The sequence below is a fragment of a genome, unplaced genomic scaffold, assembly GCF_019419815.1.
Source record: "Pyrus x bretschneideri cultivar Hongxiangsu unplaced genomic scaffold, Pyrus_bretschneideri_v1 Contig17, whole genome shotgun sequence".
NCBI classification, from domain to species: Eukaryota; Viridiplantae; Streptophyta; class Magnoliopsida; order Rosales; family Rosaceae; genus Pyrus; species Pyrus x bretschneideri.
Genome location: NW_025999468.1, coordinates 570,667 through 642,755, shown reverse-complemented (window position 1 = coordinate 642,755; position 72,089 = coordinate 570,667). Strand labels below are relative to the sequence as shown.

Below are 72,089 nucleotides of genomic sequence, written 5' to 3'. Positions count from 1 at the left end.
TAGCTAAGTTGGATAATATCATTTCAAAAATGTTCTAGAAAATTTCCACCCATTTCTCACCATTCGAAAATACATTATATTTGTACAACAAGCAATATAAATAAATAAAAATATTTATTTTTGACAAACGATAAGGTGAATTAATTGTTCTAGGGAAGACTAGAGGTAAATAATAATAAAAAATAAAAAAAAAATTAGGTTCCCATCCCTATTTTTCCTTCTCCATTAATTAAAATCTTATTCCTTTTCAATTTTTTATTAAGGTCCTTAGATTTTAATAAACGACGTTAATTATTTTAATGATAAATATTTTTTATTTCTAAGCATATTCAGTTAATGTTAGTAACATTACATTTGTTATATTTATATTCATGGCTAAATTTTTTGTCATATACTTTTACTTTTAGTTTGTACCCTTTTTTAATTTGCAACCTTTTTTTTTTAATTTTTTAATTTTTAATTTTTTTTTATTTGTACTGATTTTCTTTTCAGTTTAATTTGTACCCATATATTAATTCCTTTTTGCGCCCATATTTTTTAAACTCTTATTTGTATTTGTACCCATATTTTTCAATTATTTGTACCCGTTTTTAATTTTGCTAAATGTACCCATGCTAATTGTATGTATTTAATTTATGTTTTAAACTATATCAATAGTTATTTTTCAAAATATGTTAATAATTATGTGGGTACATTATTTTTTTGCTATAATTTTTGTGAAGAACAATATTACTCTAAAATTAATTTTTAAGTATTTATTATATTTAAAAATATTATTTGAATTTGTTTAAATGTCATAATTTGTGGGACATTAAATGCATAAATACATGAGTTAAATCTTTTAAACGAGGCTAAGGATCTCGATCAAAATATCTAAACAAATAAAATTTCATTCTAATAATTAGGTTGATTAGGAACTGGAAACAAAATGACCCTAAAAAATGACTACCCTTTAGAAATACTAATATATTTTAATATTCTCTTTTTTTTAAGGGAGTTTTAACGAAAAGCTCACGATACTGTTCACTTTAACGAAAAAACACATTTTTACACTAAAAAGTCAATCATGATACTATTTATTTTACCCTTTATTTTGTCTTTATCATTAAAATTTAAAGTTTTTAAACTTTTTTCATTAATTTTCTTTTTTTTTTTGAAATACCGGCAGATATTTAGAAAAAAAAAATTGAATTAATTTGATTGGCGGCAAACGTAAGTTGTTTTTGTGTGGCTCTCGACATGGCTGTAGGCCATTAACCCTCCAGCCATATAACAGCCAAGGCTTCACCACTCGCGCCAACACCTCCTTTCTCCGGGCGCCGCACGTTTCGCATGACACGTGTCAACAATCTATCCGTGGAGCTGCTATATAAACTCTCCACCACCGTCTCTTTTTCCTCGGAAAACAAAACACAGATATCCCAAAAGAAAAAAGATTCTCCCCTTTTCTCACTCCACACACACAAAAGGTGCCCGACACACGGCTGAGATATGACGGCCTCCGTCGAGAACCGCCAGTTCCTCCAGCTGAACCCGCCGGTAAACGGAGTCGTCCGCTCCTTCAACTTCTCTGATCCCACACCCCCGAAAAACACCCCCTTCGTTGACAGCAACGACTCGTCGTCCGACGACGAAAATGACGACACCGTTGTCCAGGAATACACGGATTTAATCCGGAGAGGCAACAACGAATTAGAGCCGTCGATCTTGGACCCCAGAGATGAAGCCACGTCAGACAACTGGGTGCGTCGTAACTCTTCAATGGTCCGCCTCACTGGAAAACATCCCTTCAACTGCGAACCGCCACTCACCCGCCTCATGCACCACGGATTCATCACCCCGGTTCCACTCCACTACGTCCGCAACCACGGCGTCGTCCCCAAGGCTACATGGCAGGACTGGACGGTGGAGATCACCGGCCTTGTCCGCCGACCGACCCGGTTCACCATGGACCAGCTCGTCCGTGAATTCAAGCCACGAGAGCTCCCAGTTACCCTTGTCTGCGCGGGAAACCGGAGGAAGGAACAGAATCTCGTCAAGCAGACAATCGGCTTCAACTGGGGTGCGGCTGGCATCTCCAACTCCTTGTGGCGCGGCGTCCCACTCTGCGACTTGCTTAAGCGGTGCGGGATCCGCAGCCGCAAGAACGGCGCCCTCAACGTGTGCTTTGAGGGGGCCGAGGACCTGCCCGGTGGCGGTGGAACCAAGTACGGCACGAGCTTGAGAAAGGAGGTGGCGATGGACCCCTCGAGGGATATTATTCTAGCATACATGCAAAACGGGGAGCTTTTGGCGCCGGATCACGGGTTTCCGGTACGGGTCATAATACCCGGGTTTATCGGGGGTCGGATGGTGAAGTGGTTGAAGCGCATCGTCGTAACGACGTCGGAATCCGACAACTACTACCACTTCAAGGATAATCGAGTGCTCCCGTCGCATGTCGATGCGGAGCTAGCCAACGCTGAAGGTATTTTCGACTTTATCGAACACCTTGTCCGCACTTGAAATTTGAGCGTTTCTGTTGGCCCGTGGTGTAAAAGTTAGAGCCGAGGTGAGGTGAAAGTGAAAGTGATAGTTGTCAGTTGTGACGTGACTAAACCTAATATTGATAGTTGTCAGTTGTGAGGTGAAAGTGTTACCTTCTTTTACTGTTTTAGTGTTTACATCTGAAGCTAATACTGTTACTGTGTTGGGTTGGGTTGTGAACTTATGTTGCAGCGTGGTGGTACAAGCCGGAGTATATCATTAACGAGCTGAATATAAACTCCGTTATAACGACGCCGTGTCACGAGGAGATATTGCCGATCAACTCGTATACAACTCAGAGGCCGTATACGATGAAAGGCTACGCATACTCAGGTGAGTTATACAGCTTACACTATAATTATACAACTATTTTTCAAGCACAAAACAAGTTGCGTCTAAGTTATATAAGAGAGTTTGAGATAAAAGTTGGGAAAAGAGTAGGTACAGGTCTCTCAAGACTTTTTTTGTCCATTATACTCCAAAATTATTATTTTTCATTCGATATTTATAAAAATATAAAAGAAAAGTTGTATACAAGAAAGTACACTCTGACTTTTTTAACGAGTGATATTAATAGTCTCGTCGATCCTATCTTTTCGGTTGAAAAATAAAGAATGAAGATTAATGAAACACCGATGCATGTTGATAAAATATCGGAAACCACGTTACGAAAATCATAAAAATTTGTCTAAGTTTTTTGGATTTTATTACAGGTCACAATTATTGTTCCATGATTATACGTCATAATTTTTATTTAAAAAATGAAAAAAAAAAATGAAGAAAAAAAGTTGAAAACGAAACAGGTAAAAAGCTAGGGTTTTAACTTTTACATACGTTGTACTTAGTGATTCATCTCTTCTGTTTTTACAGGCGGCGGGAAGAAAGTCACACGAGTGGAGATAACAATGGATGGCGGTGAAACGTGGCATGTGTGCACGTTAGACCACCAGGAGAAGCCAAACAAGTACGGGAAATACTGGTGCTGGTGTTTCTGGTCACTAGAAGTGGAGGTGCTCGACCTACTCGCTGCCAAAGAGATTGCAGTGCGAGCTTGGGACGAGACACTCAATACTCAACCCGAGAAACTCATTTGGAACGTCATGGTAAAGATATAAGTACCACACTTTTTTTTTTTTTCTTCTACATTTTAAATACTGTCTATATTAAGGGACAATTAAACCCTAAACATATATGGATAAGTACTCGATACTGAACACTTTCAGCCTTCTTATGAATTAATTTAATTTATAAATAAACTGTTTATAATCGTGTTAAACTGTGATTAACAAATGAATAAAAATCCTAGAATTTAGGATTAGGGTTACAAGTACAAAACATGTGCTGGAACCAAGTATTTCTTCTTCTTTTTTATTTGTGGGCCTCGAGGCCAGTATAATCGTCTAGTCTTTTTCCTAGGTTAATAATTTGGTAGGGCAAACTTGGCAATATGTGGCTGGCTTTTAGTGGGGTCAAAAATCAGATTGTCACCTGTCACTTTCCCGAAATTAAACCGTGGAGACTTTTCAATATGATTAGTACACGAAATAGTATATCATATGTTACTATACAAATGGTGAAATATGTGTTAAAAAATTAATAACTTAAAAAATAAAATTTCCCACCACTTGTGTTCCTTTCACAATTAAAAATAGGGTGTGCTATACACACATCTTTTTTTATTTCTCACACACTTTTTATTAATTTATGTTCGTTAATCTTCTTCAATTCATCCGATTCGATGATCGAAAACTCAAAATGTATAAGAGAAATAAAAAAGGACGTTTGAATATCACACCCTTAAAAATTTCTCGAAACCGTGGATCTAGCAATTGAAAATGTGTTGCATTTCATTGGTGACGTCACACCATGCATCCTTGGGTCTTGGAAAAAAAAATGAAGAAATACTTGTTTATTAGGGCTGCTCCAACCTACACAAGAATCTTCTCCACGAAGTGCGGGTCAGTGGGTTTTTTTTGGGTATAATGCTAGGATTATTTATTTAAATTATTTTGTAAATAATATAACGTGATTATTAATAATTAAGTATTAATTAATATATTTATTTTTTATTAATAACATCAAATGATTTATATATTTTTAATCTAGATGCACCTATTAGTATATTTTATTTCTACACGCACACATCTCTACATGTTTGATATCTTTTTTATCACTGTCTTATTGGGAGAGTATTTTTAGTGTGATTAGAATACATAATGGTACACCACTTATCACTATACAAGTGATGAGATACCTGTGTTAAAAAATTAACAACTTAAAAAATAAAACATCATTCCACTTATATTATGACACATGGGTTACCACCCGTATTTTGGCCACAAAGAATAATTTCTCGAGAGAGAGGCTAATTTAGAAACCGAATATAGTATATCAAAATATAAAAATTGGAGCTCGAACTTTTCTACCATTGGGCAGATAAATTAAAATTCTGAGCATTGATATTTCTTTATTAATGAAGAAAAGTAACAACTATGACATGTTGATAGATGAAGATTGCATTTTAAATAAAGTTACATGTACATCACCTTATCATAATACCACTTACAAAGATGTAACTTAAACACATTTAACAAAAAAAATATATCGCAAGTAGTTATGTGATATTTTAATCTTTAATTCTTTTTCACTAATTGATTTTTGATTTGTGGGTGTTATTTTTCAGGGAATGATGAACAACTGCTGGTTTCGAGTGAAAACCAATGTGTGCAAACCACACAGGGGAGAGATAGGACTAGTGTTTGAGCATCCAACTCAACCTGGAAACCAATCAGGAGGATGGATGGCCAAAGAAAAACGCTTGGACTCTGAATCCAACATAACCTTAAAGAAGAGTGTTTCAACACCCTTCATGAACACTAGTGCATCCAAGATGTACTCAATTTCAGATGTTAAGAAGCACAACTCTTCTCAATCTGCCTGGATCGTTGTCCATGGCCATGTCTACGACTGCACTAGCTTTCTCAACGACCATCCTGGTGGCGCTGATAGCATTCTCATCAACGCTGGCACTGACTGCACCGAAGAGTTTGACGCCATCCACTCAGAAAAGGCCAAGAAAATGATTGAGGATTATAGAATTGGAGAGTTGGTGTCCATGAATTATGCTTCGGACTCCTCATCTAGTTCTCCTAATAACTCCGTGCACGGGCCACCAAGAACAACGTCAGTGTTGGACCTTATTTCCTTTAACATGGCACAGTTAGCCCCAATCAAAGAAGTAACACATTCAATAAGTGTCGCGCTTATTCCACGTGAGAAAATCTCATGTAAGCTCATAGCCAAGATGTCGATCTCTCACGACGTGAGGCTCTTCAGGTTTGGATTGCCTTCAGAAGACCAAGTTTTGGGATTGCCAGTGGGAAAGCACATTTTCGTGTGTGCTACAATTGAGGACAAGCTTTGCATGAGGGCTTACACTCCAAGCAGCTCAGTTGATGAAGTTGGGTACTTTGATTTGGTGGTCAAGGTTTACTTCAAAAATGTGCACCCTAAGTTCCCAAATGGGGGAATCATGTCACAGTATTTGGACTCACTGCCAATAGGTGCCGCACTAGACATAAAAGGTCCCTTAGGGCACATAGAGTACACTGGTCGTGGTAATTTTTTGGTTAATGGCAAGCCAAAGTTTGCAAAGAAGCTTGCCATGCTGGCTGGTGGGACCGGGATCACTCCAATTTACCAAGTGGCTCAGGCCATTTTGAAGGACCCAGAAGATGAGACTGAAATGTATGTGGTGTACGCAAATCGGACGGAAGATGATATTTTGCTGAGGGAAGAGCTTGATGGTTGGGCTAAACAACATGAGAGGTTCACGGTTTGGTATGTGGTGGAGAATGGTAAGGAAGGGTGGGAATACAGTGTGGGATTCATCACGGAGAGTGTGCTGAGAGAGCACATTCCCAATGGATCGGACGGTGCTCTTGCACTAGCATGCGGGCCCCCTCCGATGATTAAGTTTGCCGTGCAACCAAATTTGGAGAAGATGAATTATGATACCACAAATTCATTGCTGTTGTTTTGAAGGTATATGTGCAGAAGAGGTCGTAATATGTACATATTAAAATAAAGTCAATTGTACTCTATTTGCTATCACGTTGAGAACACTACTACATTAAACAACTTTCAAGATGAATATAAGTTCATCGCGTAAAGCAAAATTTCGTAGCGTGAAAAATGGCATGATGAAACCTTCATCACCCTGCACTTGTTGCTCAACGTTTGAGAAGAGAACAATTGCACGACGAAAAAAAAATTTCATCGTTTTGATCTTAGCTGCACACAAACTGAACCGTGAGAAGTTTGGCAAGGACTAGCTCTCAGATGTAGTGATAGTCGATCTTGACATGCTTGATATAAGCATGGAACACGGGATTGGAGGCCAATGCAATGGCTGAAATGTTGTCACACTAAATCTGAGGTAGAGAAGGCAACTGAAATCCAATATCTGTGAATAGTTTGCATATCCATGTCAATTTTGCAGCAGTGTGAGTAAGGGACCTATACTCAGCCTCTGTGGATGAACGAGCAATATTGTGTTACTTGGCACTCCAACTAATGATGGAGGAACCAAGGAATATGTAGAAACCACCAGTAAAGCATCGATCCTAATAATAGCTTGCCCAATCAGCATCTGAGAATGCTTTAAGTGTGAGAGGTGAAGCAGTTTTAGGGAACCATGAACTATGTCCAAGAGTACCTTTAAGGTATCGAAGGATACGTTTAACTGCCTGAAAATGTGGTTCTTTAGGAGAGTGCATAAACTGGCACACTAAGTTGACTGCAAAGGAAAGATCAGGGCGAGTCTAAGTGGGGTATTGAAGTGCCCTAACTATTGATTGATATTCTTTAGGATTAGTTAATGGAGAACATGTGAGATCCAATTTTGCAGAACTAAGAGGTGTAATGCAAGGCTTTGCTGCATCCATTTTAGTTCATTTGAGAAGATCCAAAATATATTTGGATCGATGAAGAAAAATTCCTGAAGCAGATCGAGTAACTTCTAAGCCAAGAAAATAATGCAAATCCCTTAAGTCCTTAACTGAAAACTGAGCACTAAGTTGCGTAATCACATTAGCATAAGCAATAGAGGAAAGGTCATGTGACTATTATATCATCTACATAGACTAAGACCAGGACCAAGATAGGTTGGTTAAGAACAAACAAGCTGTGATCAGATTGAGAAGCTTGAAAACCCATAAATAGTAATGCAGATTGAAGCTTTTTAAACCATGCTCGAGGGGCTTGCTTTAAGCCATAAAGAGACTTTTGCAAATGACAAACATGATTGGGATGGATCTTGATCCATGAAGCTAGGAGGTTGAGACATGTAGACATTTTCCTTTAAGAAGCCATGCAAGAATGCATTGCTTACATCCAGTTGATGCATAAACCAGTTTGATTGAACTGCAAGAGTGAGAAGAATTCTAAAAGTTACTGGTTTAGCCATTGGACTAAATATATCACTATAGTCAATTTTCTATTGCTGATTGTACCTTTTTGCAAGAAGGTGAGCTTTGTACCTGTCCACAGATCCATCAAGTTTTCTTTTGATCCGAAAAACCAACTTACAACCAACAATATTGTAGGTAGAATCAGAAGGTACAAGTTTCCAGGTTCCAGTGTTTTGGAGGGCATTAAATTCATCTTGCATTGCAGCTCTCCAATGTGAATACTTGGAGGCTTGAAGATATGTAGATGAGACAAATTGTGTGTCAAGATGAGGAGGGAGTGGATGTTTAGTTGCTGTAAAGGCTTTGGGTTTAAAGATCCCTAATTTGGATCGAGTTTGCATAGGGTGAATGGAGACTGTAGATAATGAGGCTGGTGCAATGGTAGGTGCAAGTTTAGGTAGGTTAGGAGAACTTGGTGGTGCAGGGTTTGGAATGGGTGAATTAGGTAGGAATGTGGGTGCAAGATTTGAATTTGGAGGGGAGGGAGAACTTGGAGCATTTGTATGAGGTTGAAAGAGTGAGGCAGATTGTGAGATGGGAAGTTGCTGAGAGGGAGAGTAGAGTTTCGGAAAGGTGAGAGAAAATGGGAAAGAATGAGGTGAGGAGGAATATGTGGTTTGTTGTTGTTTAAGAAGATTGGAATTGTGAAAAAGAAATGTGGCTTCATCAAAATGGACATGTCGAGATACATAGACTCGATTTGTAGGGGGATCCAAGCATCTATAACCCTTATGAGAGAGGCGATAACCAACGAAGACACATGGCTTGCTTTTAGGGTCTAGTTTTGACTTAGTATAAGGTTTAAGCCAAGGGAAATAGCTGCAACCAAAAATTCTAAGTTGAGAGTAATCTGGACACTTTTTGAAGAATTGTTCCCATGGTGAAGCCTTAGACACTGGAAGTAGTCTATTGATTAAGTAAACTGCAGTGAGAAAAGCTTCAACCTAGAAATAATGTGGAACCTTAGAAGCAATGAGAAGAGTCTTGGCAGTATCGACAACATGCAAGTGCTTTCTTTCTGCATAACCATTTTGCTAGGGTGTATGTGGACAACTTAATTGATGTTGAATGCCATGAACAGAAAGATGGTGCTTGAAATCAGAATGAGAAACTCACCCCTTGAATATCTCAAGGTTCCAATTTTATAGCCAGACAAGTTTTCAACAAGTGGTTGAAATTCAATGAAGGTCTGAAATACATCTGATTTGTACTTAAGTGGATACAACCAAGTATATTTGGTAAAGTCGTCAACAAAGATGACATAAAACTGAGAGCCACTTACAGAACGCAATGGAACTGGTCCCCAAACCTTTGCATAAACCAACTCCAAAGGTCTAGCTGTATTACAAAGAGAATGCTGAAATGGTAACTTAGCACATTTGCCTAAAACTCAATCTGAACAGAAAAACTGTTGAAGGGAACTAGAAATAGGCAAGGCAAACTTTGAGAGCACAGATTGCAAAGTGTTGAACGTGGGATGCCCTAAACGTTGATGCCAAGTAGTAAAAGAAGCTTTGCTTGCAGTATGAGCATGATATGGTGCTGAAAAGTGAGAATATGCATAGAAAGGATAGAGACCATGTCGAACAGGAGCTCTAAAAAGCATTATCCTCATAGTAAGATCCTTGACATTAAAGTAAAAAAGATTTAGAGTCAATGAACACCAATTGTCCTGAAGAAACATATTTGCAGAAAGTAGATCATGCTTTAGTTGTGGAACATGCAACACATTATTTAAATGAAAAGTTGCAGTAGGTGTATGAAGTGAAGTAGAACCATCATGGAGAATTGGCAAACCTTAGCCATCTCCAATATACACTTTGTCAGGACCATTATATAGCTGTGGATTATGGATATTGTTGAGATTATTGGTCATGTGAGAGCTTACGCCGGAGTTAAGCAGTCATGAAGGAGGAGAAGAATTGTTGGTGTTTGCATACATTGTAAGTTTAGCTGGTGGAACTCGGCCCTGAAAATTAGGATTCATTCGATTTGAGTAGTCAATAGCAAGATGACCTGGATCTTTATAGATTTGACAAGGATTGGCTTTGAAAGTATTTGTAGAATAACGAAAACCACCATGATTTCTTCCTCGATTGTAAGAATTATTGTTGTAGCTGTTTGATTAATAACGATTGCCTCCACGATTATAAGAATTGTTATGGTGCTGAGAATTGTCTTTGGTGAAGTTAGAAGAATTGGTGTTCTGAGTAGTGTATGCTTGAGGTGTAGGAAGCAAGGGAGTGAGAGTTGAAGCTGCTTGAATGGAGTTAAGAACTTGATAAAATTCAGCAGTGGAAGATCCTTGAGCTTGTTTCTTGCGAGCAAGAGCCATTTCTTTACTAAGAAAGAAGCCATGAAGGTCATCCATCGAAGTATCAGCCAATCGAAACTGAACCGAGTCCACAAAAGAATCATATTCGTCAGGGAGACCATTGAGAATAATAAGAAGAAAATCATGATCATTAATCGGAAAGCCAGTCGCAGCAAGAGCATTAGTAATCTTCTTGATGTGCTGCAAGTACTCAGAAATGGAGGGGGAACCCTTGGTAACAAATTGTAAGTTCGTGCGTAGTTGATGAATATGAGAGCGAGAGACACCGCCAAAGTGTTTTTCAAGATTAAGCTAGAGGTTACGCGCAGATTGAACAGCAATTGTGAATGGAATCAGATCTTCAGAAAGAGTATAATTGATCAATATAATGATGTTTTGATCCTTTTCGTACCAAATCTTAAATTCCGGATTCAGAATTGAAGTGAGATTTCCAGAATTATCAATAAGAAATCAAGGTGGTGGAGGCTCAGATCCATTAACGATGCTGGTGGGTTTGTAGCAGCGGAAGATCGGTTCAAAGAGAGATCGTCACACAAGATAATTGTGGCACTTCAGCTTGGTTTGAATCATGCTGCCGATATTGTTGATTGTGATCGAGTTGATCGATGCCTGGATTGAAGAATTAGGGTTTGTGTTCATCGGAGAAGAGTTTAGATTGGCAGTCGTAGGGCACTCAGTGTGTAGTGGAGAATGATGAAGAGGTTCAATCACTGGAGAAAGGAGTGAGAGGAATTGGCCGCCATGGATGAACAAGAAAGAGAATGGAAGCGATTTGTTGGGTAGGTAAGAAAATGCAAGAAAATTTTGCCAAAGGACAGAAGTCGGAAGACAGAAAGCCTCGTGATACCATATTGACAAATGTTTTCATTCATATCTTAATGATTAAGTTTCATAGAGTATTTATAGGAAAGCTAAAAATAACAAACCAAAACAGAAAAGGTAAATTACAAAGGTGACTTTCCTAATTAACTTTTGACAGCTAGTCATTACTATTTACTTTGGTAACTTTCTCTTCACAAGCACATTCCCGCGACGAAAGAAGTCTTTGTCTCTAGAAATGTAAAGAAACAATGGTTGTTGTTGCTTAAAGTTTAAAACCACTAGAGCTTGTCATCGCGTCGACACTGGCAACGACTAAATTTCGTTAGGTAAGACTTTGCATGACTAAGGATTTTTTCGTGTAAACCTTGCTGCAAGGAAATTTGTTCTATCATATTTGATTTTTCAGTAATATTTTTGAATTATGATATTTTTGTCATTCAAGATGTTACGCGACAAAAGACTTCTTTGCGTTAAATCTTATGAGACAAAGGTCACTCATAGCTCAAATGTGTTTTTTAATTTTTTTTTTCTCTTTATATATACTTTTTAATTAAATTACATATTTAAATTATTTTTTTTATTGTTTTAATTAAATTTAAAAAAAGTTATATATATATATATGTATGTATGTATGTATGTATGTATGTACAAGCTGAATTTTTTATTGGATTTATAAAAAAATAGAAAAGAAGATCGTCAAGGTTGCTGGGTGGAGCAGTTGGGAGCTCAAAGGTAGCTGAAGAGCAACTGTTGGCATCAAGAGTTGAAAGTCAGACAATTGGAGGTTGTGTAAGATCTAACCTCGTCTTATCGTCCTAGGCCGCAAGATGGGCATCCTGGGCCACAAGCTGTTGCTTCAAGTCTGCAATTGCATGCTTTGACATGGCAACATGTCCCGTGCTCTGTCTGGAAGAGAAGGCATCAATGTCACAAGATAGTGCATTCCTCATCCCCTAATAAACCTTACCATGAGAAGGCTAAAAATGTTCATAAAGGAAGGAAGATGAGATGTAGATGGAGATGGAGATGGAGTGGAGATGAAGTGGAGATGGAGAGAGAGGTGGAATGGAGAAAAAGATGGAGAGATATGGAGGGAGTGGAATTTGAAGAGATGGAGGAAGGGAGAGGCAGCTGTTGCAATGAGCTTGCAGTTTTGCCTTTCTTGTGACTGAGTATTCTTATAAATGGGCAATCTTTGCATGGTGAAGCCTTTGTCGCACAAGGTAAATATCGTTGATTATTACAACTTACAAATATCTCATTCAGCAATGACTTCTTTATTTCATTCGACACTATTCTAGAACGACCACTTCGAGGGTAGTGGTTCCACAATAATGCCCCTATGTTGTGGCAAGCATATTGTGCGTCTCTGTCTTGGCTTCCTTAAGCTTGCTTTTCAAACTTGATGCACTGCCTACCTCCATCAATTATTTGTTCTCTGATCTGGCAAGACTTTTATTTATTTATTTTTTTGTATTTTTCTGAGGCAAAAACAAAATTTTCAAATCAAACTAAGGAATTTAACAAGTGTCATATCTCGGCCCGGGCCCCTACCACATCTCGGACTCAACTCCACAGTAGCACGATATTGTTTGCTTTGGGCCCCGACCACGCCCTCACGGTTTTGTTTATGGGAACTCACATGAGAACTTCCCAGTGGGTCACCCATCCTGGGATTGCTCTCGCACGAACTCGCTTAACTTCAGAGTTCCTACGGAACCCGAAGCCAGTAAGCTCCCAAAAAGCCTCGTGCTAGGTAGAGATGAGAATATACATATAAGACTTACATGATCCACTCCCTTGGGTAATGTGGGATGTTACAATTCACCCCCTTAGGGGCCCGACGTCTTCGTCGGCACATATCTGACTAGGGATTGGCTCTGATACCAAACTCCAAATTGTCACATCCTAGGCCGGCCCCCACCACATCCTAGGCTTGACTCCACCGTAATACGATATTGTCCGCTTTGGGCCCTTACCACACCCTAACGGTTTTGTTTTTGGGAACTTACAAGAGAACTTCCCAAGTGGGTCACCCATCCTGGGATTGCTCTTGCGCGAACTCGCTTGACTTCGGAGTTCCTACGGAACCCGAAGCCAATAAGCTCCCAAAATGCCTCGTGCTAGGTAGAGATGAGAATATACATATAAGGCTTACATGATCCACTCCCCTAGGCGATGTGGGGTGTTACATCAAGTTTTATTATAATAATCCAATAAATTTTTTCAACAACAAAAAACACCATAAAATTCATAGAAAATTTGGTATTACCTATCTGAGATCCTTCTCCCTTGTATCCCTATTTAGTTGGAGCAGTAGCGGAATTGGACACCTACAACATTATAATTTTCATATATTAAAAAACCCACAACTTATGAGTCACAATTTATAAATTAAAAATAATTATCGAAACAAAATTGTTCTTTATTTGGATATATAAAGACTTACCTTGGAAATTGAAGATTGTTGACAGAAAAATTGTTCTTTATTTGAATATATAAAGACTCACCTTGGAATTGGGATATGAGAGGTTTGGGGAAGAAGAAAAAGTGGGGGTGAGGGGTTTGGTGAAAAGGATGAGGAAAAAGGAGAGCTAATATGAGATTTATAGAACCCTTGAACCCTTTGCGCAACAAAGCACTTATTCTCACAGCCCGTCCCAAATTTTTATGATTTTACAAATTTTAAAAGCGTGATTTTACGAAATCACCCTAGAGGTAAAGGGTTTTTGGCTTTCGTTGATCAGTGTATAGTAAGAAGTACGAAATTCTTTTAGTGTATTGCTGAAGTATTTGACGATACGGGCTCGTAGGAGCAAGCAGAAGAGGATTTAAAATTTTGGTTAAAGTTTTACAGAACAGTAAACCGAGAAGCATTTTTAGTTTAATTACTATTTATACTTTATATATATATATATATATTATAACCTTATTATTATTATTTTAAGAGTTGTTAGAAATTTGGTAAAAGAAGAAGAAGAGGACTCGGGGAGGAAAAACAAGATTGGTTGAATTGCCCAATCAGGAAAGATGAGAGGATAGAGTTTTGGCGAATCAAGACAAGAGAGAAGAGGAGACTAACCAACTAGAGGAGAGAACATGAGGGAAATGAGGGAGAAGGAGAATGAAGGGAAGTCGGGCCCCCTTGACCCGCAACCCGTTTTCAACCTGGTCGGTAAACACTTTCTTTTTCGACGATTTCACCTATTTTTCCGACAAATTGCTTCCAGAAACCTCTTAAGAACTCCTCCACAACCTTCGCTCTATCCATTCCATCTCAAATTTGGAGAGATTTGGCCTTGAAAATGGAGAAATTTGCAAAGAGGGGTGTGATGCGTGAATTATACGCACACAAATTAAACCCTATTTTTGACAATTGTAGTGAAGAATGTAAGTAGGGATCGTTCTGGACTGGGGATTAGGAGGGATTGTTAATCACTTGGATTTGACTCAAAAACGTAAAAACACAATATAAAACACTATACTAGACTCAAAGAATGCAAAACTAAACTTTAAAACACCAAAACAAACCAAAAGACTCAAAACAGCACCAAAACACTCAAAACTGCCTTAAAACACTTATAAACACAAACTAAAACACTTTCTAACTAATTTGGACATTAAAGTAAGGGGGGAATGAGTTTTGGACGAAATTAAACTAATTGCACAGATTCTAATTAAAACAGATTGTAAGTATGAATGTGATGGATTGCTAGCTAAGGGGTTCATCTCCATACATGTTACACTTGCATAATAAAACGATTTCCAATTGCGTTTCAATAAACCATGAATTCTCAACACCCCAAGTTAACCGTGATGCACTAATTAACCTTCAAATCTTCCTAACGTTATTGAATTGGATGATTGCATATGACAACCCAAAACATTCCCCACAAGTCCCCTACATGATTGCATAATAGAGATACAAGCAAGAATCATTACGCTCTATGAAAATTATAAGTGTTGACGAGGCATTCGTTACTATGATTGCATGAAACTTATGCCAAGAATTCGTTTAACGCGATTGTTTATAAGCAACCTCCACTACTTGTGAATATAAGTTCGTAACTATTAGGTGAAACTCACTTATATTCTAGCGTTATATTCATGCATGAAAATTAAGCGTGTACTCTCAATAAACATACATAAATAAGTTATCAATCAAACAGTTAAACAAATTGAATCCACAACTTATGAAACGCAATTAGAAGTAATCAAATCAAAATGCAAGCATAAACATATATTTCGAATCCCCCCCTAGCCAAGGGGGGGTTTAGTTCCTCATATGTACAAAACAAAGAGAATTGAAATTAAACATTGTAATCGAGGAAAAGAAACACCTAAACATTCCAACAACTCAAACTTGAATTGTATGAACGTTTAGGCACTCTTCTCCTCCTCTTCGTTGTAGCACAAGGTATAAGGATAGTTTGATGGTGTGGATATGTGTTTGAATGAATGAATTTCTGAAATGGAAGAGTGTATGAGAATTAATGAATTGTGGCTGCAATGGATGCTTATTTATAGGTGAAAAGGAGGGAATATGACAGCTAGGAACTTGGTGGAAATCTGGAATGGTGATGGGAGATGCATGTGGCTGATTTATGCATGTGATTAAAGGGTGGGAGTGCATGTGGAGTGGCTGGAACAAAGGGGGAAGCATGGCACAAAGGTGGAATGACAGCTAGGTTATGATGATGAATGAATGTGGAATGGCTTAAAGGATGGAAGTGCATGTGGCTCTAATGTAGCCTTCTAGAAATCAGGTTTTTTAGGCCCCCTTGCAACTCCCTAACTGAATTCAAGCCTTTCAAATTCGTCCATCCTCATGCCTCCATGCTTGCACTATCCAATCTTGGCCCAAAAATGCTCTAGAATGCTCCAAATTGCTTCTTTTTGCATACTTTGACACTAAAACCTGAAATTGCACGAAAATAACTTTAAACACTATAATTAACATAGTTTAGCTAATTAAATGCAAGAAAACAAGCTAACTAAGTCGTATAAATATGCTCCTATCAGGGTGCGGCGGCTTTGGCTTCGAATCACCCAATCCCGAAGCAATTTCTTTCAATTTCCAGCACCCATGGCATCCTCTTGAGGCCTAGAGCAAAGCCCAAGCAATGGTTGGGACGACGGAGTTGTTTTGGAGTTGAATTGAACACACCCAAAACCTAGGGTTCCGCACGGTTTTGGTGAAATTGAGGTGCTTCCAAGCCAATTTTTCCTTGGCCATAGGTATAAAGTTTACTCTACTCACTGAGATCTTCATTTCTGTAAATTTTGGTAATTTTTGGAAATAGTTGGATTTTTCGACGAGCCGGGACGGCCGACCGCCACCCGCGGCGGCACGTGGCCACGGGGCCGTCAATGTTATTCTTAGGCTAAATGAATTTCTTTGATTTCAGTTTTGGTGATTGTGTAACGTAGATTGATTGTTTCGACCTAAATTCTTTACGTTACGTTACTTGGTGAAAATGTGAATTGACGATCCGACCGTTGGATCGTCACCAAACTTTGATACGTTGTAATACGTAATATTTGAGGATTATAGGAACTTACGGATCGAGAATCCGATTTACGTATCTTCCAAAATCGGAGTTGTAAGTTCATATAATAGAATGTTAATCGTCATTTGGTTTTGGCAATTGACAGAGATCCGACCGTTGGATGGTAATGACATTTTAGGATGTTGTTCTAGAGGTATATTGTGAACCTCTGGAAGTTACGGATCGAAAATCTGAGTTACGGATCTTCTGGATCGATCTATGTAGTGACGTGTTTTATATAAGTTATATTCTATCGATATGATTTCTGAGGCATGATTTGATGATTGTTCTAAGCGTCGATCGTCATGACACCTTGATTTGTTGTGCTAGGGAGTTGTAGGGTGAACTCCAGGTGAGTGGACTTTTGTTTTCCATATATACCTACATAAATGAGATTTTTCCCAGAAAATCAATTTAAGTGAAAGTATGATATAAAATGCCTTGCAATGTATATGCCATTTTATTTATGCATGAGTAGTTGCATATAATTATGAATTGGTAAATATGTATAATTATGATTCAGCGCTGTAGACGCCCAGGTAAGTATTAGTAAGTTTAGATGCTAAGTTTGAGATGTGGAAATTTGATGATGAATATGTTGAGATGTATAGATAGCTCATAAACCTGCACCCCGGTGTTAATGCTCCTGCCCAGAGTTAGGGCACAGTCTTTCACGTGTTGTTCACCTCCCGCACCATATGCTCACATGGGATCCAAGTTAGGTGCACAGGTTTGTCGTACGGACCACCACAGGTGGTTCCGACTCGTAGGTGACCCGTATTTAATTGCACAGTCTTCACGTGATTGTAGCACTAGAGCATATTTATTTTACACACAGGCTTCTCGTACAGACCACTAGACGTGGTTCCGACTCGTGTGTAGGATTTGATATGAATTGATATGATGTGAGATTAGTTATGAGCTATAGTTTCAACCGTGCTGATCACACGGTTGACATGTTATTATTTATGATGAGCTATAATCAACCGTACAGGCCATTGAGGTGGATCTGGCTTATGTGATTTGATTTGAGATGCATCACATGTTATAACCTTTCTGTTATATTCGGAGTATGAGCATGGCATACACTCAGTGGCATATTGATAGCATGATTTGGGATATGATTTATCATGAGTATATATGTATATATGTTATTTTTCTGGGAAATTATATAGGTTTTACAGGGAGGGGTTAGAACATTTGAAAAGAGAAAAGGTTTTGAAAAGATTTGTTTTTGCCCACTCACGCGTTTTGTTTTTCGCCCTTCCAGGTTCTAGGTAGCAGAGCTTTGGTGGCCACGAGGAATCCAACGGAGTTCTGACAGAATTCACAAAAGTAGGATTCACCTTCGGGTGTTATATCTTAGTAATTGTCCTACTTGACTGCAACTAGACGTTCTTATTGCTCTGAATGTGTATTTATACACTTAGACTCGCACTAGCATCATTTCTTAGCTAGTATTGCTAGTGATTCAGTTTTTATTTATTCGTAATTCTATTTATCTTCTTAGCTTCCGTACTGTGCACATGGTTACGTCACTCTCATGTGACGGCCAGCACGCCCTCCATAGGACGGGGTGTGTCAGTTGGTATCAGAGCCAGGTTGTAATCATGTATATCTTGAGAATTTCTTAGTGTCTTATGCCAGGACTATACCGCCTCGTACAGAGCCACGTCGTTCAGTTGAGCTTAGTTTTCCTGATATAGCTAAATTAGGGGAAGCTATTGCTAATGTGATTCAGTCTATTATCCGTCATTTCCAAAGGACTCCTCTTGAGACTGTTTTTAAGTTGAAGCTGAATCATTTTATGGGAATGAAGGACCTGAGGGAGTAGGGTGATGGCTTAATTATTTGGAAAAGGCGTTTCGGTTTATGCAAGGTTAATAGAATCTTTCTCCCGACAAGTAGGTCGAGACGACTACCTGGTTTTTGGGTCTTAAATCTGCATCCTGGTGGAGACAGAAGGCTTATCAATTGATGCCAGAGGAAACAGTTGATTGAAAATTGTTTAAAGAGTTGTTTCAGAAAAGGTTTATTCCATCGGCATATATTGATGGTAAGAAGCAAGAGTTTACAAATTTGAGACAAGGAAAGATGACGGCTAATGGGTATTATGGAAAGTTATTGACTTGTCTCGTTACCATTCGGATGTTGCTGCTAATCCGATGGAGATGTTACATCGTTTTAAGCTGGGTAATAAGAAGAAATGACGTTCTTTAGCGACCACTACCCATTATATTCCTTACCAAGAGTTTTACGAGATTTTGTTGAGGATTGAGGACTATGAGAATATGTTCAGCGATAGTGATGAAAAAGAGGAAAAAAATGTGAATCAGAGGAAATATGACATAGGTAAAGGTCAGTCATCTCAAGGACCTCGCAAGACTCAGAGTTTCAAAAGAAGTGGGTTTAGTTCTAGTTTTTCCTGCAGAGGTTTTAGTACCACTGGTTAGAGGCGAGGTGGTAGATTTACTGGAGGTCCTAGATTTCAGAGGCAGGGTGACTCTGGCAGAGGAAATGTACCTTTGTGTCGTAGGTACAATAACATACACTTTGGATAGTGTAGGCGGGAAAGCAGTGGATGTTTTACATGTGGATAGATGAGACATAGAGCTGCAAGATGCTTAGAATCTTTCGAACTTGATCATGGGCACATTAAACATTCTTGGTCAATTTGCTAGAGTTTTAATTGATTGTGATGTAGAAATTTTATGTTATGGATGATGTTGCCAAAGAAAGTAGTGAATGAGCACGATCGAGGCGTGTATATGTATTTCCCAATGAGGGGCAAGATGGTAATATTGCACCCTCGAGAATCGTTACTTACTTATCAAGACAACAGTGAGTTATCGGTATTACGGGCTGCAGACCGTAATATTAATAACTTATTCGTTGGATTCGTTAAGAAAGTAAATAGGTAGGTCATTCTATGTTAGTATTGTGTTTATTCAGGGTATCCATTGATGGTGGAAGATGTTGTTATGCCAGTGAATCTTATCCCGTTAGATATGGTGGATTTCAATGTTATTTAGGCAGAGATTGGTTGCATTAAAATCGTGACAATATAGATTGCTGCGGGAAATCAGTTACTTTCCATCGTCTTGGATTACCAGAGGGTACTTTTGTGGGTGAGCAAAGTAAAGTGAGGCATGCCATTATTTCTGCTGTGAGAGCAAAGAGGTTGTTATCGAATGGCTACCAAGGATACTTAGCTCATGCGGTACTAAATGATGTTGCTCTGAGTAGTGTAGAGGATGTTAAAGCGGTTCGACATTTTCCTGATGTTTTCCCTGAGGATTTACCTGGATTGCCGCCAGACGGAGATGTTGAGTTCACCATTGATTTATTTCTAGGTACAGTTATTGTATTATAGAATGACTCCTGCTGAACTAAGAGAATTGGAAAAATTCAACTACAAAAATTGGTTGATAAAGGTTTCATTCAACCTAGTACGTCACCTTGGGAAACCCTAGTTTTGTTTGTGAGGATGAAAGACAAAACATTAAGACTATGCATTGATTATTGGCAATTGAATCAGGTAACGATTGAGAACCGTTATCCTTTGCCACGCATTGATGATTTTTTTGACCAGCTTAGAGGTGCCTGTGTATTTTCAAAGAATGATTTAAGGTCTGGTTATTAACCGTTAAAGATCATCAGTGAGGATGTCCCTAAGATTGCTTTCAGGACTCGTTATGGTGATTATGAGGTCTACAATGATGCTTCTTTGAATGGTCTTGGAAGTGTGTTAATGCAACATGGTAGGGTAATTGCCTATTCCTCACGGTAATTGAAACCTCATGAGATGAATTACCTTACTCATGATTTGGAGTTAGCGACTATCATCTTTGCTTTGAAGTTATGGAGACATTATCTTTATGGTGAGAAACGCAAGATTTGTACGGATCATAAAAGCCTCTAGTATCTATTTACTATGAGGGATATTAATCTTAGGCAATGAAGGTGGATGGAGTTGCTTAGTGATTATGATTGCACAACCAGGGTGACCGTGCAAATTTTGTGACTGATGCACTTAGTAGGAAGACTCCAGTGAGAATTAATGCTTGGTATGCTTGCCATGTTCCTCTTCTTACGGATTTGAGATCTACTGGAGTGAAGCTTAAGGTGATAGAATGAGAAGAAGCTTTATTGGCTAATTTCCAGGTCGTTGATCGTATACTCGATGCCCAAGTGAATGTCGAAGAAACCTAAGAATTAATTGAGGCAAGGAACGAAGGGAAAAAGAAAGACCTCAAAGTTATAGAATCAGATGGCATGCTTATGCAAGAGAATAAGATGTATATGCTTAATGATATGGAATTAAAGAAATCAATTTTTGGATGAAGCACATATTTCAGCTTATGCGATACATCCAGGGGGTACTAAGATGTATCATACCCTTAAACCATTTTACTATCTGCTGGGTATTAAAAGAGAAATTTCTGAGTATGTAAGTAGGTGTATCATCTGTCAGTAGGTTAAAGTGGAAAGAAAGAAGCCTTTTGGATTGATGCAGCCACTTCCCATTCCATAGTGGAAATGGGAAAATATCACTATGGATTTTGTGTACAAGCTTCCTTGTACACGAAATGGATATGATGGCATTTGGGTGATAGTTGATCGGCTTACTAAGTCAGCTCATTTTATTCCAGTGAGGGAGAAATATTCTTTAAGCCGATTAGCTGGAATTGTTTATATCGAAGGTTGTAAAGTACTATGGAATTTCATTAAGTATCGTCTCGGATCGTGATCCTAGATTTACTTCTAAGCTTTGGATAATGTTTCAGGAGGCTTTGGATACAAGGTTACTTTATAGTACATCATAACAAATGGGCAATCAGAGAGAACTATTCAGACTTTGAAGGATATGCTAAGATCTTCAGTATTGCAGTTTGGTGACGCTTGGCATAAGCGGTTGGATTTGATGGAATTTGCCTACAACAACAACTTTCATTCGAGTATTGGTATGTCGCTATTTGTCGTACACCTTTGTGTTGGTCAGAAGTTGGCGAAAGAGTTTTGATGGGCCCTGAGGTTGTGGATGAGACCACTCAGATTGTTCAAGTAATTAAGTCTAATTTGAAAGCTGTCCAGGATCGACAAAAGAGTTTAGTAGATCGACACGACATTGATTGAGTATATAATGTAGGCAATTGGTATTTCTAAAGCTATCACCTTGGAATGGTGTGGTTCGATTCAAAAAGAAAAGCAAACTAAGTCCTAGTTACATCGGACCTTATGTGATCACCAAGGGAGTCGATGAAGTTGCTTACAGACTTGAGTTGCCTCCAGAGTTGTCGAAAGTGCACGACGTGTTTCATGTTTCGAAGCTTCGACATTACGTTTCAAATTCTTCACAAGTGATACCTCCTCAACCTTCGGAATTTATCCGGATTTGACATATGATGAGGGACCAGTGACTATTTTGAATTGGAAAGACAAGGTTCTGAGAAATAGACAGTGAGGTTGATGAAAGTTTTATAGAGGAATCATTTAGCGGAATAAGGTACTTGAGAGACTGAGGATCGAATGAGAGAGTTATACCTAAGGTTGTTTTATGATTATTAGTGGATTGTAATTTTTGTTTAAATTTTGAGGACGAAATTTTTAAGGTGGGTAAATTGTCACAACCCGTCCCAAATTTTTATGATTTTACAAATTTTAAAAGCGTGATTTTACGAAATCACCCTAGAGGTAAAGGGTTTTTGGCTTTCGTTGATCAGTTTATAGTAAGAAGTACTGAATTCTTTTAGCGTATTGCTGAAGTATTCGACGATACGGGCTCGTAGGAGCAAGCAGAAGAGGATTTGAAATTTTGGTTAAAGTTTTACGGAACAGTAAACCGAGAAGCATTTTTAGTTTAATTACTATTTATACTTTATATATATATATATATTATAACCTTATTATTATTTTAAGAGTTGTTAGAAATTTGGTAAAAGAAGAAGAAGAGAACTCGGGGAGGAAAAACAGGATTGGGTGAGCTGCCTAATCGGGAAATATGAAAGGAGAGAATTCTGGCGAATCAAGACAAGAGAGAAGAGGAGACTAACCAACCAGAGGAGAGAACAGGAGGGAAAGGAGGGACAAGGAGAATGAGGGGAAGTCGGGTTCCCTTGACCCGTAACCCGTTTTCAACCCGGTTGGCAAACACCTCCATTTTCTACGATTTTCACCTATTTTTCCGACAAATTGCTTCCAGAAACCTCTTGAGAACTCCTCCACAACCTTCCCTCCATCCATTCCATCTCAAATTTGGAGAGATTTGGCCTTGAAAATGGAGAAATTCGCAAGGAGGGGTGTGGCGGCTTCGGCTTCGAATCACCCAATCCCAAAGCAGTTTCTTTCAATTTCCACCACCCATGGCATCCTCTTGAGGCTTAGAACAAAGCCCAAGCAATGGTTGGGACGACAGAGTTGTTTTGGAGTCGGATTGAACACACCTAAAACCTAGGGTTCCGCACGGTTTTGGTGAAATTGAGGTGCTTCCAAGCCAATTTTGCCTTGGCCACAGGTATAAAGTTTACTCTACTCACTGAGATCTTCATTTCTGTAAATTTTGGTAATTTTTGGAAATAGTTGGATTTTCTGACGAGCAGGGGCGGCCGACCGCCACCCGCAGCGGCACTTGGCCAGGGGGCCGTCAATGTTATTCTTCAGCTAAATGAATTGCCTTGATTTCAGTTTTGGTGATTGTGTAACGTAGATTGATTGTTTGGACCTAAATTCTTTACGTTACGTTACTTGGTGAAAATGTGAATTGACGATCCGACTGTTGGATTGTCACCAAACTTTGATACGTTGTAATATGTCATATTTGAGGATTATAGGAACTTACGGAATGGGAATCCGATTTACGGATCGTCCGAAATTGGAGTTGTAAGTTCATATAATAGAATGTTAACCGTCACTTGGTTTTGGCAATTGACGGAGATCCGACTGTTGGATGGTAATGACATTTTAGGATGTTGTTCTAGAGGTATATTATGAACCTCTGGAAGTTACGAATCAAAAATCTGAGTTGCAAATCTTCTGGATCGATCTACGTAGTGACGTGTTTTATATAAGTTATATTCTATCGATATGATTTCTGAGGCATAATTTGATGATTGTTCTAGGCGCCGATCGTCATGACACCTTGATGTGTTGTGCTAGTGAGTTGTAGGGTGAACTCCAAGTGAGTGGGCTTTTGTTTTCCATATATACCTATATAAATGAGATTTTTCCCAAAAAATCAATTTAAGTGAAAGTATGTTATAAAATGCCTTGCAATGTATATGCCATTTTATTTATGCATAAGTAGTTGCATATAATTATGAATTTGCAAATATGTATAATTATGATTAGCGCTGTGGACGCTCAGGTAAGTATCAGGTAAGTTTAGATGCTAAGTTTGAGATGTGGAAATTTGAGGATGAATATGTTGAGATCTATCGATAGCTCATAAACCTGCACCTCGGTGTTAGTGCTCCCGCCCAGAGTTAGGGCACAGTCTTTCATGTGTTGTTCACCTCCCACACCATATGCTCACCTTGGATCCAAGTTAGGTGCACAGGCTTGTCTTACAAACTACCACAGGTGGTTCTGACTCGTAGGTGATCCGCATTTAATTGCACAGTCTTTACGTGATTGTAGCACTAGAGCATATTTATTTTACACACAGGCTTGTCGTACAGACCACTAGAGGTGGTTCTGACTCGTGTGCAGGATTTGATATGAATTGATATGATGTGAGATTAGTTATGAGCTATAGTTTCAGCCGTGCTGATCACACGATTGGCATGTTATTATTTATGATGAGCTATAATTAATTGTACAGGCCACTGAGGTGGATCCGGCTTATGTGATTTGATTTGAGATGCATCACCTGCTATTACCTTTTTGTCGTATTCGGAGTATGAGCATGGCATACACTCAGTGGCATGTTGATAGTATGACTTGAGATATGATTTATGATGAGTTTATATGTATATATGCTATTTTTCTGGGAAATTATAAAGGTTTTACGGCAAGGGGTTAGAACATTTGAAAAGAGAAAAGGTTTTCAAAAGATTTGTTTTTGCCCACTCACGCGTTTTGTTTTTCGCCCTTCCAGGTTCTAGGTAGCAGAGCTTTGGTGGCCACGAGGAATCCAACATAGTTCTGACAGAATTCACAAAAGTAGGATTCACCTTCAGGTGTTATATCTTAGTAATTGTCCTACTTGACTGCAACTAGACATTTTTATTGCTCTGAATGTGTATTTATACACTTAGACTCGCACTAGCATCATTTCTTAGCTAGTATTGCTAGTGATTCGGTTTTTATTTATTCGTAATTCTATTTATCTTCTTAGCTTCCGCACTGTGCACATGGTTTCGTCACTCTCACGTGACGGTCAGCACGCCCTCCTTAGGACGGGGTGTGTCACTTATGGCACAAAGTTTACAGTAATTTCTCCACCTTAAATGTCTCACCTACCATCTCAAAGCACTTTACGTGACAAAAGACCTTGTCACGCAAGTTTGACTTGACAAGTGCTCTCTCGCACAATAAAATGTTCATCGCGCGACATATTGTTGTTAAATCTGATTTTTTCCGCATTTTTTTGCCAGAGATTGCATGATGAATTGTTCCCTTCATTGTGTGAAGTCTTCTTGCGTGATGAATATCTTCGTCGTCCAAAGTTTTTAATATTTTTTTTGTAGCCACAACGACTTCTTGTGACAACAAGGGTACTTTGTTGCACAAAGGCCACTTACACGACGAAGTGTTTCGTCCCCTAAAAGTTTTGTCGAGCAAGTAGTTTTTTCTACCTCTGTTGTTTTGACACTTTTTAACTTCCTTAGGGTTTACAAAATTGGATTCGAACTTGGATTTAGTGCAAATGAGCAGATAACGATCAATGGATTGTGTTGCGACCAACATGCCTTTTTTGATGCAATTCATTAAAAAAGTCCACTTTTAGATGAGTAATGTTATTCATACCATATTTTTATACCATATTTGCATACCACATTAGGTGGCATCTGATGTGAACAACCTCATTATTTAAATTAATCAGATTTTTAAATTTAATTAAATATTATTTAATAAACCAATAATTGGAAAAAAAAACTGGTTAATTAAATAATGATTATAGCATATTGACACCATTCATATCCACTACAATCCAAATCAATTTTCTTACCAGATTTTCCTAGGCGTTGAAGAACCTAGATGCCGACAATTTGCTTCCTTTCCCTCCTGCTCCTTCAAATCATGAAAGTCTGTGAGAGGCTGGCGGCTTTTGGTGGCGGTGAAAACCGCCAATGAAGCAAATTTCTTGGTCGAAAGGGTGGATACATGATTGGGAGAGCGAAGAAGCACTTGGTTTTGTGGTTTCTTTAGTTGGGAAAACCCAGCTGCAGATTTAAAAGAAGCAGCAGTATACCCAGCAGTGAGAGGGGAAGAAAGGAGAAAGTCTCCTCGTAAATCGTAAACATTATTTAATTAATCATATTTTTCTTAATTATTGGTTTATTAAATAATGTCTAACTAAATTTAAAAATTTGATTAATTTAAATGATATGATTGTCCACATCAAATGTCATTAAGGTGGTATGCAAATATGATACAATAACATAGTATGAATAATATTATTACTTTTGGATTGGAAAAAAAAAAAAAAAAAAACCCTTTAGTATAGTCGTGTATCACAAATCTAAGAGTCGTACGTCCTCACGTTTTAGGGTGATCCAAAACCAAGAAATATTGAAGCATCTTTGGTTAACCTGTGTCCCTCTTTGGTATGGTGAAGGGTCGTGTAAACCTAGTTTCCGCATCCACCCGACATGGCCCCTCCTTGAACTATTGCATGCCTTTGACCAAAGCCAAAAGAAAAGAAATTGTTGATGATGGAATCAAGTAGAGAATACTCTTTTATACCTCTTCTGGATATGTTTCCCACCTGATAATTATCATCACTAAACAATCCCTAGTTCTTGCAGGCACGACAACAATTCTTCTAATTATTAAGATTCAAGTTTAACTGTATTACATTATAAAAGCATAGATTGATCTCTCAAACAGACTTTTGTGGAGCCTGAAAAAAATATAGAAATAAACTCATGTCCTTCTTAATAACTAGATACAATAATAATAATAAAAATAATAATTAAAGAGTGGTTCTACTTATACACTCATTCTACTTCTCACATATCTTCTTAATTTTCAACCGTCGGAACAAATAAATTGAAAATGATGGCTTTTTAGTTTAAATGGTTCATGAGATTTGCATAACACATCACTTTGGTTCCTGAGATTGAAAATCAATAGAAATGGTCCTTGAGATTGTTCACCATCCATTATTTTGATCATTCCGTTAAAAACTCCGTTAAGTGTCCCAGAGCTTTTGGCCGAAAGTTTGGGCAATTTTCAAAGCTTCGTAACTCAATCGTTTCTCAACCAAATTCGACCCATAATATATCAAAATGAAGATATGAAAGTGTAGAACAATATTATACCTATTTGGAAGCCCAATGGTTGCTGAAGATGGTCGGAAAATAGCCTGAAAGGTAACTGATCCGTTGGAAAACTGAAAAACTTGCCAAAAACTGGGTAAACTTTAAATGTTCATAACTTCTTCAATACTCAATGAAATAGAGTGATTCAAAAATGAAAATCATACTTCGCGATGAGACGAAGAAAATAGTACCTTTCTTGATGGATAAATCGTCGTGGTTTAGCCGAAAAATAGCTCGAAAATGGCTGTCTTGGTCTTGAGTTAGCCACTTTCGAACCTTTTTCCGGCCAAACCACGAATAATTAGCCATCTAAAAAGGTACCATTCTCTTTGTCTCATTCAGAAGTATGCTTCATTTTTTAATCACTCAATTTCGTTGAGTATTGAAGAAGTTATGAACGTGTAAAATTTACCCAATTTCTGACGAGTTTTCCAGTTTTCCCGTGAACCAGTCAACTTTCAGGTTATTTTCCGACTATCTTCGGCAACCATTAGGCTTCCAAATAGGTATAATCGTGTTCTACACTTTCCTATTTTCATTTTGATATATTATGGGTCGAATTTGGTTAAGAAACAATTGAGTTACGAAGCTTTGAAAATTGCCCAAACCTTCGACCAAGAGCTTTGGGACACTTAACAGAGTTTTTAATGGAAAGTGTTAAGAATTATCTTTGTAATATATTTGTAATATTTACTTTCTTAATTTAGTCTAGATGAAATCCCACCAAAGGTGGATCACGAATTTCTAGCCTTAGAAATAGGTGTAATTGAATGTTGTATTTGTATATATACCTTGTATTGTTGACAATGAGAGCAATCAGAAAATCATTCACCCAATTGCTTATTATTCAAACCTTAGTCAATTTGCCCTTCAATCTTCCTTTGGCTTCTTAAGATGGTATTAGAGCACCATTCTAGTGCCTGATTTCTCATTTCTCAAAAATGCCATGTCAAATCAAATCAAATTTTCCCTTGTTAGAAAACACAAAATCCAATCTTCCAACACCACACCAAATCAAACACTTTCAGAAAAGACAAAACCCAATTCTCAAAAATATTTCCACAGCATCAAATGCTTATTTGACTAAGCATCACATGCATCATCAGCAAATTCATCATCACCAACAACTGTATCATCAGCCGAAACATGTTTATGGTGCATGTTGCCTATGAATGCAGCCAATTCATGCTACCAGCATGGACCGCAAGGCACCTGCCTTCTTACATGCTACCAACGCAACAAATGTCTCTGCATGTACAACCCAAACTTCCAATTGGGGCTAATAGTGTCAAAGCTTTCATGTGCCAACCAAGTACTCTTAAATGGGCTTTTTGCAAAGGAGCTTCAACAACTTGCCTATGCCATATGTATAATGAATGCAAACCGTGTCTTTGGTAATAACAATTCTTATGCAAGTGTTTCAGGTTTGCCACCTTCTACAGATGTCTCAATTAATTCTGCCTTCACTAAACCTTAGATTTTGAATAGCGGAGCCACTGATCACATCACTTATGATTCTACACTTTTCACTAAGACAGAATCTTGCCCAGTACCCATTGTTAATTTACCCACTGGATCCACAGTCCCAATCATTTCCATTGGCATTGTACCTTTCAACTCAAATATCACATTAGACAAAGTTTTACGTGTTCATTCTTTCCACTTAAATCTCATGTATGCTAGTAAATTCACTGATTCTTTAAACTGTTGTATCTTTTGTTTCCCATTTTCTGTGTCTTGCAGGACTTGGCTAAGGGGAAGATGATTGGTTCAGGTAAACAATGTGGTGGTCTCTATTACACGTCTTCGTTATAGTGAACACCTGTCTCAAATCAAGTTTCCCACCCCACCAGTTTGTGGCATATGCGACTTGGTCATCCGTCCCCTTCTCGTCTCAAATTGGTGACTACATTCCTAACTTCCAAAAATATTTCTTTTGATGCTAATTGCAGTATTTGTCCCATGGCCAAACAAACAAAACTTCCATTTCCTTTAAGTTCTATATCAACACATGCTTCATTCGATTTGTTACATTGTGATATTTGGCCACACAAAGTTCCCACACATTCAGGGGCACGTTTCTTTCTTACCATTGTGGATGATTTCACAAGATGCACATGGGTATTTTTGATGCAACATAAGTTTGAAACTCAACATCTTTTAAAATCTTTTGTTGTTTTTGTTCATACTTAATTTCATGCCCAAATTAAAGCCATCAAAGTTGACAACGGGTCTGAGTTTTTTTTCCATGAGAGATTTTTTTTTTCAAACGAATGGAATTAAATATCAATGCACAATGTGTTTATGCTCCACAACAAAACGGAGTTGCCGAACGCAAACATTGTCATATTCTCACCGTAGCATGAGCCTTATTGTTCCAATCTCACTTACCTCTTTCTTTTTGGGGAGAATGTGTCTTAACTGCTGTCTACCTAATTAACCACCTATCATCACCACTTTTATCCACCAAGTCACCTTTTGAGTTGTTATATAACCGGCCACCATCTTTTGATCACCTGAAAGTATTTGGTTGTTTATGTTATGCAACTGTTGTTCATCTTACTCAAAATTTTGATCCCCATGCCAAATGCTACATCTTTGTTGGGTTTAACACACGACCATGTGTCTGACTCACCAGTTAACCTTACCCCACCTGCTAGCCCGTTACTCCAAGCACCACATAATCATATCCTACCTATCTTACTAGATAATTCTATCACCCCTACCTCACCAAATAATCCCAACATACCTACGTTAATCCCTTTCACCTGTGTTCCCTCTTCCACTTCTTCCGCACCTTCTGACATCCCCTCACACTCGGTCAACCCAACTCCTTTCCATTTATCCTCTTCCGAGCCCACACTTTAACCCACACAATCTATACCACCTCTGCGTCAGTCCCTTCGTTCCAAACACCCTCTGGCATGGCATAGCGACTACCACATGTCCAACCAAGTCAATCATTCTACCTCGACGCCTCGTTCTTCAGGTACTCGATATCCTCTTTCTCATTTTCTTTCTTACTCTCATTTTTCTTCTGCCCATTATGTTTTTCTAGCTAACATTACAGGTCCCACCGAGCTTACTTCATATGCTTAAGCTATCCATGATCCAAATTGGTGACATGTCATGCATGCAGAATTAGAGGCTTTGGAGCAAAATAACACATAGAGTATGGTTCATTTACCCATTGGTCATAAACCGATTGGATGCAAATGGGTCTACAAATTAAATACAAGTCTGATGGCACCATTAAACGATACAAAGCTCAGCTAGTTGCTAAGGGCTACACTCAGGTTGAGGGCATTGATTATCAAGAGACATTTTCCCCTACTACAAAGCTTACCACTTTTTGATGTTTCATTATTATTGTTGCTGCCCGCAATCGGTTCATCTACCAGTTGGACATCTAGAATGTTTTCCTTCATGGAGATTTACACAAAGTAGTTTACATGGAGCCTCCTCCTGGTCTTCACTAATAGGGGGAGAACATTGTATGTCGGCTCAATAAATCCCTCTGTGGACTCAAACAAACCTAGAAATTAGTTTTCCACTTTTTCAAATAGTGTACAAAAGGCTGGTTATCAATAATCAAAGGCTGATTATTCACTATTTACCAAGGCCGAAGGTAATTCATTTACTGCAGTGCTTATCTATGTTGATGACATACTTATCACAAGAAATGATCTTCAAGAAATGGAACATCTCAAAAAGTTTCTTCTCCAATGCTTCTATAACAAAGACCTCGGAGATTTCAAATATTTTCTAGGCATCGAGTTCTCCCATTCCAAGAAAGGTATTTTCATGTCTCAAAGAAAATATGCACTAGATATTTTGCAGGACCCAGGACTTATAAGCGCACGCCCAGACAAATTTCCTATAGAGCAAAATTTGAAGCTTACTTCCACAGATGGAACGTTGCTAAATGATCCAACTAAGTACAAAAGATTGGTTGGGAGACTGATTTATCTTACTGTCACAAGGCCTGGTATAGTTTACTCTGTTCGAACATTGAGTGAGTTTGTGCATCAGCCTCACAAACCTTATTGGGAAGCTGCTTTACGAATCCTCAAATACATCAAAGGTACTCCTGGTTAAGGTTTGTCTTTTCTTGCCTCCAACAATCTTGCCTTGAAAGATTTTTGTGATTCAGATTGGGGAGGTTGTCATGCCACTAGAAGGTCAGTTACTAGATATTGTGTATTTCTTGGAAACTCTCCCATCTCATAGAAGTCTAAGAAACAAACCATTGTTTCTAGATCATTAGCAAAAGCCGAATATCGACCTATGGCTAACACATGTTTGGAGCTCACTTGGCTGCACTATATATTACAGGATTTAAAAGTCCCACAAAGAGCTCCAACATCATTGTTCTGTGATAATCATGCAGCTTTGCATATTGCAACAAATCTAGTTTTCCATGACTATATGAAGCACATTGAAATAGATTGTCACATAGTTCGAGAAAAACTGCAGGTTGGAATGTTCACAAAAGCCTTAGGGAAAGATCAATTTATGACACTACGTGACAAGTTGAGATTTCATGACATTCACTCTCCAACTTGAGGGGGAGTGTTAAGAATTATCTTTGTAATATATTTGTAATATTTACTTTCTTGATTTAGTCTAGATCAAATCCCACCAAAGGTGGATCACAAATTTCTAGCCTTAGAAATAGGTGTAATTGAATGTTGTATTTGTAGATATACCTTGTATTGTTGACAATGAAAGCAATCAGAAAATCATTCACCCAATTGCTTATTATTCAAACCCTTGTCAATTCGCCCTTCAATCTTCCTTTGGTTTCTTAATTGAAAGACCAAAATAATGGATGGTGGATAATCTCACGGACCATTTTAGCTAAAAAATCGAAAATGATCAATGCAAAAAAATTAACAAAAGTGTGTGGAAAGTTAAAATGAGTGTGTAAATAGCACTACCATATATATATATATATATATATCTATATATATATATATATTATATATATATATAATATAATATAATATATATATATATACAATATAATATAATATAATATAATTATAAAATTAAATGTACACAACACAACTTTCAAAATGCTCCAAAGACATTGGATGGAAAGGGTCAATTCGACTTGTGGCAATCAAATTGCATGAGGCGATGAAAATCCTCTAATACAAACATTTAGATACAACCAATAATTATAAATTTGGAAGTAGTTTGGTCTTATTAGTTACAACAGAAGATTACTTAAGTATAAGTTTTAGCAACCTTTATTTGTTGACAAAAGCATAGGGTACTACTTTGCAATTGTTCGCAATCCTCTAAAAGAATGCCAATCACTATCATCACTAGTAGAAAAAATACTTTGCATGACATAGGTACCTTCATCGACAAAGTAAAAAATCGTTGCCTGAAAAATAACGCAACGAAACCTTCGTCGCGCGCTAACTATCGTGCCAAGGCAGTGACAGTAGGGTTTGCGTGACGAAGAAGAAACATACGTCGCACAAAGCCACTTTGTGCGACGCACATCTCTACATCACACAAAGATTCTTTGAGCGACGCACATCTCTATGTCACACAAAGTGGCTTAGGTGGCTTTGCGCGACGTAAGGACATGTGCCTTACGTCGCACAAAGCCTCTTTGCGCAATGTAGAGATGCGTGTCGCGTAAAGCCTCTTTGCGCAACGTAGAGATATGTGTTGCGCAAAGTGGCTTAGGTGGCTTTGCACGACGTAGGGACATGCGCACAAAGTGGCTTAGTGGCTTTACACGACATAGGTTTCTTCTTCATCGCACGTGGCTTAGTGGCTTTACACGACATAGGTTTCTTCTTCATCGCGCAAACCCTTTCTTTTGTTTTGGCCAAAAATATTTTCTTTTTAATTTTTAATAAATATTGTAATTAAATTCTAAACAATAATTAATTAACCAAGAAAAAAGTATTTAATTATAAAATATATCAAAATGTACATACAAGATGTCCGAACAAAAAAGAAAAAACTACAAGTAGTTTTCTAGGTTTGATACATCAGGCTACTGGGCATCGGCAGGGCCAGGTAGCTCGAAGGTCGAAGGTGGAGCAAGATCAGGTGCTGGTAACGAGATTTGGAGGCCTAACATCTGTATGGCTCGTACAGGGCTTCTCACCTACACAGCATAGGTCCTCATCTCCTTGTCCTAGGTCCTTATTTGCTCGCCTTGGACCGCAAGCTGACCCTTTAGGGTTGTCACTTCCTCCTTCAATGCATCAACCTTTGCTATGTTCGATCTGGAAGAAAAGGCACCCGTCTCACTAACCTGCGCTTTCCCCATATACCGAACAACCTTGCCATGACGACGACTGAAGTTCTAATCTAGGACATCAGTCAGGATCTGAAAACTTGCATTCTCGGATACCATGACGTCCTTGATCGGGGTTTTCGAGGGAAGGTGCGATGTTGCTTCTTGGAGAACAGCAATGCGTTTTTCCACCATAACAGCCTGTAATAATAAAGAAAAACATATAATGTTTAATATCAAAATATAAATAATATTTGAACGATTCATACATATAATAATAATAACAATTACATATACTTACATGAAGCTGCTCAGTGATCTCATCACCAGGTCGAACGTAAACGTCCTCTAACATGTCGATATCTAGGAACTTAGAACCTTCCTAAAGAAAAAAAAAACATTAAGAAAATTTTATTAATCAATAATAATAAATAAATTGTATAAAATTTCAAAATTAATATACTTTTACCTGACGTCGTGCCTTAAGCCTATATGAAAAGGACTTCGAATCGAAATGGTGGAGAAGTGTCTTTGACTCTCGAGCTTCCATGCCAACAACATATTTCTTCTGTTAAACACACAATATACATGTTAGTGCGACTATTTGAAATAAATTAATAAAAAAAGCTTAAAAAAATAACTTAAACAATAATAAATTATTATTAAAATATTATGTACATACCACAAATTTTGGGTCCGTAAAATGTTTGCAAAGCCACTCCCAATCCTCCAGCTGGTCCTGCAACTCGATTGGACCATGCAGGTGAGCAATCTTCGGATCATCCCATCGCTTAAAATACATGTGAAGATTGTTCTTCCAATGTTTATACCGGGTTGCTAAGGTCTCTTCTAAGTAGGCCATGGCCTCGAGGGATATGTCCTGCAAATCATAAATGACCTACAAATATGAAAAACAATAAAATAATAGTAAGAAATTTAATAATATTAAGATAATATACTAACCGACAACTTATCTTGTACTAGTTTCTTCGTCTCCTTAGGAATTTCTGCCCAAGATTGCCACTGCACAGGAAAATTTTGTCGAATAACAACTCCACAGCTACTAACGACGCTGCTATGCTGCTGTGATGTAACGGCCCCAAGATATCGCGAGTCATACGCAATCTTGATCTTGGAAGCGGTTTGACGTACGCTTTGTGCCGACTTCAACATTTGATTAGGCCCTTTAGTGTTTTTTTTAGCTAGCAAAAATACGTAAATGGTGAAAACCCTAAGCTTAAATTTTTACCAAAAATTCGACACGACCTCCCCTAATAGTATAGCATTTCCCAAAACCTTAAAATAGTAAAATAACAGTAATTCACAACCTGCAACACATTTTCACAATCCAGCAAATTTTCACCATCATAAAAATAATAGTTTTAAAATGAAAAAAAAAAATACAATGTAGTGAGAATTAGAAAAAACTACCTGGCTGGGAGGCCTCACTCTCAACTTTGGATGCTGAGGAAGTGTGATCAAAAGGCTCTGGTGAGGCTGCCGTGCATTAAGCGACTAAACCGACATTGATGATGTTGATGAGATGGGCACCTGGGATGCCGTAGGAATAGTCTCAGTAAATGGTGTAAGCTCCCCAATCAACGGAGCACTCACACCTAGAGCAATAAATGCTGATGATGTGGGAAGCACATTGGTCACACTCTGACGACGAGTGATCAACTGCAACATCTATACACTTTTTGAACCATAAAATTATAACATTAGAAACTAATCCTTTCTTGCATTTGTTCACATATATATATATATATATATAAAGCAGTAGTGCAACGGTAGAAACAATACTAATTAAAGATGGTTAATAGCAAAAAATTAGGAGCAAGAGTTCCTGTAGAATTGAAAGTAACAGTAGATAAACTTAACAAATCCCAATAAGCAGCTAAAATAAGAAGTACTCTATAATAGATAACACTAGTGACACATCAGCTTAAGTAAGCTGATGTGTTGTCTTAAGATAGTTACGTGGTGTAAATATAAGTTTGCTATGTAGTGAGCTATATATATTATCCTAAAGGGATAAAGTCTGTAATGTTCATTCTTCACATAAATAAGAAAATCAGTCTTCCTTTCTTAGCTTTTATCTTCAAGCTCTCTCTGTTACATGCATGGTGGTTTATGATTTCGATCATGGTATCATCGTGAGCTATATGCTTAGCAGCATTTAATTTCTTCGTATCTCGTCGTCTACGCTTTGTTTGGTACTCATTCTTCAGTTCGTCGACTCTGCGATCTATCTTTGGGACTTCACGATTTCCGCTCGCCATTGAGGTTTTTCTTTCTGATCTGATTCTTGTTGCGCTCTGTTATTTGTGGAATTTAATCAATCTTGCTGCTATCTACGTTCTTGTGCACTTCAATTTTATTTTTAGTCATGTTGGATGTTCTGATTGATTTGGACTTGAAAACCCTAGCTCTTGATCTTTGCAATTGCTTTGAATCTTTGATTTTGGGAAGATTTGTTGTTGCTGATTCTCTGCTTTATTGTTACTTCTACTAGAAGTTGTCATTTGTCTAGAATTCATCAATTGTGCAAGTTTATCATGCCTATCTCTAACTCTTCGGCTATGGATATTTTTCGCAACAATTCTAATTTCATGTTTATTAAATTGGATGACACAAATCATGTGTCTTGGAGTGCTAAAATCCAACGATTGTTGAAAGGATATCATTTGCTTGGGTATATTGATGGTAGTCTTCCATGTCCTAATTCTACTAGTGAGTCCTTTCAACAATGGATTGATCATGATACCGCTATCATGAACATGTTTATTACTACCAGAACTGAGGAGGCATTTTCTGAAATAATGAATTATGAGACTTCCCTTGAGGCTTGGGTTACATTGTAGGAACGCTTCTCTTCTATTTCTGAGGCAAGTCTTATGCAATTGAAAACTAATTTGCAAACCATTCAAAAACGATCAGACTCCATTGAAGTCTATTTGAGCTAAATTAAGACCGCTCACCAACATTTAGCTTGTGCGGGTTTTACTGTCACTAATAAGATATTGTTTTGATTACATTGAATGGCCTTCCGGTTGAATATAATCACTTATGCTCCGATATTCAAGCTCGACCGGTTGCTATTACTATATTTGAGTTACGTTCTCTACTTATTGCTGAAGAAAGTGATATTTCTAAAGTTAATACTATCATGAATGCTTCAATGCTTGCTGCCATGGTTGCTAAGGGTTTATCTTTTTCTACATCTTCCACAACTGAACCTGTACTTAATTTTTCCAGTAAGACTTATTCTTCCGTTAACTCAAATTTGTCTGAACATATGCTTAGAAGTTCATCTTAGCCACCATATTCTTAGGGCAATTCATATGACGTTTCTTGGTCTCGTGGAGACCATACTGGTGCTCAATTTAATCGTGGAAAAGGAAATTACAAAAACAAATACAATGGAGGGGGTCGATATAATGGAGGTTATGGTCATTCTCAATATTCTGGCCATAATTTTACTTTATTTCCAGTTGGAGACCTCAATTTTTCAATGGCGGACAATCTTTTCACCTTGGCATTTTTCAAAATCGTAATGGTGGTTATAATGGTGGACAATTTCCTTCATTTCAATCTGGTGGATTACAGTTTTATAATGGGGGACAATTTCCTCACTTTGGTAGTTATCAAGGTTCTTATGGTGGTTCCCCTCAATTTTCCCATGGAGAATGATCTTCTTCACATGGAGATGGTTCATACTACTATGTTCCTCCACATAATGGACAAGGAGTTCTTGGTCCAAGTGCACCATTATATCTTGCACCACCACCATCTCCACCAATTTCTAGTGTCTTAACATCTAGCTCATCCATAATACCTTGTCAGATTTGTAAGCAGCTGAGTTATACTGGTACTGATTGTCCTCATCGCTACAATTATGTTGTGCAAGGAAACAGTCCCCCTTCAGTGCAAGCCTTCACTGCCATGTCTTAGTGCTATTTTAACCTCCAAATATTTGGCTCACAGATGGTGGTGCAACTCATCATATGGTCTCAGATATCAACTGTCGTACTGCAGTGTGACCTTGCTCTCCAACTGATACCATTACAGTAAGTAATGGTGTTGCACTCCCTATTTTACATATTGGGGATGCTACTTTAACTCTTGGTTCTCGAGTTTTTCATTTGCGTAACGTGTTGCATGTTCCTCAACTAAGTCATCATTTTTTATCAATAAAACGATTTTGTTTGGACAACAAGTGTCGTTTCTTTTTTGATGAGGTTATTTTTGAAATTCAGGAAAAAATGGAGAAGGTTATGTACCAAGGCCAAAGCACTGATGGCTTGGTACCCCATTCTTATCCAAATTAAGCTTGATCCAACTTTTATCAAACGTGTTTTTCTTAGTTAGAAGATCAATTCACACCTGTGGCATCAACACTTTGGTCATCTGCTAATGATGTTACTTCCATTTTGTTGTCTTATGCTAATATCTCTTGTTCTGTAGATTCATGTTCAATGATATGTCAATCTTGTTTGAAGGGTAAAATGACTCGTTTGCCTTTTTTTCTAGTGTAAATAGAGCTAGAAAAGCTTTTCATAAGGTCCATACTGATGTTTGGGGGCCAAGTCCACATGTTTCTATCTCAGGATATCGATATTATGTTGTGTTTGTTGATGACTGTACTCGCTACTGTTGGATCTATCCACTTGTGAATAAATCCAAGGTTTTTGGATATTTTGTTCAATTCTATGCATATATTTCCAATTATTTTTCAAAGTCTATAAAGATATTACAGAGTGATGGTGGTGGTGATGGTAAGTTCATTAGTAAAGTGTTTCAAGAATTTGTTGGATCTAAAGGCATTCAACACATGAAATTATGCCCATATACTCCACAACAAAATGGGATGACAGAGAGAAAGCATCGACACTTGGTTGAAACAGCTATTTCTCTTCTTTCTATAGCCTCATTACCTCTGAAATTTTGGTTTCATGCTTGTTCTACAGCAAACTATCTTATTAATCAGATGCCAACCAAAGTTCTAGATATGAAGTCTCATTTTGAGAAGCTTTTTGGTTCACTTCCTGATGTTACTACTCTTAAAGTTTTTGGTAGTGCTTGTTATCCACTATTACGATCATATAATCACAATAAGTTGCAAGAAAGGACTGACCAATGTGTGTTTATTGGGTATACTCTTGACTGACCAATGTGTGTTTATTAGGTATACTCTTGATTACAAAGGCTACATATGCTATCATATTGCATCTGTAAGGGTTTATGTATCAAGGCATGTTATTTTTGATGAAGGCGTGTTTCCTTTTGCATTAATTAAGGCCATTGATCCTACACCGATGACTAGTTCATTTTTCACTTTTATTACTCCTTTATGTGCTACTCCAAGGTCTTCAGAAGCTATAAATTTGGCTCCTATCCATATGCAGTCTGCTGATACTTCTACAGTGGTACAAAATATTCCTCATCGAGTCAATCAAGATTCACAGCCTCCAGCTGTTCATTCTGTTCCAAAGAATCATTCTGGTGCTTCCATGTCATCTGCATCCACTACTTTTAATTCCTCATAATCACCATCCTATGATCACTTGAGCAAAGTCAGGAATTACCAAGAAACGCGCACTTCATGCCTCCATTTCTCCTAATCCTAGTCTTGTTGAACCCAAGACATATCGACATGCCATGAAAGTTCCTGAATGGTATAAAGCAATGCAAAAAGAATACCAAGCTCTTCAACAACAATAGACATGGTCTCTTGTTCCACTTCTTGCTTCAAGGAGCTTAGTTGGTTGTAAATGGGTTTTTAAACTCAAGAAGAATGTTGAAGGTTCAGTATCTAGACACAAAGCCCGATTAGTTGCCAAAGGTTATTTGCAAGAGGAAGGAGTGGATTATGATGGAAATTTTAGTTCGGTTGTTAAGCACACTAATGTTTGAATTGTTCTTACCCTTGCTACTAATTTTGGTTGGACAATTAAGCAATTAAACGTCAAGAATGCCTTCCTTCATGGCTTTCTTTCTGAGGAAGTATACATGCAACAACCCCCTGGCTTTGTGAATTATACTTCTCCTCACTTGGTTTGCCAATTACACAAATCTCTATATGGTTTAAAACAGGCTTCACGAGCCTGGAATGAACGTTTCACTACTCATGTTTTGGGCTTGGGATTTCAACAATCACAATCAAATTCTTCTCTATTTGTTCAACGCACAGATTTCGTTGTTATCATTTTATTACTCTATGTTATTGATAGTCTCTTAACTGGGAATAACTCGGCTGCTTTGGATTCCTTTGTCAAGACTCTCAACTCCGAATTCGATATGAAAGATCTTGGTCAGTTGTCCTATTTTCTTAGGCTTTATATTCATTATGAACCTGAAGGTATCTTTGTGAATCAAGTTAAATACGTAACTGAGTTACTGTTGAAAGCTGGTATGACTGAGTGCAAACCTTATGCAATTCTCTTATTCCAGAAGCCAAACTATTAAAGTATAAAGGAGAACCTCTAGCTGATCTATTCTTGTTTCGGAGCTTAGTAGGAGGATTGCAATATCTTACATTTAGTAGGCCTGATTTATCTTTCGCTGTTAATACGATTTGCCAATTCATGCATAGACCTACTACACTTCACTTCATGGCTGTCAAACGTATACTAAGGTATCGTAAGGGCACTATTGAGTATGGTATTCAATTTTCTAGAGGCAATTTAGATTTGCAAGCCTACTATAATGCAGATTGGGTTGGTGGCCCCAATAACCGATGTTTTACATCTAGTTTTGTTATCTTTTTGGGCTGCAATTCTATTGCTTGGGGTGCAAAGAAGTAGCCTACCGTGTCTCGTTCTTCGACCGAGGCAGAATATTGAAGTTTGGCTCAAACTGCTTGTGAGTTACACTGGATCCGACAACTTTTATGTGATCTTCATCTTTATCTAGCTAGACCTCCTAGTTTGTGGTGTGATAATATCTCTGCAATTACCTTAGCTCATAATCCTATCTTTCATGGTCGTACTAAACACATCGAGGTGGATGTTCATTTCATTCGTGAACGTGTTCATAAGAAAGATTTAGTGATTTCTCATGTCTCTAGTTCTAATCAAATTGCCGATATTATGACCAAGGGGATCCATTCCCCTCAATTCTTATTTTTACGCAGCAAACTCATGCTACAGAATCCTACCATGAGGTTAAGGGAGGCTAATAGATAACACTAGTGACACATCAGCTTAAGTGAGCTGATGTGTTGTCTTAAGATAGTTAAGTGGTGTAAATATATGTTTGCTTTATGTAATGAGCTATATATACTATCCTAAAGGGATAAGGTCTGTAACGTTCATTCTTCACATAAATAAGAAAATTAGTCTTCCTCTCTTAGCTTTTATCTTCAAGCTCTCTCTGTTACATTCATGGTGGTTTATGATTTCGATCACTTTATGGTTAATAGTAGGGGTGGGCACAGGGCCGGGCCGAGCCCAATTTTGAAGGGATCGAACTGGACTCGGATTTAAAAGAGACGGGCTGGGCCAGGCTGAGGATAACACTTTCTAATATAAGAACCGGACCTTACCCGGCCTGGTTCAAACGAGCCAGTTCGGACCAGGTCTATATATTCTCCCAATGCAGTGTGCATATTTTACAATTTGCACAAATTTACTCCCTGCACAGATTCTCCTAGGGAAATGAATAGCCTTATGGTAAAGTTCCTTTGTTTTTATTACTAGTTAAATTGTAATAGGCCCCCTTGGCATTTGAAGAGGGCTAGCAAATTTACTTTAGGTGAGATATGGACATGATGTTAATCCCAAAAGGGTGTTGGAAGATCGATTTGATGAAATATTTGTCGGAGTATCAGAGCATGACCAAGCATGAAAAATCGGCTACATTGCCCACAAAAATAGATTAGGATTTAGGGTTAGAATATGAACTGATTTAATTGGCTCTGCCCCATCAAAGTTTTAAGGGGCACTCGGGCCCTGAAAAAAAAAAAAAAAAAAAAAAAAAAAAAGTGATACAATTGAGGTAAGCTTAAATATGGTTATGGTGTCAATTTAGAAAATAGTGAAATGAAGCTTGTTCCAGAAATGTGCATCAATGACGGGTTAGATAAAGGAGCATGACAGGCATGACTTCTTTCTTAAGAAAGAAAAGAAAGCAAAGTTGAGCTTACCTAAAACCTTCTTCTTCCTTTGTCCTTATAGCTTGGGCAGAGTATATAGTTGATCCAACTGCAATTGCGTAATGATTAGGAATAAGAATCAATACAAGACATAGTTGAAGAAGGATAAGGAGAAAAGCAAACTATAAGTTTACACACATTCCCGAATTTTTTGGTTCACCAAATTAGGGGCTGAGGCTGAGAAGACAGAAACCATGCTACATGTACCTGAAATGAAGATTTTTGCCGCCTCCTTCAAGGAACCTAAATCTATTATGTCTTTGGCCTATCCAACTAGCATGTATTAGATAAATTTGTCTTACATTAGCATTTATCAAGCAATTTAGAAAGAATAGATGACGGAATTGCCTAATGTGGATTCATGACGATATAGGAAGATGTTATGCTTCTAAAATCTGATCAACAGTGAACAAGATGGTGACTTTACTCTAAGATATCTATACATATTGCAAGATTTATAACTAAAAAAGCCAAAATATCTGAAGGCTCAACAAGTAATGAAAGGTGAGGTTTTCAAAAGAACATTACTGAAAAGTAGGCATAGTTTGTAAAAGTAAGACCACCCATGATACATGAGCTGAAAAGGAAGTCAGAGAGAGAAAGATCTAACTCTAAAATTAAAACCATCGACTGAAACCATACATGCAATGAGAATATTTGGATGACAAACTCCAATGAAAAACCTAATCTAAGAGGAGATAAACAGCTAAAGTATGTCTATATAACTGTAAAAGTTCCACACCACCAGCCATCTCCTCACATAAATAACACCAGAAAAATATATCAGTATGCTTATGCAAAAATAACACTACCCTTATGCCCATAACACATTCGATTTGGCCAGATACCACCTCAATAAACAATTAAACACAGTGGTTACAAACCAACAAAATTAACAAGAAAGAATGGGGGAGAGAACAAGAAAAAGGCACGACATTCATCAAATCAACGCAGTACTATTGTTAATTCATGTATGTGCACAGACATGCTTTAGTAATATAGCCATAGGGTAAATCAGTGACTATCACTACCAACCTCTAAAAAGGTGATCTTGAGTGAATTGGATAAGTGAATTCAATATCAGGGATCTTGCCTAATAATCAAACTGAAGGAATCCAATATTAATACATGGGAAGAAAAAAAACATTGGAGAAACAGTATATAAAACAGAACATGAAACACAGACATTCGATTGTAAATTTTAAGAAAACCCTAAATGGTGGCAACAGAACAATCATCAATCTACAAATTCTAATTTAAAAACCCTAAAATCCCTACACAAGAAATTCACATTAATAACAAAACCCTAATTCAAAATTACCTAAATTTTAGAGGGATGATGGCTGGTAGCAATGTCCTCGACGACAGTGACGGGGTGATTGTGGTCGCGACGGCGGGGGTGTTGTCGAAGTGGAGAGAATTGACGGTGGGGTAAAGGGTTGATGGCCTGAGTTCTCTGGGATGTCGTCAAGAAGGATGATGGGTGGTGTCGTTATGTTGGTCGACAGCAGTGATGGCTGGTAAGCACTGTGAAGAGGCGAACGATTGAGAGTTGGAGAGTCGAGGGACTGAGAGTCTAACAGAGTGGAAGGCTTTTGCGCAAAGTGCCTATTAAAAAAAAAAAAAAAAAAAAAAAAAGGGAAAACTTGGGAAATTTTTTTTAAAAAAAACGCCTATTTTTTATTATTGCATTGCCAAAATTATCATAAATGACGCGACGCAGGTATACATTTCGATGTAGCGCAAAGTGCTTTTGGGCAATGACCACATTGTGGCGTCGTGCAAGGTTTTTTTTTTTTTTTTTTTAATATTATAAATTTTAATGAAAATTTACTTAATAAATGTATATACCTTTGAACTTAATGAGATATGCATTGTACGAAACTAATTCCAACGATCCAACTATCAAAATTGTTTGTATATATTCCGAGATGGAATATGCCAAAAATTGCAAAAAACAAACATTCAGAGATCAAGTAATGGGACAAAACTTTTCGACGGTTATAAATGAAAAATCACAATTTAACGGTTATTTTAACTCCAATTTTGATGATTTTTTACAGCTACACTCCTTGACCCTATATGAACATAACAAACTGATTTGATCGTCAATTTAAAATATTTACATAAGTGGATACCACAAAATTTTATGTTATACTTAATGAAAGTATAAATAAACTCTAAAAGTTAGGGAATCTATCGTTTTGATGGGATACGCATTCTACGAAAATAATTTCAACAATCCAACTGTCATAGTTGTTTGTATATACTTCGAGATTGCATACACCAAAAATCGCAAAAAACAAACATTCAGAGATCAAGTAAAGGGACAAAACTTTTCAACGATTATAAACGAAAAATCACGATTTAACAGTTATTTTAATTCTAATTTTGTTGATTTTTTACAGCTACACTCCTTGACCCCATATGAATACAAGGAATTGATTCGATTGTCAATTTAAAATATTTACACAAGTAGATACCACAAAATCTTATGTTATACTTAATGAAAGTATAAATAAACTCTAAGTGTTAGCGAATCTATTGTTTTGATGAGATACGCATTCTATGAAACTAATTTTAATGATCCAACTGTCAAACGTGTTTGTATATACTTCGAGATTGCATACACCAAAAATCACAAAAAACAAACATTCAAAGATCAAGTAACGGGACAAAACTTTTCGACGGTTATAAACGAAAAATCACGATTTAACGGTTATTTTAACTCAGATTTTGATGATTTTTTTACAGCTACACTCTTTGATCCTATATGAATACAATGAACTAATTTGATCTTCAATTTAAAGCATTTACACAAGTGGATACCACGAAATCTTATGTTATACTTAATGAAAGTATAAATAAACTCTTAAGTGTTAATGAATCTATCGTTTTGATGGGATACGCATTGTACAAAACTAATTTTAACGATCCAACCATCAAAATTGTTTGTATATACTTCGAGATCGTAAAGCAAAAGATTGCAAAAAACAAACATTCAGAGATTAAGTAACGAAACAAAACTTTTCGACGGTTATAAATGAAAAATCACGATTTAAAGGTAGTTTTAACTCCAATTTTGATGATTTTTTACAGCTACACTCTTTGATCCTATATGAATACAATGAACTAATTCGAACATCAATTCAAATTATTTACACAATTGGATACCACAAAATCTTATGTTATACTTAATGAAAGTATAAATAAACTCTAAGTGTTAGTTAATCTATCGTTTTTATGAGATATGCATTGTACGAAACTAATTTCAACGATCCAACCGTCAAACTTGTTTGTATATGCTTCTAGATCGCATACGTTAAAAATCACAAAAAACAAACATTCAAAGATCAAGTGAGGGGACAAAACTTTTCGACAGTTATAAACGAAAAATCACGATTTAACGGTAGTTTCAACTCCAATTTTGATGATTTTTTACAGCTGCACTCCTTGATCTTATATGAATACAATGATATAATCCGATCGTCAATTTAAAATATTTACACAAGTGGACCACAAAAAGCCTTTGCGTAACGAAGACTGGCATCACGCTAAGCAGTTCTGCGCGACATAGGTATACAATTTGACGTCGCACAAAGTGTTTTTTGTGTGATGTGCACATTAAGGCATTGCCCAAGGTATTTTTTTTTTAAAAAAAAAATTATTATAAAAATTACTGAAAATATGACTTTACTCGTTTCAAATTCAATTTTTTTTTTTTTTTTACATAAAACCCACAATAACATATTTTTCTAAAACAAAAACCCACAATAATTTTTTTTACATATCATTCAATTTCTTAAGTGTTATAAGTACAAAATAAATAAATTTAAATCTACTTAGTAAATATATATACCATTGAACTTGATGAGATACGCATTATACGATACGAAACTAGTTTCAACGATCCAACTGTTAAACTTGTTTGTATATGCTTTGAGATCACATACACCAAAAATCACAAAAAGCAAACATTCAAATATTAAGTAACGGGAAAAAACTTTTCAAACGTTATAAACGAAAAATCACAATTTAACAATAGCTTTAACTCCAATTTGATGATTTTTTACAACTACACTCCTTGATACTATATGAATACAATGAACTAATTCGATCATCAATTTAAAATATTTACACAAGCGGATACCACAAAATCTTATGTTATACTTAATGAAAGTATAAATAAACTCTAAGTGTTAGTGAATCTATGATTTTGATGGAATACGCATTGTACGAAACTAATTTCAACTATCCAACCGTCTCACTTGTTTGTATATGCTTTGAGATCGCATACGCCAAAAATCGAAAAAAAACAAACATTCAGAGATTAAGTAACGAGACAAAACTTTTTGACGGTTATAAACGAAAAATCACGATTTAATGATAGTTTTAACTCCAATTTTGATGATTTTTTTTACAGCTACACTCCTTGATCCAATATCAATATAATGACCTAATTCAATTGTCAATTTAAAATATTTACACAAGTGGATACCACAAAATTTTATGTTATACTCAATAAAACTATAAACAAACTCTCTAAGTGTTAGTGAATCTATCGTTTTGATGGGATACACATTGTACGAAATTAATTTCAACGATCCAACCGTCAAACTTGTTTTTATATGCTTCAAGATCACATACGCCAAAAATCGCAAAAAACAAACATTCAGAGACTAAGTAATGCGACAAAACTTTTTGATGGTTATAAACAAAAAATCACAATTTAACAGTAGTTTTAACTCTGATTTTGAAGATTTTTTTTATAGCTACACTCCTTGATCCTATATGAACTAATTCGATTTTCAATTTAAAATATTTACACAAGGGGATACCACAAAATTTTATGTTATACTTAATGAAAGTATAAACAAACTCTAAGTGTTAGTGAATCTATTGTTTTGATGGGATATGCATTGTATTAAACTAATTTCAACGATCCAACCGTCAAACTTGTTTGTATATGCTTCAAGATCGCATACGCCAAAAATCGCAAAAAACAAACATTCAGAGAACAAGTAACGGGACAAAACTTTTTGACTGGTTATAAACGAAAAATCACAATTTAACGGTAGTTTTAACTCCGATTTTGATGAATTTTTATAGCTAAACTCTTTTATCCTATATGAATAGAATGAACTAATTCGATTGTCAATTTAAAATATTTACACAAGTGAATACCACAAAATCTTATGTTATACTTAATGAAAGTATAAATAAACTTTAAGTGTTAGTGAATCTATCGTTTTTATGGGATACGCATTGTATGAAACTAATTTCAACAATCCAACCATCAAACTTGTTTGTATATGCTTCGAGATCGCATACACCAAAAATCGTAAAAAACAAACATTCAGAGATCAAGTAACGGGACAAAACTTTTCGACGATTATAAACAAAAAAATCATGATTTAACAGTAGTTTTAACTCTGATGTTGATGATTTTTTTACAGCTACACTCCTTGATCTTATATGAATGTAATGAACTATTCCGATCGTCAATTTAAAATATTTACACAAGTGGACCACAAAAAGCTTTTGTGCGAAAAAGACTGGCATCGTGCAATGTTGGGAAAAAAAGGGTAAACATTCATGGTTTGGTGCCAAAATCTTGTGCGACGCCTTCTGCTTTGCGTCGCACAAACATACTTTGTGGGACGAAATTTGCTCTGTCACGCAAACAATTTTTTGTACTTGTGCATAAAACTATATCATAAGATGCTTTCGGGGTGTCTGCTCCTATTAGGCTATATTTTAGTACTTGCTTGGCTTAAAGCCAACCAAAGCTAATATGACCCGAACGTCATTATTTTTGCTTTCATGATCAACCTCGTATGGTCTCGATCTATTGAATTAATTTAAGTGACCAGCAACCTGTTAATTCGACAAAAATCCAAAATTATTGGTCTGAAGTCTACTTTTTGGAAATTAACATTTCAATTGTTTGTTTCTCTTCTTTGAACTATTGACATCGTTTTGTAGTCCCGAAGCTACTCACACTTGAGTTCCTGAAGCAACCCAAGTCTACTATGCTTGAGTGGTATGTTATATTATATGTTATTACATGTACATCCTTTTATGAACGAGAAGTTCATACTAAACTCGAACTTGTAGTTTCGAATTTAGTGTCTTTGTAACCTAAAGTTTTCGTAAAATACTACATCCATAGAATACCCGAAGTTTTTCTTGTAAACCATGTCTTAGAATCTGAATGTTCTAACTTTGATGCTTACGGAGGTTTTATTTCCCATAGCACAAATCACAATCTTGTTTCCCCCATTCAGTGGATTGCCGAACCATCACAAGTTTGATTTCACTGATTTGGACGTTTCAAGCAGAAACTACTTTATGTGGTACATGACATGAAGTGCCATTTGACTGTTAAGAAGTTGAGAAACCATTGAAGACAACAATGGCATGGAAGAGCTGAATAAGCCTTTACCATGATCTTCATTCGAAGACTTATGCCTGAATAATTACAAATAGAAGTACCTCACTGAAGAAGAATTCATGGATCTTTGGCTCGCTTTACATACCGTTTAATCATGAAAGATGATCTTGCCTAAAGCAATTGAAACCTTTACGTCCATAAATAAGTACAATTCTGAAGTTTATAAAATTCGATCAAATTTTGACTGAAGAATATTTTCTCATCCTTCAATTTTTTAACTTGCTCCTGAAGCAGTAATATAGAAAACGGAAGTTTACTAAATTCATGAATCTAAGTATTACCACAAATGTGAAAGAACGGTACTACAGTGATTCGAGTGGGAAGTATTGAACGGTATAGACCTAGTTTGGCTCGAGTCTACTAAATGGCCTAATCCAGTTTCGGTCTAAGCCTACCAAACGACATATGCTCTTCTTCGGCAGGAATTTACTGAACAAACTCACATTGTTTGGTAGAAACCTTTCGAAGTCCGTCTCTCTCTCACCACTATAGGGTTTGTTTTTTTTACAAAATATAGTAGAATCAGGGTTTGTCAAGGGGTGGCATCATGGCCAGAAACGTGATCCTTGGCACCTAAGACCTAAAACTTTAATAATAACAGACACTATTCCTGAACCTCAACTCTACAGAATCTAATTCCGTTTTAATGGAAGAGATCAGTGGTGATGGACCATTTTTTTTGTGCCCCTACCAATGTTGTTGATGAGTATCATTCCTGTAGTCAATTTGTGAGACTTATTTTGCTTTACCTGACATATTTGAAAGATATTCGAGATGAAAATGATCATCAAGGAAACTATTCAAGGAAATAGAGTGGAATATCTTTGCACCACCTCCAAATACGAAGCCTAAAGCTATATTTTGGGGCCATTGAGCTGCCTCCTAACTAGGACGCTCCATATATGGCCGGCAGGGAGCTAGGGGTTTCGAGCAGTTTACTTGATTTGGGACGACCATTTGGGATACTTTGGTAGAACAATGTTGCCATGTATTATATGACGCATCTCCTTACTCAGAATAAGAATTTTGTGCCTACAAGCACACTTTACCAAGCCTGCTCGTTAGGAAACTTGAATTTTTATATCAATCTTTACAAAGATATGAAATGACCTTCTTTTCACTGTGTGTTCAAGGAAATAATTATGGAATAATCCAACCAAAATATAGACCTTGTAAATATTTATGGTTTTGATTAATGAACCGACAAACTAGTCATATGTTGTCCACGCACATTGTTGATAACCTCCTGGCCAATTTTAACCTAGGTTTCACCATTCTAATTATCCCACAAAGTCTGGAAGAATAGATGATGCCTGAGAGTTTATATCGAACATGCTTCGATAAGTATTGCATGTCTTTTGAGTTTGTATTTGAACATCGCATTTTCTAAGTTCACCCCAAAACAACATCGCAGAGTGATCATAAATCACAATTAAATTGATCGCCCGAACCTTGGTAAACACACCAAACTTTCCATTTCTACCTAGGGCTGTGCAATATTGTATGCAGCTATGATTGGTTCGCCTTAAGGCCCATTGCCACCTATTTTTGGCGTTATAGTTTGTTACTGGTACAAACCTAGCACTTCTTACCTACACGTTTTGGGTGTCCATTTTGTGTGCCAAGTTGTGCTACCACAACGCACCAATATGGGTCCTCAAAGAAAGCTTTGAATCTTTGTCAATTATGATCCTCGCACGATCTTTTTAGAGCCCTTGCAAGTGATCTCTTTATTGCTCATTTTGCAGATTGTTACTTCAATGAGACAGTTTTCCCATCGTTAAGGGGGAGATAAAAATGTCAACATTTCTGAAGAACAGCGCAAATTTGCGTGGACGTTGCCAACTATAACTCATCTTAAGCCCCGTACCGCAAAAGGGGTATAAGCAAGTGCGATGAATTCTAACTTTCAGAATGTTGCTCCAAACACATTCCTTTAATCTAGCTAAAGTGATGAGATCAGTACCAGCTACAAACATGCCTGCAAGGATAGAAGTACTTAACAGATGTCGAGTTGACATTACCCAAGGGTATGCCGCTTCTAAAGGATGGGTTGGCCGTCTCTGTTGGATGGTTTGGTACATCAACTACTAGCTAATCAATCTGTCTTTGGCCTAACGTGCGATATATCACTTAGTTCATAGGATTCACTTTCCTAGAAGTGGAAGGATAAGGCACAAAATGAATCTATATTTGATGGATGTCTAAATCATTTTCATTTCATGAAGAGATTTCAAGTTCTTGGTCCAGTATACTAGTTTGGAGGAGATAAGGAATTAGAATGAGATTATCATCAATGACGTATCCATTTATATAGTAGCTACAGAAATAAATGAAAAGCTACAATATCGAACCTTCCGTTGATTAGTGACAATGTGAACTGATTGGACAGCTGAATTTACAATCCATGTTTAATTCTTTACCAAAGTGTGTTTGGATATGTCATCCCTATACTACCCAAGGTAACTAGGTTGTGTTACTAGTGGAAAAAGAAGCGTAATGAGATGAATGAAATAATGCAATGTAATGCACGCCTTAAGGCGCAAGGTTTCTCTCAAACGCGCTATGATTAATTATAGCACTATGAATGTGGTTAGTGCTTGTCCATAGGGATACTGATACGGTGATTTATATGTAAGTTCTTGAAGAATTACATAGACTGGTCCAAATAGTTCCAGACCACATAGCACCTTCTTAACTTGTTTCAGGTGTTCACTTTACAAATTGAAGCAATTAAAGCGGATGTGTTATACCTAGCTAAGTGATTATTTGATCAGTCGAAGATATGAAATTATGCCTTTGCTTATAAAAGTAAGAAGTCGTACTCAAAATTGCTAGAGTTGTAGTTTATATCTATGACATGAATCTCGCTAATACTCTAAAAAGCTTGAGAAAACTACATTGCACCTAAATATGAAATTTGAGATAAATGATCTTGGGAAACCTCATTTGTGCCTTGCCTTGAAGTTCAAGCATTGTTCTGAAGGCATTTTGGTCCACCAGTCGAACTACACCCTAAAGGTGTTACCTTTTAGTATACCTATGATCTTCCATATATTATATGCAAAGGAGACCTTGAAGAGGTTATGGAATCCGAAGTTTCATATTTGAGCTCCACTTTGAGCTTTATTGTACTTAACTCATTGTGTTAGACATGACATCTCATTCATTGTTAATCTATTCATAAAGATGCCGCACTGTGTCTATATGCAGCCATTGAATTGGTATTAAAGACATTTTTTTGTTACACTGAAGGGACTACGGATTTAGGCTTATCCCTATATATCCCGAGCGGATTTGACCCCCTTGATCCTCGAAACGAAGTTTGACTTGTTTGTTATGTTGATGCATGCTACTTATCCAACCCACACAAGGCTCGTTTCCAAATGGTTATGTCTTTACTTTTCGTGATATCGTAATACCTTGGAGGTCCACGATATGACCTTAGTTGCAAAATCTTCGAATCTTTCCAAGACTCACCCTCACTACAACACATGTGAGACATGATTGAGAGCTCTTGTTGAGCATATTCAAAGTAGCTATTGCATGTAGCAACCAGACCAAGAGATGATACATCAACGAAGTCAACGCCAACACATATTGCGTCAACATCACATTAGCAAAGCATCAGGAGATTGAAGTCAAGTAATCTAATCCCAGACAACCTTACTGACCTCTTAATTACGTCACTGCCAAAGTCTACCTTCCAAGAACTTGTCCAAGGAGTTGGTATGCGTAAATATCTCATCTGCAATGCTTGTAGTTTTCATTTGAAATTTTTGTCAAACCCAAGGGGAGTATCCACTGGGTTTTTGTTACCTAACTAGGTTTTAACGAGGCACTCATTCTAGGCTAGTCATACCCTTGTGGTCTTTTCTACTTTCGTTTAGAAGACATATAGTTTTAACTTAATTCAAACGTCTCACGTTCGTCCTTAGACTATGGGTTTTTATCCCACCTTGGGTTTTTCCATAGCGAGATTTTGTGTTTTATGTTTTTATACATTCTTCCGTTAGTTTGAGTCTCGCATTCGCTCATTGTGCCGACGACTTTATTAATTGAACTTACTCTGTCACTGAAGACTTGTTGCACCATTTACTTGAGTATTTACACACTCAATGGGAAATGTTGCAATCCTAATTATATTAGGAATGTGATTGTGTAAATCCTAGAAAATCCTTATGGGATTCTACCATATCGTTTAGAAAGTATCCTGTTTAAGTTGGAATACCTACTGGATAAGGAATTTACCTTCTCTACTACTATAAATAAAAGCACGATGAGGTGAGAAATCACACCTCAAAATTCACCCAAATCTCTTTAGGCTTGTCACACCCTCTCTCTCAATCTCTCTAAAACTCTCCAGTAATAGGCCTTACAACAATTTTTAGTTTTTAGAAAAATAAAATATGAAAACTAAAAATTAAATGGTTATCTTCTCATTCTTAATGTTTGTTAATTTTAAGCACGCTAGTGATTTCTGATTACATTTTCCCTTTATTTTTTTCTTTCTTTTAATGTTTTCTGTACGACTTGAGTGCCACACTGCTGTGAACGGCTTAAAATATCCAAAGTTAAAATTTTTTGTTTCGTAACTCTCTATTCGGCACAAAAAGGATAAAAGATGTTCCCTCCTCAATTGTGTATGTCGTATGGTTAAGTGTATGTTTGCAGTGGGTTGTATTGTTACAGTGAAACAAGCCGTAGTATTTTTTTGACAATAGTGTAGATCTTTTCTGTAAGTCTGCACTTAGCCATGTGAAGATGAGTTTTTTTATTATCAAAAGATATTCAGCATTGGGTGAACTCCAACCAGGGAATTTTGTTATTTTTATTAAGAAGTATCGATAAAATCATAATTCTTGAAGTTTGTTGGATCAAATATTTGATAATTTTTAGGCTGTTTTTCTCTCCTAAACCTAAACAGAATTCACATATGTTGTGAATGTCGTTTATGGCCTTGAGATTAAACCAATGGCCCAGATTTAAAAGCTTCTCTTTGATCAGGTATCTGCTTCTAGATATGATTTTCAATTCAAAGCAGTATTTTTCTAGGATTTTAATCCTTCTGGGATCATTTATGGAATTGAACCGGTAACGAGTGAAAAGAAATTTCTTCGTGCAAACGTTACTTAAGGTACATGCTTTCAATTTTCCAATTTATTTTTCGTGTAAAATATTGGGTTTTGTCCATTTGTATAAACAATAAACTATTTGGTATCTTTGAATAAATATTGACTTGTGATAGGATAGGAGTGTATTTATTACGAACACATCAAAACTTTTAGTAAATCCAAGTGCTTTGGAAAGCACTAGCCTTGGACGTGCATATACTTCTCCAAAAAACACTTCCAAGTGCGAAGTGTTTTTGACGTTTTTGTCAAACATTTTTATAAGCGGGTTGAATGTTTTCTTGATTTCCAACAATAGATAACCCTCTTGTTTTTTGTCAAACATTTATTTCTAATAATCCTAGTTCCAACTTTGTAAATTACAATTTAGTGGGCGACATGAAACATGCATATGGGGCTTCATCCTTGTTAATTATCTTCCATCAACCCCATGCCATATCAGCATATGAAACAAATAAGCCCAATGGTCTCTAGTAGATGATGGAAGACCTTGGAGTCGGAAGAACTTACAAGCCCTTTACATAGTCACAGAACTTGGGTGATACCTAGACCAATGATTGGAGTTAAGATGGATAAACCAACTTGATCGGGTTTGGATCCACTGGTCTGTTCGCTTTCGCTGGATTTTTACAATTATTTTCAATACAAAAAAAATGGTCTAAGAACGCAATTGATTGGTGCCCCTTTCAATTTCATTGAGCACATGTATGTATTTGTGCTTTTTAAGTGTCATTGAGCACAAAATTATCTCAAATGAGCATTTAGAACAAAAAGACACATTAAATTGTGTCTACAAATAGGTGTATTGTGCCTATTGAAATTTGAATACTAAAGTTTGTGTTACTTTTTATGGATATTAGTAAGTATAATTTTTTATTAATTTCCAAACGCATGAAAACAGTTTTGTGCCCGTTAATTTAGTATAATTAAATCATTTGGTTTTAATGGTTCGTGTATTCCTTCGCAAGTCTGGATAGAATTATGTTTTAATATAAATTTTATTGATCAACACCTTATAATCCCACTCAGTATTAGAAGTAGCCTCACCCACACACTACTCAGCCTTACTCTCTTTCATCTCTCTTTCCCTTTACTTTCCTCTTCCACTCTCCCTCCCTCAGATTCTTTCTCTCACCTTTGTTTCTCTCTCTCTCTCTCTCTCTCTCTCTCTCTTTCTTTACCTTATCCAGATAAATTGTGGAGGCTCTTGAGCTCCATCATCGCTAGAATCCCCTAGCAGAAACCCCCTGCACTCAATGAAGGAAGGTTTGGGAAGATCGAGTCTGGTAGGGAGGGGGTCACGGGAGAGGGTAGGTTGGGTTTGGGAAGATCGATGGATGTAGAGCCTAAATAGGAAATCACGTTGGGATCCAAGTCTAATATGGAGGGATCATGGGAGGGAGGTGCGTTAGGTTAGGAGGTGTTAGTGAGGGAAAAGCAGGTGCGAGTCGAAGAGGGAGTGAGGAGTCATGGTCCTCATCAATATTTCATCGCCGTCGTGGAAACCTTCGAATTCGGAGTTAGCCGCACCTCTGATGTTGTATTTGTGCCTCTGGAACAGTTGCATATCTTTTTGCTGAATTGTGATGTTTGCTGCAATTTTCCACTTCAGACATACTTAGTGAGTTTGGTGTTTCGTATTCCTGTATGTTAACTGGAAGCTTATTGCTTGGAAATATAGATAAGATTTCGAAAAGTTAATTCCTTTTATTGCTTCTTGTTGTTCATCATTGCATATGCTCATAAAGGATATAAGGTGATGGGTACAATGTTAGTAATTAAAGGTTAGTTTGTTGACAGACAGCTTGAACTATTGAATATTGTTGCAACTCTCCCCCATATTCCTAATGCTCTTTCCTCTTGTCTTTTTGTCAGGCCATACTTTGTTTTTGGGTTCATCTATAAGTTTCTACTGAATCTTCGAACCAGTTTTGGCAATTGGTTGATCCTGCCACCAAAGAACTATTGCATTATACTGAGAAGCCATAGACTTTTGTATGTACACGATGCAATTACTGTCCCAAAATTGTTCATTTAGTTGGTGCTTGATGATCTTAATTCTTTGTTTTATGTGCTTTGTTCCAGGCCACATTATGTAAGGGTTATCTATTTTCTAAATGCAAGTGAGTGATTTGATCAATTGTGGTCTATATGTATTTGCTCCCACATATGTTACTGCCATTCAAGAAGTCTCCAGTCATCGAGAAGGCAGAGGTTGGTCTTTTTCTTTACTGGCATTATAGTTGTGGATTGGTTTGCACTTGGGATCAAATTATGGCTCTAAAAATATTATATCACTTGATTTGTAATTATTGAGAACAAATTTGGCCTCAACACGGGCTATTTTCTTTTATCCCTATTAAGTAAATATTCATGAATCTTTCACAGTAGGTGAATCATTTATTTTCTTGTTAGGTGAGATACTAAAAGGATTTGGTTGCTTACATGGTGCTTATATATGTATAAATCGATTGTAGAACTAAATTTTAGAAGCATGTTTTAGCTTTGCCCTTAGTTTAATTGGTATCTTGGATGTGCATGTAAAACCAACCGAATAATTTATTACTGATGGTATCACTATTTGGTTTGATTTTTTAATTTTGAATTTATGTTTTTTTTTATATATATATTTAACCTATTGGGCACAATAACAAAATTGTGCAAACATGGCTTGGAAAAATCATCTAACACTGGTGTCAGAATAGATGCACAAAAACCCCTGATTGGTGCTTACCTGTTTCAGCACAAAACACCTTATTGTGCCCAACGACCAAAGGGCACACCCATAAGAGGCACACATGATGATTTAGTTGATGCACTGTTGCTATTGCCCTATGGGCACATATGATGGTGTCCTTAGGCCTCATGAAGCACATTTAACTTTTTGTGTGCAATGGCCATTTTTCTTGTAGTGTTTGAAATGCTTATGTAAGAAACACTTCTATTTGTTGTGGCTTATTTAATCTGACAAGGGAGAAAGAGAGGGGCGCAACAGAGAGAGTAGAGACTGAGATGTGTTTGTAGAGTTTGTACTATTCCCTTTGCGCATTGCATTTATTTATAGTAATAAGGGAGGGAAGAATCCTTCCCCTCTAAGGAATACAATCCTAATAGGAAAGAATAACTAGGATCAAATCTAATTTAAGATTTAGGAAATATGTGACGTCATCAGGGATATGATCAACCCAAGGTGAGTGCCTCGTCAAAACCTCATTAGGTAGCAAAAATCCAAAGGGAAAAATACTCCTAATCGTAAGGAAAAAGAATACATTAAGATCAAGCAAATATATTTCAGGATACTCCTCCTGAGTTTGACACAATTCCCTTTAGAACTATGTTACAACTAAGAAAGTTTACGCATACTAATGTAGTGACTTGGTGAAGAGGGCCGCCAAGTTGTCTTGTGAATGGATTTGCGTAAGTTCAATCTTTTAATGCTCTTGTTGTTGATATGAGAAGAAGAACTTCGGCGCAATGTGCTTGGTGTTGTCTCACTTGATGTAACCCTTCTTCAACTATTCAATGCAAGCTGTGTTATCGTCATAGATCGTTGTAAGGATTTAAACAACGGGTTAAAGATCGCAAGAACTTCGAAGGTGGCCCACAATTGCTCTTAGCCAGAAGCATTCCCGAATAGCTTTATATAAGGCGAGTATTTCAACATGGTGAGATGAAATGGTAACTAAGGTCTGTTTAGTTGACCTCAAGATATTACAGTGCCTCAAACGGTAAAGATGTAATCTGTTTGAAAGTGCACATTGTACATGTTAGATAAGTAACCAGCGTCGGCATAACCAACTAGGCAGAAATCAACTCAAGAATCGATAATGGTTGCAGCATTACTCAAGGATCCGTTAGGATAGAATAGGCCCAAATTCGTCGTACCCTTAAGGTAGCAGAATATGTCTTTAATACCAGTCCAGTGTTTGCATGTCGATGCATTATTATATCTTGCCAAAAGATTAATTACAGGAGAAGATGTTGGGTCTAGTGCATTGAGCTAAGTACAATAAAGCACCTATTGCACTTAGATATGAAACTTCGGGTTCCAAAATCTATTCTTCATATTCATTCAAACGGAAGGGATCTTACTTTGCATTTAGCGATCGAACGACCATGTGAGTACTCGAAGGCTTCACTTTATCCTCGTTAAAGAGGCACAACGCCTTATGGGTGTAGTTCGATTGATACTACTAGGATTCTATCCGAACAGTGCTCTATCTCAAGACCATGACAGTATCAAGTTTTCCCAAGATCTTTCATCTCAAATTTTGACTTCAGGTGTGCACTAGTTCTCTCAAGCTCTTCAGAAATTCCAATAAGATTCATGTCATCGACATAAACTATAACAATCGCAAATGCTCACTTAGACGGTTACACCACATTCTTCCAGATTGCTTCAAATCGTAGAGTGAACGCTTTAGCAAAATGGAAAGCATGTTCCATGGTCTAAAACTATTTGATCCAGTTAATGTAGGTCATTCGGAAACTTTCATAAAAATTTCCTTATCATGATCCCTATAAAGATACGTGGTTACTGCGTTCATAAGCTGCATACTCAGTTTTTTGAAAACTACCAAATTGATAAGGTAGCAAAAAGTAATCACATCCATAACGGGTGAATAAGTTTTGTCATAGTCAATCCCGGGGCATTGTGAGAAGTCTTGCAGCAACAAGACGAGCTTTGTAATGCACAATTTCATTCTTCTCATTACGCTTCCGAACAAAATCCCACTTGTAGCCAACAGGCTTCACATGTGGATAAGTAGGAGCTACGAGTCCAAACACCTTACGTTTCCAAGCAAATCGAGTTTGACTTGGATTGCTTGTTTCTAGTTTGACCAATCAGTTCTACTGTTAACATTCATTAACAGAATGGGGTTCAATGTTATCGCTTAGCATGATCTTAGTACCTACTACATACGCAAATGCATCATCAATTATCATTTCATTTCTACACTAAACATCATCCAAGTTAGCATAATGGACCGAAATATCTCGATTCTCGGGAGGTGGATTCATCTCTTCCAAGATGCTTTTGTAATTTAGAATTTTCGCATAAGTTGGATAGAATGAGTAGGCGATGGTCAGATTCACAATAGGCTCAATAGCATGTGTCGTGGATTTCCTCTTTCGGGGTTATGAATCTTTTGAACTAAAAGGTCTGCTGCATTTTTGCATGGGAGCAAAAGATTGGCTAGCCACTAATATACGTGGATCAGCCACTAGGGCGTCCTGAGCCTTTAGGAGGGAAAGTTCTTCATACATTTGGTACATCCATCTTTGCAGGTACATTTGTAATTGGTATGTGTGATCTTGTCACTTTTGCTAGATCTGTGAAAGCATTTGACATGCTCTAAGCTACACTCTGAAGATCTAATATGCATTGCACTTCAATTTCAGACTGAGCGGTGTGGGGATCTAAATGAGACAAAGTGGGAGTCGTCCATGATAATTCACGTCGCTCTTCAAGAACGGAGACGTTATTAACTCTCCCTAACGACGGGAAGGCTCTCTCATAGGATCGATAATCTACGAAATGAGCAATAAAAAGATCGTCTGTCAAAGATTCTAAGTAACAAATAATAAAAGGAGATTCATAACTAACATAGATTCTCATCCTTCTCTGAGAACCCATTTTGGTACGTAAGGGCAGCGCAATTGGTATATAAACCACACAACTAAAAACACGCATATACGATATGTGTAGTACGTATCCGATAACTAACTAAAAGGCGTTATATAGTTAGGTTAGGATGGGCCTCAAGCGGACCAACATGGCTGTGTGCAAGCATAGCCATAAGTAGCGATCAGGAGCTTGGTACGTATAACCAACAATCGAGCAATCATTTATAAGTGCTTAATGAATGTCTTTGCTGAGCCGTTCTGTGTGTGAACATGGCGTACTAGATGTTCAACTTCAACCCTAATCGACATGCAATAGTCATCAAAAGTTTTCAATGTGAATTCTCTAACATTATCTAATCGATTTGATCGAATAAATAGGGTGGTGATCCCTGAGCTTGTTAATCTGAACCACCAGGTTAGAGAGGCATCGTTTCTTGTAGACAACAAGTACACGTGTGACCAATGTGTGGAGGCGTTAACCAATACTATAAAATATCTAAATTGTCTGCAAGGAGGTTGAATCTATCCACAAATGTCCCCCAAAATTTTTTGTAGAAAAGTAGGAAGATTCGAAAGAATCTTTTCATAAGAAGGCTTAATGATAAGTTTTCACATAGAGCAGGTTTGACATGCAAGTCCCTGAATCAAACCTAAAATTAGGGTTAGTGAATGCCTGTGAGAGGATTTGAGGATACGATGCATCGCTATTCGTCCAGAGTGTCCTAAACGATCATGCCGAATGTGTAATTTCGTGCACAGTCCATAAGGTATGGTCGGCCACATAATAGCTCTCTATAGGGCTATGGTTGTAGTATACAGTCCACTCGGGATACGCTTTATCTTTTCCTGAATACGCTTCTCACCATATTTGTAGGAAGTGATGCACAACTCCATTTTCTATTTAGGTTTCAACGAGATGGTTATTGTCTAATTATTGTCTCGAATATCTTTAAAAACTCAATAACATTCTTCCGGAACATGGTCAAAATAATGCCGCTGGACAACATTATACAAGCCTTTCTATATCCTTCAATCAGGTTGGATGGACCTGAAAGGGTTGTCAAAGGTGCATTCTTAGGTACGAAGTTAGTGAAATAAATGCATTCACACAAAACGGTGTCGCGGTTGCACTATCTGCTAGTCAACTAACTTTCCCACTAGTCATACCTAGAAATAAAATATTTGAATCAGTCACATACATACGAAAGCTTAAATCCATTCAATTAAATTTTTTTTCGAGAAAAGTTTATGAACTTCAGGTTCATAGTGCGTGCAAACAAACGCAAATATATACAGAAATATGTAACAAATATATACAAGTAGGTTTGGAGGGCCTATGATTATAATTGAATTCAATATTTGACTTTGGGCCAAAATTAAGGGTTGGGTGAAAAAAATTAAAAACACCATAAGGCCTTAAAAAAGACAAATAAGACTATGTGATCCTTAATAAGGCTCTGTGGCCCAATAGGACCAAGGCCCATTGGTGGGCTTAAAAATTATTGTCGTGGGGTCCAGGCCCAAATCTGGGTTGGACATGAGGCGGGCCAAGCTAGGACAATAAACCCATGCTCACAGAGGTGGGCTTCAGACGAAGGCCTAGATGGCAGAGGCCCAAAAGAGGGCGCCAATACTATCCATTGCATACATGGATGCACTAGCACAGAGGCTAGGATCCAATGTGGTACTGTGTAGGGAATCGACAATAGCCACGCGAGTTGGGTTCCACTGCGGCGCCAGACACGGGAACACTAGAGCCCAATTGGGTTGGTGTCGTGTTGGTTGAGCGGGATAGGCGGCAACTCGCGAATGCAGGCCCAAAGAAAATTATACTGAAGGCGAGGTGATCTAAGCCCAAAGGGCCGTGGTTTTTGGTCCAATCAAGAATCCCAGCCCTGATGGGCGGGTTCACGGGGAAGAAAGCCGAAGCGTCACTTCTGGCAATTGTGTCTTGGTCGGGAAACCTTGAGAGTGAGTCGCAATGAATGGTGGTTCATCGAAGAACCAGTCTCAATGATGGAGGAGGATCCTCAACGTCCGGAAAGGGTAGAACCGAGAGGATTCGATTCGAGGAATCTTCAATTTCAATGAATTTCAATGGCAAATACAAAGGACGTCGTCGGAAATGACGATGTAAACCCCAAAGGGGTACAATTGCTGGTCGCCATGTCCAGAAAAAGAACGGCAAAGCTGTGGACTCGGCTTCCAGCGAGGCTAGGTTTTCTGGGTTGGGGGTGACGCCAAAAGCGTCGTTTTTTGGGTTTTCAGCACAGCAGAGCTGTGCTCTGTTGCATTGCAGCTCCGTGTCTTGGGTGGTGGCGCGGCTCAAGGTCTACAACTCGCTGGGTTGAGTTTTCAAAACCGTAATAATTTTTTTTCAATTTTTAATTCAATTGCAGATATAATAATTCACAGCAATAACACAATATCATTTCACATAATTCAACAAGATTATAATTATAATGCATACATAATTTATATAGAATTTAAAACGTAAAGTTGAGTTATATATTACGGTGAATGTTCATATTATTAGGACTGTAAAAATATAGAGGTAAAAACCGTTATTTGAAAAAAACCTGATTGCGTGATGATATTTATTAACTAGTTTGATGCAAAAAATTCTTTCTTTAATTGCGACCTTCCATTCCAAAGTTGGTACACGTTCAGCACAAGAAAAATAAATCAAATCAATAAAAGGATATGAATTCAATAAAATCAAAATTTAATCAATTAAGAAATAATTGAAACGTAATACTCTCCTGATTGAACATGAATAATTTCCACATCAGATTCCTAAGTCAAACGGTATGAGCTTGTTGATAACATGTTGTGGTTTATTTAATCTGACAAGGGAGAGACACATGTATTTAATTTGACAAGGGAGAGAGAGAGGGCGCGACAGAGAGAGAGTAGAGAAAGAGACGTGTTTGTAGGGTTTGTGTTATTCCTCTTACACAATACCTTTATTTATAGTAAGAAGGGAGGCAAGAATCCTTCTCTCCAAGGAAGACAATCCTAATAGGGAAGAATAAATAGTATCAAATCTAATCTAAAATTTACACAATCACATTTTAACATAATATCTATGACACTATTCTGATTTTTCAAATAATATTAAAGAGTTTACCATCCAAAAACACTTTCAAACCCACCCCCCCCCCCCCAACCTCCTTTTTTTTTTTTTTTTTTTTTTTTCTTTTTTGCAAACGGTGCTATCTGAAAACACTTTTAATTATCCGAAAGCAATTTTAGTCCTAATGGGAATCACTCTTGCAGAATCAAACAAAACAACTTTGCCAAGATCATTCCATGAGCACTCAGCCAGAATAATCTTATCGTAACAAAATGCGATAACTCTAATAATTCACAAGCATAAGAATCTATTCTTACCTTTTGTTTCTTTCCCAACTTTACATCAACACCCCAAAAATAATCAAGGGAATTCATCCCCTTTTTCCCTACTTACATACACACTCACACATATATACATGTAGCTGGGGGTGTGCCAATATAATTGCAGAAACTAAATACAAGTCCTTGATCATCAACCTTATTCCATGGCTCAGCACATCTCCCTCTCAGCAGAAACTGAGACACTGAGCCAAGTGCTAGGCCTAGTAGAAGCATTTAGAGCTTTTGATGCAGACAATGATGGCAAAATTACTGCTGCGGAGCTTGGTGGGATTTTAGGGTCACTTGGGTACAACCCTAGTGAAGAAGATGTGCGGGCAATGCTGCAGCAAGGGGACACGAACAAAGATGGGTTTCTGAGCATCGAGGAGTTCTTGGAAATGAACACGAAGAATATGGAATTCGGGGGACTCGTTAATGTTCTCAAGAACGCTTTTGAGGCGTTGGATGTCAATGGGGATGAGATTGTGACTGCAGAGGAGCTTTATGAGGTTATGGGAGATGATTTGGGGTTTGAGCTCACACTTGAGGATTGCGAGGGGATTATTGCTTCAATTGATATAGATGGGGATGGGGCTGTTAGCTCATGATGACTTCAAACTTATAGTCAACTCACTCTGAGATTTCTAGTGTTGTATGATCAAAAATATAATTATACTAGTGTCTAGTACGTAGTCAAGTATGTAATATGTCCAATCCCTTGTGAATAAATTGGCTGGCCCTAGCTTTTCTAGCACATATAAATTGGCTGGCCCTAGTTGTGACTTCTAGCACATTTTTCTACTGCAACTGCATGGTGCATGCATGGGCCCTTTTTTTTTCTAGGTGATTCTAAAGGAACCATCTACTTTAAGCATATTTTGTAGACTATATGACACAACAACCGGTGATTGGATTCCTTTTCTAATGTTTAAAGAAGCACCATCCTTGTTTAATGTTTAAAGAGGTACCATCAACCACATAATGTGGTTTACAAGATATGATACAAAAGGTATGAACCTTATCAGCTAACCAACTCTGATATTATATCAAAATTTTAGAGAGATAAACCACAATTGCCAACAAATAATCGGCATCAAATTAGCTGTCTCCAATTTGATTTCTTTCTTCACGTCTAAATTTTTAATTGTTTGACATTTGGTCATTTACGTACATTTTAGTGATAATCATGTTTACTTATAAGTAATAAATTTAAATTTAAATTTATGGATAGCTTAGGAGATATATAAGGTCGTTGGCTGGCCCCTAGTTGTTTTGGCTTTTCTTTTTTGGGACCTTGGCAGATAGGAAATTGGTTAGGGTTCTTGAAGAATTTCAGACTTCTACTTTAAGGTGTTTTCAATCTTTTTCTTCATAATAATATTAGTTTTGCTAGGGTGAGGCCATGAGCCTTAGCATGAATATGTAGTCTTTATTCAATTGCTTATAATATTATGCATGCATACTTTTATGCAACGGCCCCAATTTCTTGATGGGATTTTGTACCACCTGCAAAAATAGGGATAAAAATATTTAAAAATACTTGCAACAGAACAAGGTAATTGTAGTATAAACGGTTCAAGCAATGTCATTATCCATAGGGAGTGGATCAATAATTTGTATTTAAACCAATTCTTAATTAATTATTTGAAAAAAAAAGTTGGAAAAGGTTGATTTTGGGAATTTAAATTAAAAACAATTAAATAAATGGCAAAGTAAAATTAACTAAAAGGAAAACAGTTTTAAAAATCATTTTAAGCACTAGGGTTCCACCACCATCATTAACAATCCTATTCAATTTTACCAATTACTTATGAATTTCCACATACATGCATTGAAGGTTAAGTTTTCCTAATACATATTTTCCTCTTGATGTTCAAGCGAAAACCTATATCTAACATGCAACCTGTCTGTGATGTTTAAATCAAATGTAAATATTCAAGACTCATTAAGTTTTGTGAAAACCCTTTGAAAAACCATGCAACCCTTAAGAGCATGATGTTCGCCTTAAGTGAACTTACAATCACTAATCACAAAAAGCTCTCCTCAATTTCAGGGTGATGTTCCAACAGAAATTGCATCAAATTACTTGTCTAAATACCTTAATGGTCATGAATCATTAAGTCAATTAGATAGTTTAAACAAGGTGATTAATAATTCAAAGTAAGCATGCATAATCATAATAAAAACTAAAGAAAACATCATTAACTAGAAAAATGATTGAAAAAACCTTATAAGTAAAAAATCTGAAATTCTCCAAAGTTTGCTAAGTTATCTTAATGTCGCGTAGAGAACCCTAATGGCTAAATAGCCTTATTTATACTACTACAAATTAAAATCCTTGCTATAAAAGGTCTTCTAAAACTATGAAAAACACAATCCAAATCTGATAAGGAAATCTGTCCAGCAAAGAAATAGCCATGTTTCTAGACCTTCAGAGCTCCAAAACATCTTGAATTAAAGATTAGGACCACCTCTTCAAGTTCCAAGAAGAGCACAAGTTCAAAATTCATCATCTTCTAGCCCAAAAGTCATAAATAAGCTCTGCAACCCAATTTGTCAACACCGCACGCTAGGCATAAATCAAGGGAGATTATATTCATACACCCCAAATTATTTTTTTCACACCTTTTTAATTTTTTTTAATATTTTTCTATCAAGTGTTAGTAGTGTGTGGAAAATATTAAAAAATTAAAAAGGTGTGAGAAAAGTAATTTGGGGTGTGTGAATATAATCTCTCTAAATTAATTTGTCACGATCAGATGCTTTGAAATAAAATTATGAAATTTTGATATAACCTTCTTGGCAAAATCACGAACCCACTCCAATTGGAATCACTCAAGAATTCCACCGCTTGATTACTTTATGCCCAAAATGGATTCTCATGTCCTATATTGAAAATACATAAAAAAGAACATCAAAATCTCACCAAAATATACCAAGAACAGAAAAAAATATATATATAATATAAAATTGATTCATCATAGATGACAAGTTCAATATCAATTTCTATTAAGTGTAAATATATCATTTCTAAAAAGGTACAAGAAATTTATAATAAGAAGACGTAAAAAAGCAATCTATTGAAAAAGAAAAATAAAAATTTTAAAAAACCCATCGCGTGAACCACACACAACCCACTATCCACCTATACTCCCACCACTGCCACTCCTTCTCTGACCGGTCTTCCCTCAAAATTTGGGCTCATTAGTAGAAAAACCTATTTCGGCAATGAAATGTTGCGTGATGAAGGAAATCTCGTCGTGCAATTGTGACCAGCGCGACCAATTCAGTGCACAATCGTGCAAAAACATCTTAAAAAAATAGTAAAAAAAACTTGTGCGACGAAGAACTGCATTGCGCAAGATAACTTGGCATGACAAATGCATGCATTTGTCGCGCAAAGGCATAGAAAAAAAGTAGAGAAGGTTAGTTTTTGGTGCCAAAAACTCACGCGACGAACATTTTCCCGCTACTATCTTGTTCAACGACATCTCGCTGCTCGAAGTGATTTAAGATGGCAAGTTGAACGTTTCAGCTAAGATAATTACTGCAACCTTTACGTGATTGAAGGTTCATCGCACAAAGGTCCCATTGGTACTATAAATTGACAGGTTCTCTCTCCCTTTTAAAGTTCATCCCTTCCCCTAACAATTTTCGTCACTGAGAGGAGGGATTTTGCACGTACTTATGAATAATTGGGTATTTCTTATATTGCCAATTAGTTTTAATTGGACTATTCCCATATTGTGTAAAGCTCAGTTGTCACACATGCTCCACGTCATCCGATTAGTGTTGCCAACGTGTTACGCTTGAAAATTTGTCACACATAAAGAGGCGTGTTGTGGATGATCCCACATTGACGGGATGTGGGATCTTATATGTGTTTATAAATAATTGAGTTACTTCCCATACTGCTACTGCAAATTAAAATAACTATTAAAATCATGCAAAAATCACTCTAGTGGCCACGGATGGAAACGTGTCCACCCTTACACCAAAGTAACAAAAATAGAATGAATTAGAGTAATGGTTTCTGGAGGACAAAAAAACAAACATGTATCCACTGTTAAAATAACAATGGCATGAATTGCAGTTTCTGCAATCTGCTGTTACATGCATTGATGATCAAGTTGGCGAAGGTAATTTGGTCCATTTGAACCTGCATTAATCTCTCAAATGATTGGTAAGGACTCAGGTGAGAACCGGGGCTACGGTTAGTAGAACAGTTATTACCTTCAATGATAGGGAAATTGTTATTTTTGGGTCGTTCAAACTTAACAATTTTGGTCAAAAGAAGGGTATATTTTCAGAGTTTCATTTTTTCTTTCGTTGATGAGAGTGATATTATAAATGGAAGAAATTAAATAATTTTTCTTATTTCTTAATAGTTATGTTCACGACGTATGTGCATCAACTCAAACACAACAAATTAATAGATCAGTTAGATTATTTATGGGATAAAAGCTTTCCATAAGCACAACCCTAATTTCCCTTCTGCATTTTTTATTGTCATCGATGGATCTTGCAACTAAGAAATTAGAAATACGTTTTTTTATATCCTCAAACACAAGCTTGTTTGGTGTTCTCATATGATTTATTCTATTAGACGATTAAAATAAATAGAAGGTATGTGAGAAGTTAAAATGGTGCATGAAAATCATCTCTCTTCCACCTAATAACCACCAAACATTTGGTTGTAGAAAATGCTAAAATTGTTGAATCCCACATCAGCCAAAGGGAAAGAAGAATAAGAGTTTAACTAGGATTACCCACTCTAATTACTACCAAGGTCTTTTATGATAAAACCCCACACCTAACGGATTGGGCAAATGGTAATTACCAAATTGAAGATAATATCGATGTTATTGGAGTGAGGCTCCCGATCCGTCGACCTGAAAAATTCAACATAGTATCAAAGCCAAGGGACGGGCTTGTATTGCCACGTGATTGGGTGGGTCCTCTTTGGCACCGCATGTTGGGTGGGTCTTCTTTGGCACCGCATGTTGGGTGAGTCCCAAATTGGCTCCAAGTGTTTGCCGATATATGGATCTTCACGTGTGACCCACTAATTGGGGTCTCACGTGTTGGGGCGTGTTAAATCCCAAATTGGCTAGAGGGAAAGAAGAATAAGAGTTTAAATAGGATTATCCCACTTTAACTAACATAAAGGCTTTTTGTGATAAAATCTCACACCTAGCGAATTGAACAGATAGTAATTACCAAATTAAAAACAATATCAATACTATTAAAGTGGGACCCTTGACCCGTCCACCTGAAAAACTCAACAGAAACCTTATTATTTCTGACTTAGCTAGGAATGAATGATTTGAGTATGGTTGTAGAAAAAGGGCCATAATTGACAACTTTGAACCCAGAAGCAGAAGGGCACTTTAGACAGACAATGAGGTTTGAGAGAGAGAGAGAGAGAGAGAGAGAGAGAGAGAGATGCATTTAGCATTTAATGCTTGTGTACGAGAGAATAGAGAAATTTTTAATTATGACGGGAACACGGATGATACATCATGTGTTTTTATATAAGTGGTGGAAAATTTTAATTTTTAAATTATTAACCGTTTAACACATATATTCCATCATTTATATAAGAACATGTAATGTATCATCTCGTATGACGATCACACTGAAAAATCTCCAGAGAGAATGATGGCCTTTCGTTTATGCATGCATTGGCTTTGACCAACTCCAAATCAATTGGTATCTGAGTTTACCCAGTACGTGCAGCGAGCAAAACATGAAGGATTTGTTGTAGCAGTTTTTACCATTTTTTAGCTGACAAACGAGCCCTGCAAAAAAGATATGGGAGCTCCAAAATCTAAAAGGCTTCAATGCCTGTTTTGAGCACACAAACGAGGCCTTGCTGTAAAGATATCCGTGCTCCAAAATCTCGAAGGCTGCAATGCCTGCGTTGTAAAGGTTTACTTTAATATATGCAAACCAAGAAAATAAGAATTAATCTATATATTCTCTTTGTTTCATCACTTTGATTTACAGCCTCTCACTTATTATTCTTGCTTTTGCCTTAAGTGATATTTTAAGTTTGTAAGTTTATTATGTTGGAGAAAATGTCTAAGTAACAAAAGGTTAACATAAGATTTTAAAGTAAGTATAATATTCAACATGTTTAAATAATTTTCATTTTGTAGTGTTATTTAATTAATATGCACGTCAAGGTAAACAAAAATGATTATGATTGATTGACATATATAATTATTGAAATTGTAATTGTAAATGGAGCTTCCAAATAGTTGAGAAAGGAAAAGGAAATGTGGAAAATGATAAATTCTCTCCTATATATGTTGTTAGCTGAGTTTTTTGAGACATGCAAATTTCATTAAGTGACAAATGTATACAGATTAATTAGCTATATGAAGAGCACAATCTCAAAAGAGGCATACAATAAATCTATATGAACACCATGATATATAATATTCATAATACTTGGTTATGTAATTTTGAGTTTGTTAGGAAGGATTGGGTTTGTTAGAAAGGATTGGAATATGAGAAGGGTAGTATTGTAATTCTGTAATAGTTAGTTTCTCTACAAAAGCAAATCTTGTAAGGCATTTGCCAAGGAAAGTCAATAAACTCTCTCTAGCTTCTCTCTCTGAAATTGTTCAAGCAATTCTTTCATTCTTCCTAGTTAATATGGTATCATCATCGACATTGGTTCATCACCGATTCCGATCCTGATTGGCTCCACTGTTTGTCGCTCGATTGGTGGTTCGATTTGGTTCTGTTGATTGCTGGAATTCGTTGTTTGCTATTCATGAAGATGGTGCTGGAGATTTCAAGTCGAAGAAAGATTGTTGGGGTATTCCTGAATTCTACTTTCATTTCAGGTGGTTTTGTTCTTTCCTAATTACTCAGTTTCTTCAATCGAAGCATATTGGTGGTGTTTGCAAAGTAATGATTTGGGATGTTTTGTTGATATGTATATGTTGATTTGCTGCGATAATTAGATTCATTTTGCTAAAAGTGTTATTCTTTCATGCGTTCAAGAAAGTGTCATTCTTTCTAGATCAAGAAGTTGTGTGTTCAAGAAAGTGTTATTCTTTCTCAGTCAAGAAATTGTGTGTTTAAGAAAGTGTCATTCTTTCTCATCAGAGTGTCAATCTCTGCGTATAATCTCAATTGGTGATTAGTTGCTATTGTTTGAGGATAATCATGAGTAATTCAACTTTTAAAGTCAATGGAATACTGGGCATGCTTACCATAAAGCTAAGAGATGATAATTTTGCTAAATGGGCGTTTCAATTTCAATCTATTTTGAGAGGGTATAAATTGTTTGGTCATTTCGATGGCACTACTCTGTGTCCATCAAAGTATGTTGTTAGTACAGAAGTTAGGGTTACAAAGGAGATTACTGAGTCTTTTATGGATTGGGAGTCTACAGATGTGGCGTTGCTCAGTTTACTTATTGCTACTTTAACTAATGAGGCAATGGAGTATGTTATTAGTTGCTCATGAGGCATGGATCAATTTGGTTGATAGATATGCGTCTATTTCTAAGTCTAGAGGCAACCATCTCAAAACTAAGTTGCACACAATTCAAAAAGGAACTGATACAATTAATAAGCATCTCTTGAAGCTAAAAAGTATTAGGGATCAACTCACTGCTGCAGGTGAATCTATATTTGACAATGATATAATGATTGCTGGTCTTGTTGGTTTGCCGAAGTAATATGGTGTTATTCGTACAGTCATTTTGGCTAGGGAATCATCCATTACCTTGAAGGAGTTTAGAGCACCATTATTGGGGGAATAAAGGGAAATTGAATGAGAGATTAATATCCTGTCTCAGAACTTATCTGCATTGTATGTTCAAGGTTCAAATCCAAGTTCTAGCTTTAGTTTGGCATCTTCTTCGAATTCTCAAGCACATAGCCATATTCCTACTAGTACTAGTGGGACAATCACTGCAATACCAAATGGTTCTACTTCTCAGGGTCAAGACAATCCATTCAATCATTCATTACCACCAACCTTTAAACATCCATTGTATCATACTTCTTCATAGCATCCTACACCATACTTTCTATCATCACCATCTACTATATATCCTGGTGAATCTTATGGATATGGTTTTGTTGGTAATTCTAGTGATCAAAATAATCCTAGTGCACAATCTAATATAGGAGTTCAGTTTGGGCCTCGAGCATCACATGACAATCAATATAAAGGAAATAATTATAGAAATAGCAACAGTTTCAGGGTAAGAGGATATGGTTTGAGTAACTCAAGGCAACATGGCAATAATTCTTGGTCTGGGAATACTAATACTAAGATAAATGTTGTGATAGAGTGTCAAATCTGTAATAAAAGAGGGCATACTGTAGCAAATTGTTATCACATGAATATCAACTTTTCTAATTCAAGCTTTGTTGTTGAATGCCAAGTATATGGCAAAAGAGGATATTCAACTGCTGATTACTATCAGAGAAGCAATTATTCTTATTAAGGTCAGCCTCCACCACCATCATTATCTGCCATGAATGCTTAACAAAACACACAATCATTCCTTAAGATGCCTGGATTGTTGATTTCGGTGTATCTCATCATATGACAGTTGACATTAATTCTTTGACTTAAGTCACACCGTTTGAGGGTTTTGAGAAAATAACCATTGGAAATGGTATGGGTATACCAATTCATAACATTGGATCATCTACTTTACAAACTAACAATCACTCTCTTATTCTCAATAAAGTATTACATGTTCCACATATTACTATGAGCCTATTATCTGTGAAACAACTCTGTGCTGACCATAAGAGTTGGTTTATATGTGATGAATCTGAATTCTTTGTGCAGGACAGGAAGACAGAGGACAAGGGAAATAATGTATCAAGGAAAGAGTAAGCTTGAAGAATTATTCTAGATTCCAGTTGTGCAAAGTAAAAGAGGAGTGCAGTCTATTACAAGTAATCCAATTGCATATATGGGTAAAGCTATCAAGTCTAACACTTGGCATCAGAGGTTGGGTTATCATACTCATGAAATCATGAATTCCATGCTACAGAAGTCAAATATTATAGCTAGTATAGATAATAAGCATAGTATTTGTGTTCCTTGTATTCAAGAAAATGTCTAGAACCCTATTTCCAATTAGATCAAATACTTGTACCTATCCATTTGAAAAAGTGCATTCAGATATTTGGGGTCCTTCTCTTGTGAAGTCCTTAGAAGGATGTTGGTACTATGTAACTCTAATTGATGAATATACCAAATATGTGTGGATTTTTCCAATGAGTAATAAATCAGAAGTGTTTACAATTTTTGTATGATTTTACAATTTTGTACTTACTCAGTTTGGGATGCAAATCAAAAGCTTGCAAACATAATTTTAGGGGAAGGGGGGGTGGTGGTGGAAGAGTAGGTTAGTCCTATAAGGTCATAGATCCTGCACAATTATAGGTAGTTCTACCTTTTACTACGTCTTCTTCATCTATTGCATTAGCTACTAGTCCTATAAGGTCACATGGGATGCAAACTCGATTGCAAACAAGTGCAATCACAAGGAAGAATTATGCTAGTTATCTCGCATTACTACCTGAGTTGTCTTCTTTACAACTAATGAATTTTAATTCTGATAGTTAATGTCTGGATCAATATCAAACTGGTTTTTCATTCCTAGCTAATATATCTAATCATGAAGAACCAAAAACCTTCAAGGATACTGCTGGTAAAAAAGAATGGCAGAATGCAATGCAGGAGGAATTTGATGCTCTCAAAGCGTAGGGTACTTGGATCTTAGTCCCACCTCCATCAAATAAAACTGTTATGGGAAGTAAGTGGGTCTACAAGATAAAGACGCATCCATATGGGTCTATTTCAAGATTCAAAGCCAGATT

General features: G+C 37.0%; 3 protein-coding genes across 3 annotated transcripts; 2 read left to right on the top strand and 1 right to left on the bottom strand.

Moving 5' to 3' along the window:
* Positions 1–1,491: 1,491 nt before the first annotated feature.
* LOC103956979 (nitrate reductase [NADH]-like) lies at positions 1,492–6,568 on the top strand. Its single transcript, NM_001319810.1, is given in 4 exon segments — positions 1,492–2,467; positions 2,719–2,859; positions 3,397–3,629; positions 5,210–6,568. Coding segments are annotated over 4 exon segments (2,709 nt in total).
* A 26,785-nt stretch (positions 6,569–33,353) lies between these two features.
* On the bottom strand, positions 33,354–43,223 carry LOC103956978. Its single transcript, XM_048581795.1, has 8 exons — positions 42,932–43,223; positions 41,602–41,659; positions 34,419–35,151; positions 34,138–34,353; positions 33,925–34,023; positions 33,757–33,837; positions 33,573–33,656; positions 33,354–33,524 (listed from the first exon to the last, which is right to left on the bottom strand). Exons 3-8 carry the CDS (start codon positions 34,626–34,628, stop codon positions 33,354–33,356), a joined length of 861 nt encoding a protein of 286 aa, XP_048437752.1. The 5' UTR covers positions 34,629–35,151; positions 41,602–41,659; positions 42,932–43,223.
* A 19,089-nt stretch (positions 43,224–62,312) lies between these two features.
* Positions 62,313–63,008, top strand: LOC103956977 (probable calcium-binding protein CML29). Its single transcript, XM_009369037.3, has one exon. It carries the CDS (start codon positions 62,385–62,387, stop codon positions 62,826–62,828), a length of 444 nt encoding a protein of 147 aa, XP_009367312.2. The 5' UTR covers positions 62,313–62,384; the 3' UTR covers positions 62,829–63,008.
* Positions 63,009–72,089: the final 9,081 nt, after the last annotated feature.

Coding starts and splice junctions, on each gene's coding strand:
- LOC103956978 (XM_048581795.1), bottom strand. CDS start 34,628: ATGTTGAAGTCGGCACAAAGCGTACGTCAAACCGCTTCCAAGATCAAG. Junction 34,024..34,137: donor TTACGGACCCAAAATTTGTG/GTATGTACATAA, acceptor TGTGTTTAACAG/AAGAAATATGTTGTTGGCAT. Junction 33,838..33,924: donor GGCTTAAGGCACGACGTCAG/GTAAAAGTATAT, acceptor TTTTTTCTTTAG/GAAGGTTCTAAGTTCCTAGA.
- LOC103956977 (XM_009369037.3), top strand. CDS start 62,385: ATGGCTCAGCACATCTCCCTCTCAGCAGAAACTGAGACACTGAGCCAA.